Raw genomic sequence first — 70,645 nt, forward strand, 5'->3', positions numbered from 1 at the left:
CTAAAATATAGATAGATACAACCACAGACTAAGGTCAGGATTTCAAAAACCGTTCGGGCATTATGCTGTTCAGAATTGTAAGGTCTAATTCCAATTTACTTAGAGTCAGATACTTAATATATTTAAATACCTAATGATGCAGAACACATGACTGGTACTTAGACACCTCCCTTCTCATCACTTTAGGTATCCTGACTATTTTAATAATTCCAGTAGAATTGTCCTCTTAGCCATATCTGGTCTGATCAGGGGAGGCTGTAGCTCTTCTCATGCTCATTCGTGTCACAACATTCATATTTTACAACTCTACTATCAATGCAGTATAGGATACCATTCCAATAGGTGGTTAGAAACATATCTTCTAATGATTAATCTAGTGTTTGCATGACTGAAACTGAAGCACTTAGTGCTTTTAGGCATGTCATTACTGGTAAAAAAACAATGTTTCATTTCAAGCTCTGGCTTTGCTCTGAGTTTGCAGCAACTGCTTGTGCATCCCAATTCATTATGCTGAGACTGTCAATACATATCACTGGGAAATACAACAGGAGTGAAGGAGTGAAGGGGAATGTATAGTTTCTAGTTTCGCCTAGTTTCCACAAGTTTATTAATCTTGATAGAACAGCAGGAAATCACACTATAAACCACAGAGCATGTTTAAAATCATCCTCAGAAAACACAGTTTTTATATTTTAAAAGCAGGAGCACTTAGAGCCCACTAATTGATTCAGTAGCATCAGTAAACACTTTATGAAAATGAAGAATAAGCTTTGTGAAATGTAAACTTCAGGTAGTTGGACATCATCCTGATGTATGACATGTAAATGTCTTTATTTTCACTCCAGTACAGAGGTCTGAAGATGATAAAACATGCTCAGCTTCTGGGAGCCAACAAACATTTGAAATTCTTCACTTCATACTTTTTCCTGGTTATAGTGACAAAGAAAGCAAAGGTAGCTGTTCCTAAGGATCATTTATTTTGTGCTCTTTTATATTACTTTCCTAAGTCTCTTCAGGAGACTTAGGAAAAAATTGTCAGGGTGACTGGCTCGAATGGTCATGGTGTTTCATGTTTTTGTTTTATAGGGGAAACATTTCATACAAGGAGTCACACCATACTTCAAAAAGCAGATTGACAAATTGGCTTTTTGTTTCTTTGCTGGGTTGAGGGAACTTTTTTTTTGGATGGGAGCTCCTATTACTCTCACACAGCACGGTGACAGCACCAGAGGTGGATATTGCATACGAATGGGTCACCCTGGACGCTTTAACCACCACAGCTCCCCTTGCCCGAACCGTGGTGCCGGTGCCGTACGTTCTAGCTGCAGAAAATCAAAGGGCCAACACATTCCCTGCAGAGAAACGAGTCCTCCCGCTAAAAGGGAGAATTAGGGTATTTCCGTCAAGTACGAGCCGGGGAGGAGCGGGCGGGGGAGGGAGAAAAATCCGTGTGCACGCCAGGAATAAGTAACTAAATAAGCACACGCAGAACCGAACGAGCGCCCGGGCCGGACCGGGAGGCTGCGCAGCCCGTGTGCCCGGCAGCGAGCGGCGGCGGCGGGACCGTGAGGGCCGGGCGGGCTGCCCCGCCGCTCCGCTCTGCTCCGCGCCCGGCCGGGCGGTTCCCCCGGCGAGTGGAGCGGGGCCGCGGCACTGCCCGCCGCCGCCATGGCGTGAGGGGCCGGCGGGGCCGGGGGAGGAGGAGGAGGAAGAAGAAGAAGAGAAGGCGGAGGAGGACCGGGGAGAGGTAAAGAAGGAGGGCGGGGAGGCGGGAGGTGGAGCGGGAGGGGGGAGTCACTTTCTTCCTGAGTTGAAAAACGTCCCCCCCGCTCGCTCCCCCGGGGCCGCAGAGGAGAAACTTTCTGGCTGCCGAGCGGCGGGTCCGCGCCGAGCCGCGCCAGGCAGGGGCCGTCGGCGGTGAGTGCCCGTGCGGTGTGGGGCAGCGCTCCGCTCCGCTGCGTCCCCTCCATCCCGTCCCAACCCTCTGCTCCGCCGGGCGCCCGCCCCCACTCCTCCTGCCCGCGGCGGGCTCGGGGAGGCCGGCGGCAGAACGGGCCCTGGGAGCGCCCCTCCGCCCGCGCGGGGCCGGGGGCGCCGGTTACCGGTGGATTTGGGGAGGGGAGGTCGGACCCAGCGCTCCCCCCCCCCCCCCCGCCCAGCCACATGTGTCCCCATCCCCAAGGCGCTGGTGGCGGCCCGTCGCGTTAGCGGGCACCAGGTGTTGGCGGGCGCCCCGCGGCAGCGCCCGCCGGGGGCCAGGGAGCGGGGGCCGGGTCGAGCCGGTGCGGGAGCGGGCTGGGCGCGGGGTGGTGGCCGGGGGCGTCCCGCGGGGAGCAGCCTCCAGGCACGGGATTTTCCGGGCTGTCCCCGGCGGGGCGGACGGCGGGTTGGCGCGGCGTGGCGGTGCGGGCGTGCTGTCAGGGCACCGGCGGTTGGACACCCGCACCCTTCCGGAGGTGCTGGGCAGCTCGCAGGATGGGCCCCGCGTGTCCGGGGCGGGGGGCAGGCATAGCTCTTTCTGTTTAAAGCTCTACCTCTGGGCGCCGTGTGTAACAGCTTCCTGCTCTTCCGTAGCACCATTACCGCAAGAGCCTCCGAGCCTTTTGCTAACGAGTTAAGCCTCCCAAACATGCGTGTGTGAAAGGTAAGCGGCAGCATCCCTGTCTTGCACCTAGGGAAGCTGAGAGACAGGAAAAGAGAGATTTGCCCCATGCAACTTCCTGCCACTCTTCTTTTTTGTTGTTGTTGTTGGAAAAGTGACCTGGGACCAGAGTTACTAACTCACGAAGCTCAGTCTCCTTAGCCCCAGGATGGCAAGTTGCAATTCCTTTAGCTGGTGTTGCATGGAAGCGATGCATCGTCACTTGGTGCGTCTCATGCCACCTCTTCAAATTCAGTTTGGTATGAATGAAAGTAGCCAGTCTCTCTGCTTTCCTGTCATTCCGTCTTGAAACAATATAAAGCTGTGATATTTTTCTGCATTTTCAAGCTGGAGTAGCTTCTTTTTTTGGACATAAGCAATGGCAGTATAAGAAATAGATACAATTGTGAATGAAATACATGAAATATTGCTCAACTATTTGGAGATTTTTTGTTACCCTAAGAAGATCAATTGCAATTTAAATAACACTAAAGTTTTAATGTAGTCTAAACAAAGACAAAGGAAATCTCAGCTAAATATTGCCACATTATGTTTATCATGCCAACAATTATTATAACTCATTGCAGTATTTCAAAAAAAGGAACAATTCAGCTTCAGGGCAGCAGTGGGAATCAATAATTCAGATGCTGTTTATTACTCTGAAAGACTCTTGCTGGGTAGCCTCGGGCAAGTCACTCCACCTCTCTATGGCTCAGTTTCCTTCTTCATAAAACAGATAAATGTGCTTGTTTGCTTCACAGGGGTGTTGAGAAGTTTAATTAATTAATTTGTTTCATAACTACTTGGAGATCCTTGAGTGCATTTGTCTACACAAGCGCTAAGTATTATTTCAACTATGAGTTCTTTTACTGTGTGTCATTGCTTCTTCAGTGACCTATATTAGGTAAATTTTTAGTGGAAGTCAACAAAGTAGCAGTTCTAGATTAGATTGGCATTTTCTTGACTATCTGTAAACTTCACTAGGATGTGAAACCAAAATACACTAATCGCAGCATATTTTACTGGGACAGAACTACTGGTACTTTAAGGAAATGTCATTTTCTTATTAATCAAATGAAGAGTTTGCTTTTGTTGTTTTATCTGAAGCATTGTGACACTATGCATAATTTTGAATTGCCACTAAGAAAAGTGAGTGCTGTTATTTAATAGAAGAGCAAGAGATGAGAATAGTTTATAAACATATCTGTATCCTCTATGGTGGAAAGTGACCTCAGAAGACACTGGGTACTGGTTTTCCACTGCATATTCATATACAGTCTCTTCTAAAACCTGTTCTTCGATCATAGAGAATATGGGTTGCAAAGGAAGAAATCCATGAACTGAACAAATTGACTGCCTGTGGTAAAAGTTGGTAGATGTTGGTTGCCTAAGGGAGCTCAGTTTTTGTTACAGTGTGTATTAGTTAATCTAACTAGATATTTAGTAAATGTCCACACCACAATGGAGAGGAAAATATGTTTAATTACCTGGTTAAATGTTAGATGTGATTTTCATAGGTTTCATAAAATTCTAAGTAAAAAGGAGTAGCTGAAAGCTAGTTTTAGAGTGACATCTCGGTTTTGATACTTTCTAAAGGCTCATGCCTTTACAAACACTGTGCTCACAAGGTCTGTGTGTCCTCAAGTACATTGACAGCAAGCACATAAGCTTTTTCAAAACTGAGTTCAAATAAAGCCTAAATCAGTGGTGGTAGAAAGTCATTCCCATCACCAGGCAGCTGTTGGGTTGTGAATGAACGTAGTGAGTTTATATGCTGGTGGAGAAATGGTCGCATCCATCAGTACCCAGCAGTCTGAGCAGTGAGAGCTAGGGTTAAATGAGGCTGTAAATGAGTCTGTAAAACTGAAGTGTCCCTTCTCTCAGAAGTGATTGCATTTAGCTAAAACCAATTCACATTCTTAGGCTTGTGTGTGGAAACTTGCACATCTGGCACCCACAACATACTCTAGCAATGAGCAGAAAGAAATTTAGTTACTACTGCTATTGTTCCTGGACATTTTGCAAGAAATAAAGCCCATTTTCCCTGGTTTTTTTCTGAAGGCACTAAAAAAAATAAAGAAAATAACAACTTTCCATAGCCCTGGTTTAGACTCGGTAATCCAAGTGTCTGGTGAGTGAAAGAAAATAGGACTTTTGCTTAGCAAGTTTATTTAACTGGTAAATATGATACCTCAGCGGCAAGTTTGCCCTGGCTGTTTGCACCTTCTTTGTTGTCTCCATTCAGCTGAGGTAGATAAAAGAGCTTAGTTACACTAGCGTAGTCCCCTAAAGCTGCTAAACCATGGTGCCAGTTTGTGTTCAAGACTGTAGCCACATATTTATTATAAATAGACTCAATATTTTGTGGAAAGAGCTTCCTTTGAGCTACTTTTCTGTTTAGATGGGTAAGCTTTGTACCGATGTCTGTTAGCCCCGCTAAGCCCAGCTGGGATAAGGGGAAGTGTGACAGAACTGCATTAGCAAAAACCCCAAACCCTTGTGCACAGCACTTTGGCCAGGCTCGGTTATCTGCTCAGGACAGGAGCAAAGCAGAGGAGGGGATTAAAGCCTGCTAGGAGAAAGGAAATTTAGCTGATGTCACCTGGGACCTTTCTCATGAATGGTTTGTCAGTAGAAGTTTAGCAGAAGTGCAGTGTTGGTAACGGAGAGCTGACCAGAGGGGTCTGGTCATTTTGGGATTCACATGAAGGCCAGAGTGCTGGAAATAGTTTCTCACATCAGGTGATGACATCATGCTTTCATCTGCTCTTGGGATATGGTCAGGTGTGAAAGCCCAGGCACAATGCGGCCATTATGTACACAGTCTGAAATTACCTTTGTTTGGTCTGTCTTTCTGTTTTTCCCCTTGCTTAAACTCACAGAGTATACAGTAGAAATTGGCAATAGCATTTTTTTAGAGCAAGATTGTAGGGACCTCAGTCACTTGACTCAGGCAGGTATTGTACCTCTGTAGCAGACAATCAGAATTTTAACGTAAGAGTTCTTTCACCACAGTTGTCCTGGTATATGTTTTTGGTTTGGTTTTGTCAGTTTTTATCAGAAATAGTAAAAATGCTGAATGTTTGATATAAAGCCAGTATGCCCTCTTAAGTCTTCTAATCATATGGCTGCCTTGAGTTATTACAGTATTTTCAAAAGTTGTTTGAAAGCATTTCTGTGGATGTCATGTCATTTTAAAGCCTTTTAATCAGATCCTTGTAACCGTAATGCATCACATTTTTTGCCAAAACAACGTGTCAGGTTTCAGTTCTGCTGCGAGAGCCATGCCTGCACAACTCAAGGTCAGAAATGAGATTATACAATTCAAAATTTCATAATTAACCTGTAATTTAATGGTTGTGTTGACACCTATTCACACAAATTGGTCATGCCAATTGTGAGTAGCTAAATTTTGCAGGAATAATGTAGCCTTCTAACTCCATCTGCATTTGAGGCTTCTGTCTATGAAAATATAATTGTCACTTTTTATCAAGGGTATTCTGGGCAGCAGTGCAGACAGTAGTAATAACCCCCAAGGAACTGCAGGACAGTACATTTTATTGTTTCTCCAAGTTTGTACCTTTGAAAAAAATCAGCTGCATCTGGGTACAAATGTATTATATCCACAGATAGATGGATAAACTATATGTAACATACATATATATATATGTATATATAAACCCCACAGATAATTAGATAACACATGAAAGCAGCAGAGATAACAACAGAATTGTACCAATAATAACGAACAGCATATTGATCTGCGGTGAGATATGACTACTGGGTAGAGTGGTGCAATTTAGGTCTATAAGCACAGCATTTATCCTGTAGCAAATGAAAGAGTGGTTCTTCTATGTGAATGCACATTTGAGGTCTGCGTACACACATCTTAAGATGATATGCAGATAATATAGAAGCAAGTGTTGCTTTAAATTGCTTTTTAAGTTCAGAAATTGACTTTGCTGGTGCTCCTACATGCTATCACCATGCTTTAACATAAATAACAAATAAAATTTTAATATAGTTTTGTATGCAAGACTGAGTCATAAACAGGATATGGAAACACAGTTAAAATGAGTTTTGATCCCGTAGCAACTGAAGGATGTGACGCATTTTAGAATTCCCATCTATTAATACGAAGTTCTGTGGAAATGCTTTACACATAAATATATCGATTTCATATCTTCAGCTACTGAAGTCTGCAGATAAATATAGATATACAGAGGGTGAGAACTGGTTTTGTAAAACTCCACCTGGAATATTTCATTCATTTCTAACATCTTGGAGGTGATGGAATGAAGAACAATTAAAAACAACAAGCAAGAAAGACTAAAACTGTTAATTATACATAGCAGAGGTGAACGACAAGCCAGGGGACTGAAAGTATTTGGAAGAGTAAAGTTCAAGACTAACAAAGAATTATTAGTTGGAAAAGAGGATAGAAATTAAAGTAAAAAATGGAAACACTGATCTCGGTATAAGAAGTTTCTGATGCTCTAATCGGCCTCCTAAAAAGTGAGGGAAGCTCCATGGCATGCAGCAGTCCGAGTGGGCTGGATTAAGCACCAGGAGGAATTTTGCTTTGACAGCAGTAAATTGGCTTTCCCCTTTTGCATGTATGATTAATTTTTTCTGTCCTTTCTTTGCACCTCCTAATCACCCTCTGAAGGTTTTCCAGCTCTTCCTCTGCTCCATGGCTGTACCCCTCGATCCACGCAGAGACCGCGCTCTTGCTTACCTCGGATAATCTCTTCCTTTGCTCACTTCCTCTTGCAGTTGCGCTTTTGGGTTGGAGGCTGCTGTCAGAGCAAACCCTAAGCGTGGTTTCTGAGACCCTACACCCAGGGGTTCACGTCCTTACAGACCCCCTGACTGGCTCTATGTGCGTGGGCCGGGAAGATGCGTTACTTCTTAGCTGCCAAATGAGTACCTTCTCACCACCCAAATTGTTACAGGCACTTTTGTTCTGTCTTCTCTCCTAGTCCCCAGATGTGTCCTACATGCTGTAGCAATATCGTAGACGGATGAGCGGTTTGCAGGATTGACTTCTGGGACAGTAATGGAGCAGACAAACATAGTTAAATCGAGTTTGGCCTATATGAAAATTCTCAAACTGTCTTCCATTATTGTTAGCTTCTGTGAAAACATTTCTGCAAAAAATAACTATATTTTTAATTATCAAAATGGCCTTTTAAAAAGTACTTCGGCTCAAGTTAAAACAAAAAATGCTCGTGCTCTAAAGGAAATCTTTCTGTGGTAGTTTATAGTTTTATGCCTTTGATGGTAAAAGTGCCTGAGCTTTCATTCACTGAATGTGGATGCCTTAACAGGCTTGTCTGTACTGGTTGGGAATGATCACCTTCAGGGTTCTGGATATCAAAATCACTTTTTTACTCATTCTATACAGTGAAGTATGGAATAAAAGATCCCAATAAGGGTTAGGAATAGTCATTTTAGTGCAACCAAAAAATTATTGAGAAAGCATTTATGCACTGGGATAAATTATAAAATAGAAGAAAATTCCAAATTCCCAGATTGTGGTTTGGACATGCAGACAATTTAAATCTTGTTTTTGCTTGAGGCAGAGAAAAGGTTCTACGTTCAGTGTGCGCATGCGTATGCCCCTGTTAATTTATATATACAGTGGTAAAATAGACAAATAAGCTTTTAAATTAAAGGAATAAACAGATGAATCTTCCATCGCAGATACCTTACCCATCCTACTGTAAACTTATAAAAATACTTTGCAGTTGCTCTCCTATCTGTAGCATGGTGGAGAATGAGTGCGCCCTCCGTTCCCCCCAGAATGACGGTCTCAGACAACTGTGTACTGCTCTAAATAGATCCATTGAATTTTGTGCATAGATCAAAGGACAGACACGAGTTTAAATCCTGACTGCTGACATGATGTCATATACTGATAATTTCTATAGGAACTGTTTGTTTCTGATTGCCTTTACGATTTTCATAGCACAGCTGTTATTCAGACATGTAAATTGATTCAAAACTTCTTTTAAGGTATTTCAGTTCGCTTCAGAACAAGTGCAATACTGATGGCCAGGTACCTGAGCTATACTTTACTTTATTGTAGATTTAATTCTGAATTATATTTGGGATTTCAGTATTTAAGCTTTTAAATACCTTTGACATTATATAATTGCGATGTAGCGTATTTCTCATAGTGAAAAAAATCAGAGGAAGAAATGAAGTAATGTCCCCTGGTGGTTAACGTCGTAATAGGTATTTTTCAAGTTGTAAGCAGTGATTTTTACACCTTTCCAGCATTTTTATTGGAGAGACAGATGGTCAATGGTGTTCTATCTGACTCACCAAAAGGGTGGTGAAGGAAGGACTCCCGACTGCTCTTATCTTGGGACATGAGAATTTCCTGCACTGGTGTCCAGCCCCGCAGCTTTGAGAGGGACTCAGCAGTACCACTTGCTGATGTGGGAACTGTATGGCTTGGGACTTTGGTCAGTAGATTTATTGTGATTGTTACATTACAAAGATAAGTTTATACTTTTCTTGGTCCCACTCCATCTGCTGCTTAATTTCGCTGTATCAGATAATGTTTCTGTGAGTCAATAGGAACGGAATGGCAATATATATGGGAATTAGTCTCTATTGACCCTTTCACCTCTTTGTTTTTGTGGACTTACCCTGCATTATTTAATACTGAAATGTCATTGGATTGAGTTAAGGACTTAATTGCTCTCCCATTTTTAAATAGGTTTGCAAAATATTTGGATCAGTGGTAAAACTGACATTGTTGAACAAAATAGCTCTCCATCATGATTTTAAAACACTGCTATTTCCAAGTGATTAATACAGCTTTATAGCTTCTGCTCCTTTATCAGCAACAAAGTCATTAGCAATCTGTGTGAAAAAAATTGCTAATGATTTGAGGTATTTGGACAAAATGCTAAATAAGAGTTCCTACAGAAGTTTGCTTTTCTCCACTATGATCAAACCTCATGACAAACAAGTACATTTTGGCAGCTGTCAGCATCAGTACAAAAAGATGTATACCCATCTACATTTAGTGGAACAAGATACCATGCACATCTTACTGCAACATTACCTATGAGTTTGATGGCACGAGTATGGCAGCAGCTGTTGCTGGTGGTTGACCATTTCTTGTTAAAATAGCTATGACTCTCTTACCTGTTTTAGCATTGGGTGCTACAATTGCTTATTTTAATTTTAGTGCTAGTACTTTTGAATGGCTTAACAAGGTGATCTTACCATGTAATTTAAGTTGTGACAAAAGCGGAGTGGCACTGTTGTTCAGCATGAAATTTGGAACTGACTAAGCATTATAAACAAATGAGTAGAAAAAGCTTGCTTTCACTTTGAATAATTTATCAAGAAGCACTGCAAAAAAAGATCTGTGAAAGTCCTTGCTGATTCAGAGGTCATTGTCTAAGGTAAAAGTTTGCAGGCAGAACCTGAAGATTTGGTTTTTTGACAGGATGGTGGAACAGATTTTCCATTAAATATTTGAACACAATTCTTGCCCAAACACTTGTGGAGGTCATTCAGGTAGCAATAATGAGAACTGTAGCCTTTGTGGAAAATAGGAGCTGCCCAAAAGAAGACAAAAAATTGTAAAATCTGTGAAGATAAGTATTTAAATGGTAATTTTGAGTTTTAAACTAGTTAAAATATTTCCTTTTTTTCTTACAAGCATAGAGGTTTGATACTCGAGCAGAGTGTCAGCGCTCCTCTTACTTTCTCTGGAGACACCTAGGTACTTTGCAGGGGAGTTCAGATGAAAGCCAGCATATCTGCAGCAGAGGTGCCAGGAGTTTGCCTGCAGCATCTCCTGAGCAATCTGGAAAGAGAAGATAGCACGTGGGGAGTTGGGAAGCCCAGATCGCACCAAGAGTGTAACTCCATCCACCTCCTTCTGGCTGGAGACTCCTGTTCATGTTTGAGCATTAGCCTTCCCCAGGGCACACAGTGAGGTAGAAGAGGTCCCATGACTTCGGTGGGTCATGCGGTGAGGTGGAGGAGAGCCGGTGACCTCAGCAAGCATAGGCAAGAGCCATATGCTGTAACAGTCACTCCCGGTGTGACTGAGTGGGCAGGTTTGACTTCTTAGTGTCCCAGCCGTGGGCTGGGGGAAGCTCTTTCATTCAGAAACCTGAGTGAACTGTGGTCTTGTGATGCCTCCAGTTGGTGGAAGTTTTAGTCACCAGAAATCCCACCTTTTCTGTTCCTGGCTGCAAAGGTTGATGAGATACCCATGTCAGAGGTGAGTCATCGCCTAGTGTTGGAGATGCTAGCAGAGACACCTGCGATTTCTGCTTCTTAAGAAGTGATACAAGTGTCCCAGCAAAAAGCATCCACAAAAGCATAGTGGCTCTTCAGAACTGCAGTTGAACATCTACTCGTTGATGCAGATAGGGAGAACTGCAATAGTTAAGATTTACTCTGTTTTTTCTAGAGTAAATGATGTTCTTTACTGTTTGTTTCTGCTGGCAGTGGAGCGGAAATCGTGGCAAATGCTCTTCCAGTCTAGGACTAAGTGAGAGCCTTTTCAAAGCTCATGGTATGTAAGCATTTTCTTCCATGGGCAAGCATCCTTCACTCTTCTTAATTTTCAGTACTTTATCAGGTCATGGTTTCCAAACTGAATAATAACCCTCTCATTTTCAGAAAAGGTTGAGTTGCTTGGTAAGGTTTTTCTTGGAAGATGTGGCTGGTAATGATGTAGTGTAATATGAGAGTAAGAAATTCTTTTAATTTTAAAAAATGGTATGGTCAGTGTGATTTAAGCAATCAGAAAGCCCAAGCTCGCATTCTTTTGAGCCCTGTGTATCAAACAAACTTGTAGCAGGTTCACTCAAAACTGGTAAGTTGGAGTTTATGTCCAGTTATTAAGCTATGCAGATAACCAAGGCTCACATGTGCGTGTTTGAACAGTATTATGTTTTTCTTTAGCTTTCAGTATGCAAGTAAGTTAACTAAGGAAATGGCAAAGTATAGAGTTCAACACAGTTGAACATGCATTCTGCATCAGGGGTTTTGGCTTCCCCCCGCCCAGGTACGTTTATACCATTGTAATGAATTTTAAATAGTCCCTAAATGTTACTATCTTTGTTCACATCCTTCTGCTGAAGTTGGTTTTGTTCTTTTGCAAGTGGTTTGATATATGTCTTATTAATTAGTGTAGTTTCTAAACAGGTGCTGAACTGAGGAATGATGAGCATGCCCCTTAGTCCTACGGAGTTACCTGGACAAGTCAGTGAAGTGTGTGGTCAGGTCTGGTCCTAGTCAGCAAAGAGTTTGATAGTGTGTGCGGTTCAAGGCTGTTCTGCCGTTTGAAATCCCTGCAGGGGTCGTTTGTCATGGCTGCATCCAGAACCATGCAGTTTGTATTTCCTTGCTATATGGGTGATAGTTTTTATTGCAAATCCACCCTCTTTGGAGCTTTGCAATTTTTTTCATTATTACTTTTGCTGGTCCTGCTTTTAAGATCATCACAGATGAGCAAACGTGGAACATCAGTCTCTCCTCACTGCCTGTAGCATGGTTTGAGCCATAGTCGTGCCATCCTGGGGCCTCACCTGGGGATTTCTTTCCACGTGGCTGTGCCTGGTGCCTCCACAGAGGTTTGCATGGAAAGGAAGGTGGACTCCTATTCCTGCCTCCTCCCATCCACCAGCCACACCGGGCTGAGCCCTGCAAAGTTATGGGACAGGGCTCACTGGCCTTACCAAATCATGACTGTCGTGGGTTATTGTCTTCATATCATAGGAAGGGTGTCAGCGTGATTTAACCAAGAATAAATAAGAATGACTTTGTAGTCCTGCTCTTGTCACTGCCTACTGCCTTTCTTCCAGATCTTGACTCTGAATATGCTGCCTATATACTGTAGATTGGTTTTCCAGTTATGCTGTTGTTAGTCTAAACAGTGTGGTATGGTGATTGCTTCTCTGGTACAAGGTGAAAAAAGGGTTTACTTTCTCTATTAAATCCACACATGCATAAGGGGAGAAAATGAGGAGGGTCACCAAATTCTTAAAATATAGACTATGAATTTTAGACAACACTGGAGGTGTTCAATGATGGTGAAATGCCGGGAAATGTGTGTCCAGACTTACAAAGAGGGAGTTCTGGGCAACCTTAGTGTATATTCCCTCATCTCTGGTCAGAAAGACCCTAATTTAGGGAACTCTTAAAACCATCCCTAAATTTATCTGTGTGCTTAATTCTCACTGATCTGCACAAGTACTTTAAGAACTCAAGCCAAGGAAAAGAATGCATGAAGTCCTTACTTCTAGCTGTGATTTTTTCTGATTGTGTAAGTCAGGAAACTTCTTTCAATGTATCATGATCACAGAAAAAGTTACAGGTTTTTAGGTTCTTTCCTCTGCCCCAGGTGCTAAAGAATCATAAACACTTTAAAAAAACCTATGTGTTTGATTTGGGGGGGGTGGGGTAATTATGAAAAAGGAGTTGTTCTCAACAGTTAAAAAAATGACATCATGTTTCAAACATGATGCACATGTTTGAAACATGATGTACCAGATTGGCTGTTTTCTACCTCCTTTCTTTCAAAATATACTGTTGTAAGTTTTGCTTATTTATAGATGAGAATATGAGCAGACATGAGTATGTTTGGATAAACTATGGTGTATGTTTCTTTGTATGTGTGTATGTAGTGAGAGAATATGTAGATATAGTAAAAGTATTACCAAATAAACCACCCTGTGATCCTATAATGCTTGATTTGCATCCAAAAAAAGGGCAAAACTTACTTGCAAAATGCATTCAAATACAATGAAAATGTCATCTGCCATTACACTCTGTTAAAGCAATTATGCTTTAAATATGCTTTAATATAAATGTAGGCAGCTACAGGGTGCAATATTATTTTTACCTTAGGCAGGAATGCACAAGAAAAGATGTACTTCTTGGCCAAAGATGCTTGCTCCCAATTTTAGGAGCTGAACACAAGCAGCTAGAGTAGTCATGGAGGGACCCAATCTATCAAGGTTGTCTCATTGTCTATGCACATATTAATGACATTGTTGAATCAGGATGTGGGTCTCTAAATAAGGCTCTAGCAGCCTAAGTTTCTGTTCAAAAATTTTGACATCTATAGGTAGGGAGCTGCAGGGAGAAATAACAGGTTGCCTTGTACTTCAGCTTACGAGTTTTATGACTGAATCCTATGAAACAGGTTTTCCATGGAAAAAAAACATTTTGTATTTGGTTTTAGGTTTTCTTTCCTTCTGTCTATTTCTCCTTTTAATAATTGAAAACTACTGTTCATTATTTACATAAAACTGTCTCTCTTGGGTCTGCTTTCTGTAACCTTTCCCCTTGGAAGAATTCTAGGAATTTGCTGGCTTTCCTCAGGGGAATCCTGGCCATGTTTCATCTGAGGCTTCAGGCTAGATAGTTGGTAATTTTTACGAAGTAACTTACTATGTTTAAATACTTGCATGTAACCTCTGCATAGATTTGCCAGTTGAGCACATTTTGAGAAGTTATGTACATAGGAAAGAAAATACGTACTTGAATTCAACTCAGCCTTCTTGGTAGCTGTAAATCTCCATATGTAAAATGGAGAGCACCTTAGAAAAATAATAATAATGATGATGCAAAACCCCTAGATGCCCTAAAGACGAGGTATTTCAGCTGTTTTTCTAAGGCTCTGCCGCTTTCTCTTTCTCTTTTTTTCTTTCTGACTTGTTCTTTTTTTTTTTTTTTTTTTTGAAAACGCAGACGTGTCAGAACCAGAGGCCTTGAGCGCAGTCTAAAATGACCCCGGCGCAAACCTCCAGCATTCCTCATCCTTCCCTCTCCAGCTGCTAACATCAGCCAAGGCAGCACGCAGGCTTGGCTGCCGCCAGCACAAGCTCCCTGGCTCTCCCCCTTCCTCCTCCCCTCCCGCCTTTCTCTGCTTGCCAGTACAGTCAGCGCCGCTTCGTCTTAGGTACCGTTGCAATTATTTGAAATCTCGAGTACAAGAGCTGTCAGTGTGTTCCTTCGCCTCGTATCAGCTACTAGAGGGAAAGATGTGGGAGTGAGGGACAGGCTTTCTGCAAAGTGTACAGCTTTTTCTTTAGGATGAGTTGCTCAGTAGGTATTTAATATGAAGTATTCATATAGAAATGATTTGAAAGCCACATGGACAATACGTGGGGGTTTTTAAGTCCAGATGGAATCATATTTCCTAGAGGACATCCTGAGTTATAGCGTCTCACGGATTTATTTTCTAACTCTTTCTCTCCTGTCCATCTCCCGTAGGATATTTCAAAGATGGTTTGGCTGCCATTGAGACCTGGAGATCTGATGCCACAATGAGGACTCACACACGGGGAGCCCCAAGTGTGTTTTTCATACACGCGGTTTGCTTCGCCTTTGCCTACAGCGCCAGGGAGGACCCGGACGCGATGGTTCCTTTTGTCAACGCCAACTACGACAGCTACCCCATGCTCTACTTTTCCAAAGGGGACATGGAGGCTCTGCGACTCCAGGCCACCACCACGCACCAGCACATCGCGGCTCGCCTGATCGAGGCAGTGCAAACGATGCTGTCGAATCCCCTGGAGTACCTTCCTCCCTGGGACCCGAAGGAGTTCAGCGCTCGGTGGAATGAAATTTATGGCAACAACCTTGGGGCCCTAGCAATGTTCTGTGTGCTTTACCCTGAAAACATCGAGGCGATCAGCATGGCCACGGATTACATGGAGAGGATGGCAGCTCAGCCTAGTTGGTAGATTTTTGTCTTTTTTTTTTTTTTAAGTTGTTCTCACTGTATAAACTGCTTGCAGTTGGAGGAGTGAGTGGATGAGTGAATTGCTTAAATTATTTCGTTTGTTCTAACATACATTTTAACAGTGACTAACTTGCTGAATGCATTTACTCTCATCTGGACCAGCAGTGACACACAGCTTCTCACCTTCACTGGACTTAGCCTGTTGCAAATTAGTGCTGAAAGAAGGAGCATGATCCTTTATGTACCATCCTAATTGCTGTAAAGTAAAAAAAAAAAAATAATAATCCAAACCCACTCCCAATCAGAAGGCAGGGTTTCACATCTGATTTGTGGTGAGAAGTGCTAAAAGTGTTATTTTAATCTCTTTTTTTTCCAGACTCCTACATATCTTTTGGGTAATTCTTCCTTAGGAAGAATTGTCCCTTCAGGAAGGAGGGATCTATGAAAAAGGTATAATTAGGTCTAGGTAAAAATTACACTTTTGAGTTTCTGCAGTCTGCTCTAACATCTGTCTGAGCTTCTGTTCAGACTTGCAGCTCCATTTGGCTGTATGGTTCTTGGGCCACTCCTTAAAATATAGTAGGACATGATAAAGATAGTTGTCCATCTGATTACTTTACTGGAACTGCCTGAGTAACTGGCATTTTGATGACCATCTCCTGGGTTAACTTCACCTGGATGTGAGTTGTCATCCACAAGTCAGTCTGTTGTCACTGTCCCACACTCTTTCTATGGGGGCAGAAGTTAATATGCTCACTGTACGAGTGAGTCTAGCAATTGGGACCCCAAGGTCTCTCTCCTCATCCTCCTTTTTCATACCCACCAGCAATTTATCTCCCTTTTTTTCTCAGGTAGACACATTTCCCCTACCCCTCTGCAGCACGTGCCACTCAGTGCACCTTGCAGACTGTGGCGCAGGGTTGCTGCCACTGTGGGGAGCTCAGGAGGATGGAAACGTGGGCCTTGCCAGGACAGTGGCTTCTGCCCAGGGCAGCGAGCTGGAGCTGTGATGGGACACTGCTCCCCTCTGTGGCAGCTGCTGTCCTACAGCTCCGTGGTGACAGCAGCTCAGCAGAAGTCTGAATCAGGTTGCAGGTCAGCACAGGAAGAAGCATTAGCTGTTCAAGCAGTATTCATTGCTCAAACTACTATTCCTTACCTCCTTTGGGTTAAGACCAACCTATAAATGACATCTGTCCATGGACCGTCATTGGAATTATGCTGGATTTGAGCCAGCATAACTTGGGATCCATATCCTACTGATGGGCATGATTTAAAAGGCATCATAGTGTTGGGGTTCCCCTATACCAAGTATTAAAATGGTAAATTCCACAGAAATACAGGAACTAGAACAAAAGAGGTGGTGGGAGAGAGGGGACACACTGGGCTTAAGTTGCTTGCATGTCACAGAACAGAGGACACATGGGAGTTGGAAAGAAAAGTTTTGCCACAACGGGATGGTGGTAATTTCCAAAATCTTCCACTGAAGCATAGCAATACAAAGCTTCAATCTTACTTACCTCCAGAGGCAGTCTGTGTTTCTCCTGGCACGCTGGCAGAGGGATAGAGCTGTACAGAGGTGAATCCAAGGATGTGTAACCATCTCCAGCAGGACCTATGGACTGCTCCAAGGTCAACACCTTTCTCCCTAGTTTCATTGTTCACACTCTTTCTCAACTTGTTTGGGTAAACACGTGACCATCTGTTTTAATGGAATAAGAAAGGGGAGCAAGTAATATTTTGAGTATTGGAATTTATTTGTGTCTGTCTTTCTCAGTTTCCTACATCTCAGTCTCAATAACCTCATTTCAGTTCCTTGTGCCCTGTGATTCCTGCCCTGGATTAATTGTGGTTCCTCTGTCCCTTGCCATAATGCTCTCCTTTGTCCCAGCTGACCAGATGCCAATCAGAACTGAGCAGATATCCTATTTCCACTTGGCTTTGATGATATTTACCTCCCCCAAACTACTGTTTCTCTCAAGCAAGTATCTTGCATTACCTCAGTGAAAGACAAGCCGTGCTTTTCCCAACTTTCCCGTCTGATGTAGACATGTCGTTCAGCAAACAGTCAAGGTTTAATCAAGGTTCTCCGCTTTGCAGAAGAAGCGGGTGCAGTGCGCTTAGTAGGGGAAGTACAGGAGAAGGAAATCAGAAACATAGGCCATAGGGCTGAGGTAAGCTGCCCTTTGTATAACCTCCAACCGTCCAGCTTTTCAAATGCTGTGACAGAAACATGGATCTGGTTTCCTTTTTTTTTTCCCCCTGAGAACTTACGGCTGAATGCTGTCAACGTGGAGTTCACGCTATAGCTCCATCAGTGATGGCAGTAATACCGATCTCCCTCCCTTGTCCAACAGTGATTTTGCAGGAAACTGTAGGAATGTCACATCTCTGAGGCGTGTGCTGGTCTGTCTGGCTTTGCTCAAACAGGTCAGCAGCTTCAAAAGCTGAAGCAGTGGTCAGACAGATTACATAAATTTGTTTTTCCTAAGAAACTCAACTAAAACGTGTTACCGCACACACTTCTCCACTTAGCGTAAGACCAGGAGAGCAAACAAATAGGTAAGTAGGAGAGTTGTGGCCTGAGCACTACTATCAGGCATAAATCTAAATACTAAATACAATTTAAGCCTTACCAGAAAACAAAAGTGTATTTTGGTAGCGTGTGTGATAGCTGGATAAAATAAGTATAGTTTAAAATGTCACTGGTTATTTGTCCCAGAATGCTAGGAAATTAAGGAGACTGACATTTTAAATTTCATCTTTCTATTAGCGAGAATCCTCAATAGTCCAAATATAGTTCAATACCTCAGGATACAATTATGAGAAAGTCTACTCGTAATTGATCCACGCATGGAAGGGGCGTGTAATGAGGCACTTTTGTCTTTTCTCATCTGTTACAACAGTCATTTTATATCACATAATAAAGTACACCCTTAATTGAGTTCCCATTCATGTAGGCTAACAGAGCTTGAGCAGTTTGTCATAACAACCGATGTTGATAGGCATGCTGCTCATAACAGAGCATCCGTAATTGCTACATCCTGGAGTAGGTTTATATTTTAAAATAAACAAAGGGGCAATGGCTAATAGCTAACTATAACAATCACCCAAAATAATATGGGAACGAACAATGTTTTGGAGACTAGCAGGAACAGGGAAACAGTGCATTAATATTTCAATAAAAATAGATGAACTTTAATGGTTTTACCTGTGAAAATTAAAAGCTGGTGTGAAATAACTCACTTGATTTTCCTGGGATTTGATATCTAGATGGCTGTCTAAAATCTTAGGGAAAATTTGTCCTTCTATTTAAGCCATATTATCTTATTTCACAGAGAACAGAGGATATACATGCATTTTCTGGCATTTTATCTCTGACTGGCCCCTAAAGCATTCCCCACCAGAAGTGCGTTTTTGGCCGAGGGGATCTGTACTCATGATTCTTTCCATATGCCGCCTCGGCCCGTTCCCGCACTGAGCGGAGTGATGTAATCAGAGTCACACATCGTGCAGAAATAAAAGTCCAGAAGGATTCTCTGCTTTGGACAAAACAGTGAAAAACTCTTCTGTACTAAGCCCGCCTTATAAACAAATGCCTTAGAAATTCACAACTTCTGCACCCTTCTTACAGCTGGAGAGATGTCCCCATTTGCAATTGCCAGACAAGAGATTTCAGTACTTTTTTTTTTTTTTTTTACGTAGTTGGCGCATCTTTTTTAGGGCCAAGTATGTTACCAATGTGCAGTAAGGTGTGGGATTTGACAGTAAGCCTGGCTCTGCGGGTTTCAGAGGGGAGATAATCACTGTTGAGCACATGCAAACATTCCAAGGAAATAGCAGTGAGTAAGAAGAAGGTAACAGGAGGCTTCGGCATAACAAATCTGAGACCTTTCTGCTATTTCTTATTAACCAGCAATCCTATAGCCTTCTGTTAGTCCCTGTTTATTAAAAGTATTGAAGCGTGCTATAGGACCGTTGCTGTTAGTGTCCAGACAGTGCTCGGCATTGAACAATGTGGATTATAAAGTAAAAATACAGAAATGCAAATAATTGTGTAGATAAATGTATAACTAAAATAAATTCACTGAGTCGCTGAGTTGAAATAAAGCGAGTCTCTGTGCTGACACCACAAATTTAGAACATCTGTTTGACTCCCAATAATCAACCAGCAGTCACATTCAAAGTAAACTTCGGAGGGTTTTATAAGACTGCGGCATAGACGTTAGTATAAAAGAAGCTTGGGGGATGCTGAGATAGTCTCCTACAGGGAGGAAGAAAAAGAAGAGGAAGGGTAGGAGGATGAATTTGGTATCTGGAATATATATTATGTAAGTAAGTGTAATATCAAACCCTCATGCTGTTTTATCTTTTTCATATGTAGCATTTAAAAATAGAAATTGTGCATGACTCTGAAATTAAATGGCTAGCTGGATTTTGAAGAGTTTCTTTTATACCTTCTTTTTTAATTGATAGGATCTCTAGGAGATAAATTGGTGCCGAAGTTCTGTGGTAGCCACAGGGACCTCATGCCTGGTATAAAAATTTGCTACAACAAGAACTAGAGGTAATCTGTTGAAATAATAGCATAACTAAATTTCTATGTCTGCTTAATATGGTGCTGAGAACTACTAAAACAGGCTCAGTTCTTGTTTATTAATATGTCAGCACAGAAGGATCCTGATTAATATTAAGAGCGAGCCCAGTATGAAAAGGATTCTTCTGTGATCAGGGCCAAAAAAGAGAGAAGAAGATCTGAAAGAAGGTTTAGAAGTGGCAGAATGATAATTAGAGATGCATGGGGAAACAGAGAAAAAGAGGATAGAAAGTAGATGAAGGTTTCCAAAGAAGTAAAGTTTTAGTTGCCTCCTCAACACCTAAGCAGTGCAACCCTACTTTTATAGAAAGCTCTTAAAGCTTCTGGAAAACGTTGTCTATATGTTGCCCTTTTTTTTTCCATATTGATATGAATGTAGCCCTTTACCTTTAACCCTTCCTTTGCCTGTCTTCCTGTGAACTGAGCTGCGGTGAACATGAGTGTGTCAGAGTGGCTGCTGTTGAAACACGACCGGTCAAGAGATGGGGGCAAACTTGTCATGTTTTACCTTAGACACCAGAAATATAAATTGTCGATCTTTCAAGGATGTTTTTTATTCTTAACATTTTCGTCATTGCAAATGACCAAGCGCTTAAGTTGTGCAGATAATGGGGTTTTTGTTTTGGCAGCCAACCAGAAAAATATGGAAAGGGTGAAAGCTGAGAGGTTGTTTTGGATGAAACAGCTTTTTTCAAGGATTTTTCTTTTTTTCTTTCCAAAACAAAAATTAGAAGGTATCATTCCATTAGTGAAGAAAATACTCCATTTGAGCACAAGGAAATATTTTGTTTTGGAGGCTTTGTAAGAAAAATACTGAAAATTGAGTCTAGTTTATAAAATAAATGTTGGTGGTCTCATTCCCCTTGGTAGGTATACTCCCTCTTGGTATGTATACTCCCTCTGGCCACGGAAGATATTTCTCTCCTTTGCCTGACTGGAGGTTTAAAGCTGTATCTCCTTCCCCCAGAAGTGGGTCAGAACAGTAGCAAGGGTCTGTGGAGTGCCAGGCCATTGGCATTGGGAAGACTGTACAATTACACAGATGATTTCAGGGTCAGGAGGTCACCTGGCCCCATCACGTGCCACATTTGCATCCACGCTTGACATTTAATGTGCATTAAACTCAACCATGCTGTTAGCTAGCTAGATAGCATCGAAATGCACTAGAGGGCTGTCCGTGAACTAATTTTCACCTATAAGCCTTCAGAAAAGAGCCCTGACTCATTTCCTTTGCATCCACGTAGTGAGAGTGAGAGGTTCAGTACTGAGGAGGGAGTTACTGGCATGCTTCCTTCAATCATCAGCTCAATCTGCCCTCAACCTCCAAGAGTTATTTTTGCAGTAAGTAATTGGTCATGGGGAAATTTGGAGCATTAAACTACAGGATGTGGATTACTTGTGTAATATATGTGTCAGGATGTGCTTAATGCTTCATTTTGCATGCAGTGATGCCATATTACTTACTGACCTAGAGGCTAGAAATAAGGTCTCACACTGCCTGGAAGGGTGTGTGGGGTCTGTTTCTCAAGTTAGAGAGTGTTATTTTCCTATTTACTTCAATTTTATTTGTTTTTAAGAACTGGGTACAAAGTAAAGGAAAGGCGATTCTAAACATCCCACAGGCCATGATCAGGGAACTCACCTAAGCAGGAGAGTTTGATTTAAATCCTGCCTTGAACTGGGCAGACTGTTTTTCCCCTCTTGGCTTACATTTCTAAGAGAAATGCTTCTGGTAGTTATAATATATAATAATAATTAGTTATTAGTAGAGAGACATGAGGGGAAAATACAGAAAAATGTTTCTACTGAGACAAGACATATTAGTAGCATTAGGAATGTTGTCAAGAAAAGGAGAAGTTGTAATCTTACCACAAGTTTTCTTGTTATTTCTGTCATTGTTGTTGATACTCATTTTTACTTCCCATCCAAAATATTATACAATTGGTATACTTACTAAGAGCACAGAATCACATTTAGTGAAGGTGGGATGTATGCTCTCAGTCTTGGACAATGCAGCGCATGAGTGTTGGTTCTTGACATCCTAAATTGATGACTGAAGAACTGGGTCTTAACCCCCCCCTTCCGATTCATTATTCATTGTAGAAGGTGGCAAATCTACCACATCGCACTGTTGCTAAAATTCTCAACACGTATAGGAAAACCATACTACTTATCCATAATACCAACCTTATCCATGATGTCTTTATTTCTTCAGTTTCTTCATGGAGGATTTATATCAAACTCTGTTTAAAATAAAGTAACAAAAAATATTTTATATGACACAGATGAAGAGAAGTTAAAGAACAGCCCAGGCATGTATTTCTCCTGTGCCATTCACAGAATTTGTCCAGACAGCAGTTCTTTGTGCGGAATGATGCATATGGCTTTGGATGTTTATGGAGTTTGATCATTAGGCAGGAAACTCATTCAGCACTTCTTGCTCTTTTATAAACCACCTCTAATTTCCAGATAGGCACCTCTTCCAAATACAAGTATAGGTATATAAGTATAAAAAAAAAATTTTTTTTGGTACTGTCTCTAGGGATGCATTTATTGTTTAGCTGTTATTTTAAAATATGTTTCAGAATTTTTTGAACAGTTGCCTTTGCTAAAAGTGTTTATGTTTGCAACTAAGTAGTTGCTCTATCCTAAAGAATCAATTATAGGTATTTTTATTTACTTTGGATTCTTTTTTTCGGTAACATACGATACCTTTAAAAGACTGAGGAGGCTAATGGAGCATTGAGGTAAAGGTTACTTGGTGTCTTCAGACACAGTTAATTGCTAAGCTGAGGTTCATACTATCCAATGTTAAGTTTTACTCTTGAGAGGCTTAGAAAATAGCTGTTTTGCAGTGCAAAGCGTTGGCATTTACCTATCTTTATTTGTATAAATACACACAACTTTTCTTTAATATTTCAGAGGAGAGTAGTTAATAGATAGCCCTGAAAATTCTTTTTTCACATAGTATGTTCAGTGCAGGCCTACGGTGCCATGCTTTCCCACAGTTTATCAGCCAGGCTGTTTACCAAATCTGACACTGGAAATCCATTTGAAAAATGAGAGTGTAATTTAGATACAAAAAGCATTTAATGCTTGCTACTTGACCATTCTTCTTGTGAATCATGTTCTACATTGTTTGGTGTACATTGCTTGGTTCCATTGAAATTCAGTTAATGGAGGTGCACTAATTTATATCAGCTAAAGAGTTACTACTTCAAGAGAGCTTCGTTTTAAGAACAGATGTTGACTGTGGTTTTGTATGTTCAGAAATGAGGATCTTTAAATTTTCATCTTTAATTTTCTCCATTACTTGTGTGTATCATCTCCTCTGTTAAATTCTATACAAGACTTATTATACAGAATTGCAATTTTAGGGAAGTTATGACAAAATTACTTTGTCTACCCTGAGGTGCGTAACTATGCCAGTATGGAGGCTTAGGATGCCTCTCTAACATAAGGTTTTTAACACTGAAGGTTTGTTGTTGTTGTTTTGGTTTTTTTCCCTGAAGAAATCAACAACCTAAATGCAGTCATAACTGATCGATTTAGCACTTCCCGTGTAGAAGAGTGCTTTTTGTTTTATCAGAAATGGTGCCACAGAGACTAATATGCGCTCTTACACTATAAAATTTGATGCAGTATTGCATTTGAAACCAAACATAAAGTTAGCAGACATCTTAACAATGTAAGTTACAATAAATCAGTTCCACTCTCAAATCCCATTTAAGGTGAAGTTGAGTAAAGATCATTAAAAGCTTTGAGCACATTCTGATCAGCAATTTGTGTGTTGTTACAAGGATACTGAACTTTGAATTAAATATTTTAAATTAACTCAAATTTTTTCTTTGTTCTTTTCTTCCCCTCTAATGTATAGATTAGCCTCAATCACTTTGTAATTGTTCCAGGCAGAGGCCTTTAAAGTGATATTGCCCATACCCATTTGAACTCTGATTTCTTAATGTGCAAAGGTTTAGTGAAAAGCAAAACTAAAAATACTTTGGAAATTAGGATTCAAGATATGGCTGGTCAAAGGTATGTTCACGTGTCAAAGGATTTTTGACAGCAATCACGGTGCCAGGGTGTTGCATATAACAGGCGTAGAATGCAACTTTACTTTTACATATAGGAGTAACTACATTTTAAGAGCTTTTTCAGTGATAAGGAAAGATGAAAAAGCAGAAATAGAAATGCAGAGAATTAATTGACATCATTGACAAATAACCAGCTAACTCAGATTTTCAATTTGTGTGCCTCAGTGACACAGTATAAATAAATCTGGAGAGTTGGAAGAGTTGCTTGCCTAGTTCAGCTAAGTTTTCGTACAGTTTATCTGGAAAAACAGAAAGAATGAGTGTCTAGGAAAAGCATGTAAATGTTTTGGCTTACAGGTCTGTAATTTTTTGCACAACAATTAAGTGAAAACATAAGTAAGAACTTGTATTATACCTGGCTGGAAGTCTTCACTGATAAGTTTAGAGTTTGAACCATGGAAAAAACAACAGAGAAATGTTCCCAACGTTGACCACAGAGAATAGCATGTGGATATGGAGAAGATGAGTAGTAAATTTCTAGAACTTTTTTTCCTGATGCTTTGACAGTTATTTATTACCACCCTTATAGCTGTCTGTCTTAATATTGTTCACAGCCGCTATCTGTGAATGCCTGTCTGTTAACCGAGAAACAAAATTGTGCAAACAAAATAATCTAGTCTAATAAAAAGCCTGGCTCAAAAAAAAAAAAAGGTCAAATCCTGCTGCTCAATGCGGAATGCATTCATGTATTTAATTTAAAATCTGAGAGATAAAGATTTCATTTTTTAAAAAAAAGAAAAATGAATGTATAACTTCACTCAGCAGAAGATGGGATTGAAGATGAGAGGTGAACACTTAAAACTGTTGGAAATTCAGCTAATCAAAAAGCCTACAGAGGGTTACCTTACACACAGATATGAATGTGCCAAGTTCATTTGAGTTCTTCCAGTGATGTTAGATATACTGAAATAAAAATCAAAGGTCATTTTTCTCACTTGTACATGTGTTTTACCATAGTTGCAGTGCCCTAGGCTGATAGTCATCATTTCTATGTGGTTCATTCATGCATTTTCCATGCAAATTAATGCTCCTATGGCAGAATGAGGATTTTGGTCTTTTCATATTTTTTCTCATGTGTTTGTTCACACTATTGCTTACCCAAATTAAGATGAAATCATATTAACAGAGTCATAGAACAGTTGAAGCGGAAGGTGCACATCTTCAGGAGCACAACACAATTTCCACTGATTGCAGTAGGACGCTCCCTCATCTCAACAATTTAAAATTCATTTCTGCAATAAAAAATATATTGCAAAGAAAGTGAAAGAAGGGAACAACCATGAAAGCAACTAATGATTGTTCAGTTTATCAAAGATTTTTTTTTTGCTATGTATTGCTTCACATTTTCTTTTCTGTAGAACTGTGGCCTGAAAGTACTGTCAGTACTGCAAAACTAAAATCTTTGATACAAAATATATGCTTGATTTGAGAGAAATATTTGTTCTACACTACCTCCACCTCCATTATGAATTTTCTTGGTACAAATTTTCTATTTTGCTAAGTTCAGTGTAATCATTGGATACAAGCAGGTAGTTCCTAGAAAATAATTTGAGTAGTGGCATCATTTTACCTCTGTTTTATGTTCAACACTGCTTTTTAAATGCTATTAAGTATGTTAATTTGAACTGTAGTCATGAAAATAAATTCCATCATCTCTACTTCTTGAATGCATTTGGGAAATGAAAAAACAGCATACTGAGTTATTTTTTTATACTTGCTTTAAAGACAACGTCACACCCATAGCCACCATTCAGGAATTTATCAACATTTGACTCCTCTGGAAAAGAAAAAAGATTGTTACAGTGTTTTGGAGGAGTATAAACTTTATGCTATTACTTTCTCACAGAAATGATGTGAATCTTGCTTCAGATAAATAGATGCCATTTGTGTACAATCGATACTCTGCATATCTGTTTCTCCTAGCAAAACCCAGAATATTGCAAGCACTGTTTTAATATTTAACAACTTAATCTTTCTAATCAAATTAATGAGCTTTGAAGGTTAATGTTGTCCATACTTAGGAAAGAAAAACAAATGGTCTCAGAGACTTGGTAAGTAGCTTACTGCTGTGTTAAAAGTCAACATGAATTGCCTAACTTCAGAGGCATTAAGTCATAAGTAGCCGAAACTCAATTAATTGGTATCTTTCTTTATTGACAGGCTAGTGAAGGATGCCCCGTGGGATGAGGTCCCTCTCGCTCACTCCTTAGTTGGTTTTGCCACCGCATATGACTTCTTGTACAGCTATCTTAGCAAGACTCAACAGGAGAGATTTCTTGAGGTAATTGCCAACGCCTCGGGATATATGTACGAAACATCATACAGACGTGGATGGGGCTTCCAGTACCTCCACAACCACCAGCCTACCAACTGCGTGGCCCTGCTGGCTGGAAGCCTGGTTCTGATGAATCAAGGTATGTGCTAAAGCATAGGAACCTTTTTCTGACGTGTATCAGCTCAATCAGCCATTTATGCAGCAAAGTTCAGGAACTGATAGAAATGCTTCTGAGAGTACAGCAGTATCGGGTTTGCTCTTTTGCTGCTTAGAAGAATTAAATTTACTGAATAGAACAAAAGTCTGTGGACAGATGTACAAGGTATAACATAGATGCATACGTACCTCTGTATATAAATTCAGTGTTCTAAGTGATTCTGAAATTCTTACCTCGCTGTTCTTAGGAATTAAAAATCCCTTTGTGCATAGTCTGTCCAGTCCAGATTTACAGACAGTCTTTCAGGGTGCATTATCAGTAAAGAGCGATGCACTTGGTCTCCTTACACAATGCATTGAGAAGGTCAGCAGTCAAAAACAGCCCGCGCTCTGAGCTGGGAGCTAGACGAGAGGATAACCTGGAATGTCATCCAAGACTTCTGTCCTTTCTCCCTGAGAGACCTGCAAAGGTGTCACTTTATCCAGGCAAAGGCCACAGCTCAGGACCTTTCTTTCCACCATCCTTCTCTATGGAGATGAGCAGGGCTTTACCTTTTTCCCTCTGGACTACGCCCTTGAACCCCAAAACCTTCATCCAAGAGGTGTCTGTGCCAGGTGTCATCTCCTTCTTTGCTTCATGGACTTAAGCCTGTCCTTCCCAGTTCTCAGGTGAATAACTTCACCAGTTGCTTTTGGCTGCTCTGCCTGCGGGCTGTCCCTCTCCTGTCTTAAGTGAGGCACAGTGTGAAGGAGAATGCAAGTCAGAGGGAGAGAGCAGATAAGAAATCCTGACTTCAAACCCCAGTGGTACTTTGGCTGAGAGGTGGCAGGCATGGAGCCAGCTCCTGCTTTTCTAAGAATGTGTCAGTATTTTATCAAGTGATTATTTAATGTGTACTAGTAGCATTTTGAAAACATGATGCCCAATGGAACTACTTACTTGCTGCAAGTCAAGGCAAATCTGGTTTCTGCATCCTGATGGCATTGCCGAGCTGTGCAGCCCTACCAAGCAAAGGCACATCTGCACACCGTTGGAGCGTTCAGATGCCAAAGAAGTGTGACAAAAATCGTGGCACCTACTGTGTTTGAGGGAGGTCATCTTTTTGTTAAGTGTTTGTCAAAACAAGGGCATTCACTGATGTGCGCATGCTGAAAAGCAGCAAGAGTATGTGGGGAAGTTATTCCCTCTCCTCCTATCTTGCCTTCCACAAATTGAAGACTCAGATCATTTTTATTCAGTGGGTTTTGCTAAATTCCTCATAATTCCATCCTTCCCCGAACCTCAGTCGTTGCAGAAAGCTGACAGTTTGCAAGATGACTCTGCTTTTCATTAGAGTATAGACCATAAGTATGCTTTATGCCAAACAATGGTAACATCACAAATAAAGTTGGGCAATATTTCTTTCACCAAAGGTTGGTGAGGTTTGGGGGGTTTTTTTGGGGGAAAGGTAAATTCAGCAACACTTGAGCAATTTGAAAATTTGTGCTGATATTTCAAATGAAAATAGGTCAAAACATCCAGATTCTTTATTTCTAAATGAAAATTCTATTGTTTTCAATATAAAGCAACTTATATTTTTTAAAAAATGAAATTTAAATAAAGTTTTTCTGTTGGTCTAAAAGTTTTTTAAAAAAAACATTTTTAAAAAATTCTCATTCCAAGATGAAAGGCTTGTTCTGAAAGAGAAAAAAAAGGGAGGGAGAAAAGGAGTAAACATACTATTCTCCCTGTATCAGATGCATAGCAATTGCAAATGGTGTAATCCCAGTGTAGTAGAGCTTTCTCCCAAAAGGTTTAAATTTCAACTAATAATTTTAAACATTATTCAGGTATTGAAGCATGCAGATACTAAATAGCCAGGTTAAAAACAGGTCAACATTGTCATAGGACTGAAAAATGAAACTAATTGAAATGAATTCTAGGCACACACATATACTGAAGTCTTTGCAGTTAAAATAAACACTCATATTCAAACAAAAAACTTGAGTAAGGCCTAATTTGACATAGATACTGTTGATTTTAGGTGAGATTTGTTCTGTTGAGTGTTGAGTCTCTTACTTTTTTATTCTAACGTATTTTTCTTTTCTAATGTATTTTTCTTATACTACAAGTATAGGGTTATAGCATAGATATAAGCTAAGTAAACAGAACATATATGCATTATAATACATGTAAATACACTGCTGAACCATGGAAGATAGCATTTTTGCTAGTGCAGTAGTCAAAGCTAGCTATTTTGGCTGTTAATGTCACAAGGGAAAACAAGGATTGGAAGCATTTGGGATTTTATTCGGATAGACGGCTGTGCTGCCAACTCCATCAGAGTAGTGGTGTCAAGATAGCTGTGAGTAAAGCAGAAGCAGCACCTCCTGCCCCTGTTGCTCAGGCCTTCGCCATCATATTTATCTCTTCAGCCCACAGATAAAAATACCATGTTAGATTCAGGTTGTCTGTTTAACTTAGACATTGCAAATTTTTTTCTCTCTGTTAACTAAGCAGGATTTGGCAGCCTTGACTAGTAGGAAGTCTGAATTGCTCATCACTCTGCTGAGCATAAATACAGTAATTGTGGCAATGACATGAAACAGTCTTAGTAGCGGGTTTGAATGCAGCTCATACTCACTTAGCCTGACATGTGCGCTTCATTCATCAGGCACCGCTTCACCACATAACGGGCTGTATGTAATATGTGCCAGCTGAGCTCTGCTATATGGTGGAAATAAGTCTGGTTAAATCTGTGTCAGACGCTTCGAGTTGAGTAGACACCAAGTTGTCATATAGAAGCACAAGGCAGTTGGTCCCTGTTTAGTCCTACCTCTCTTGCCAGTGGATCCAAAAGAAAATAAGAGAAGGCACGTGGCCTTTCCTCTGCTGGGATCCACGTGCTGCCTTCTGCAAGACATAAATGCAGTGCTGAGGCTCTCCTGCTTGTGCTTGTTTCTTGGTGAAGGCAGACAAGCCTTGAGAAGGTCTTCTCGCAGCCTCTTCCCAACTCTTGATTTGTGTAGACCAGACCAAAGTAGTACGATCTCCAGAAGTCTTTTCTTTAGAAGAAATATAAGTGTTTAGGGCTTGTATATGTGGAGGCTGAAACTCAACCTAGTTGGAAGATTAATTTTATTCTGGAATTGAGGAATCTGCATTTGGAATTAACCATGCAAAACATTTCCAAAATAACTAATATTTTAGGTTGCATAATAAAATGAAAATGTAAGTAGAACAGAGCATGTCTTAAAATAGAGCATGTGTTAGTAGAATATCAGTTAACTGCAGCTCAAATGTGAACTTCTTTGTATTTTGAAACTCTGAGGATCTCCTTACAACTCTGTTGATCATGCCAGTGAAAAATGACGGATTAGAATATTTGCATTATTGGAGCCCTCTAGTGGGGACCATCAGTTTGTCTGCATACGGATTTAATTTGAAATCCAATAGTCTTGGTGTGGCTCTCCCCTTTTTGCATGTCCTGAATGTATTAAGGAAATTTTCCCGTTAAGATGGAAAGCATAATCACACATTATTAGCAGAGGGTGTTTCATAGATTTTCCCTGCTCATGTGACTTTGTTTTGCTGTGTTTAAACATAGCGTTTTACTTTTCACCCTAGAACTACAGGGACACTGCAGTGCTAGGCCGTATTTTAAAGCTCTGGATTGCACATTCCTTGCTGTAAAGGATCCCACTGTGGGAGTACAGATGACATAATCTATGATCTATGGTGTTGTAATTAGATTTGCCAACATCTTTTTCTTTCAGGCTACCTTCAGGAAGCTTACTTGTGGACCAAGCAAGTGCTGGCAATCATGGAGAAGTCAGTAGTCCTGCTGCAGGAGGTCACAGATGGCTCCCTCTACGAAGGGGTGGCTTACGGCAGCTACACCACCAGATCGCTGTTTCAGTACATGTTTCTTGTCCAAAGGCACTTTGATATTAATCACTTCAACCACCCCTGGCTCAAGCAGCACTTTGCATTTTTGTACAGGACTGTCCTGCCAGGTAGGTCGTTTGCGCGTGTGAAGGTGACTCTTCTAATTCTTGAAGCAGCAGTAAATTTCATACTTGAAGTAGACCATTTTTAAATAACATTTTGTACTTGGATTTTTTTTTTAAATAATGTTTTGCTTAGATTTTACCTTCATCATCCATCGAAACAGTGACATCCTAGTTTATCACTGCTTATTAAAGATCATTGTTCATTAAACTCTGGCTTTTAAAACCAGTCAAAAGATAGGAACATCCTTTGGGAGAAAAGGCTATGGTTCAGAATTTGATTTCTGGTTTTCAGAGTTTGAAACAGACCTGTTTCTGGGGTTTTCCATTTGAAAAATAATATTCTTTGAGATTCTTACTGATTTTTTTCTTTGCCAAAAGTCATCACACTAAAATACTAGGTAAAAGGAGTAGAAAGTGGTGAAGCCAGGGTAAAAGTATCAACAAAGTATAAGAAAGTTTTATATGATCACCAGTTTTCCACAAAACATTGAAATAGATTTTTATACCATTTATATGAAAATATTTTTCTCCTGGAAAATGTAATTGACTCTAATCATAGGTTTCTCTATGCAGGGGTACACAAAACATTTTCTTTTTTCGATGTGAGAATTAAACAAATATCTGATGTCACTAATGGTCAATTTTGCAGACTTTTTAATATTTCTGTTCTTTTGCTGGATCTCTCCAGTCTCTCACAGTATGTTGTAGCATCTCTGATTTGAATTCCTAGTTGACTGAAAGATGGAGATGTGCAAATACGAAACCAGTTATAAGTTAATAAATATTGCTGACCCCTTCTAGCTTTCAGAAGAGATTTAGTTTCAGGTAGCCTTGCAAGTTTTCAGTGATGGTTTTCTGTTGCTTATTTGCAGGATAATCCATTAGAAACTTATATTCCTGGTTGAAAAGACAGTGATAACGTTATTGGCTGTAAGACCCCAGATCTAGCTGTGTACGTAAGGGGGGCGCTGAGAGTGGCTTTGGCATACCAGCATAAGCATGTAAGGAATTGTGCTGACTTCATGTGAGACCTTGGACATCTAATGGGGAGAGGTTCCTAAGAGCAAAGTGAACTTTGCTAGCTGTTTCATGGTGAAGCTGATTTTTTTTTTTTTTCCTTGGGCAAACCTCTGTTTTCTTACAGAATCATAGAATGGTTTGGGTTGGAAGCGACCTTAAAGGTCATCTAGTTCCAAACCCCCTGCTGTGGGCAGGGACACCCTCCACTAGACCACGTTGCCCAAAGCCTCATCCAACCTGGCCTTGAACACTTCCAGGGATGGAGCCTCCACAACCTCTCTGGGCAACCTGTTCCAGTACCCTACCACTCTAACAGGGAAGAATTTCTTTCTAACATCTAATCTAAATTGACCCTCCTTCAGCTTAAACCCATTACTCCTTGTCCTGTCACTACAGGCCCTGATAAACAGTCCCTCCCCAGCTTTCCTGTAGGCCCTTTCAGGTACTGGTGAGCTGCAATTAGATCTCCCCAGAGCCTTCTCTTCTCCAGGCTGAACAACCCCAACTCTCTCAGCCTGTCCTCATAGGAGAGGTGCTCCAGCCCTCTTATCAGCTTCGTGGCCCTCCTCTGGACTCGCTCCAACAGCTCCACGTCTCTCCTGTACTGGGGCCCCCAGAGCTGGATGCAGTACTCCAGGTGGGGTCTCACAAGAGCGGAGTAGAGGGGCAGGATCACCTCCCTCGACCTGCTGGTCACACTTCTTTTGATGCAGCCCAGGACATGGTTGGCTTTCTGGGCTACAAGTGCACACTGCCGGCTCAGGTTGAGCTGCTTGCTTTAGAAAGTTTGGATTGACATAGGAAAAGTGAAAGCTGTAAAGAGAAAGTTACCTTGCCAGATACAGGTGAGGAGAGGAAGCGGATGGGACATTGCTGCTTACATTCTTTGTAGGACTTTGACTGTCTGTAGCCCGTAGCCAAAGAAGAAAGGTGAGTATTCAAGTTAGCCACAGCGGAAGGAAACAGCTCCTGTGTAACCTGTTTATGGCTCATTTACAAGTAGGTCTATAAACATCTGAAAAGGCTGTTTCTGTTTGTGTCTGTTTGTACTGCTTGGTTTCACCGTCACGCTCTACAAATGCATCTTTGTATGTTTATTTGTTCGTTCTTACATTCCTTTTCACTTTTTCCCAAGGGTTTCAGAGAACTGTGGCCATCGCGGATTCCAACTATAACTGGTTCTATGGGCCGGAGAGCCAGCTGGTGTTTCTCGACAAATTTGTCATGCGCAACGGCAGCGGGAACTGGTTGGCAGAGCAGATCAGAAGGAACCGAGTGGTGGAGGGCCCGGGTACACCATCCAAAGGGCAGAGGTGGTGCACTCTCCACACTGAATTTCTCTGGTATGAAAGGGCATGAGTGGGCTCAAAAGGAACCTGACAGCTGTTTGCTATTAGTGATAATTCATTATCTTTAGGTTTGTACTGTAGAAGCAGATATCAGGCTGCCCGTGTGCGACCCAGAGAGTCATTAGGCTCAGAAGAACTTCACTTGGCATAGATGCACAGTATGTGTTGCTACAGGGAACACCTTGGTCTTGTCCTACACCTGCTTTTTTGTTTTCTTTCTGTTGTCTATTGCTTTTATAGAATGCAGGCAGTTCCAAAAGGACTGAAAATTTGCCTGCATGTTATTTTCAGTTTATTTGGTCTATTCTAATCATTTTTAATACTGTTGGTTTTTTTAATAATTAATACTGAATATTGAAAGCATAGTTTTCTTTTAAAAGCTAAAAGTAATAACATAAGCTTTCTTTTAAAAGCTAAAATAAAGTAAGCAATAAGGCTACTATTAGTTGGTTTTGCACACTAATTTGCAAGTTATGCTTAGAAAAAAATATCATGATAGATGACTAGATCCATATTTTCCATGTAATTTTCAGCTCTGCTAACTTGTATGTCAATCTTCTAAAGATAAGAAATGAAAAGACCCAAGAGGCTCTAGCTATACATATTAATTCCCTCAGTCTGTGGAGAGAACAAGTATATTTTTGGGGAGTCTGTGTAGCTCTATTTCTCTTACAAGAAAAATATTATTGAATATATATTGGTTTGCATTTACAATATGCACATTAGAATGCACATTTATTAGGCTCCAAGCACCCTTCATCTTGTTATTTACAAAATACACTCTCTTCTACAACTGCACTCCATCATTCTTTTCTCCTGCATCTCCATGGAAATATTGGGAATTTATACTTAGAAAATTCTTTTTGATGTCAAAGGGAAGCAATTTTTTAAGAACACCTGAGTAAAAAAAAAAAAAAGACAAAAGTATCTGAATATTCCAACAATTGCCTTTTCCCTGTGCTGCAGTGTTGCTGTTGTGATGAGCATGTCCACTTGCATTAGAGTCTCAGGAAAGAGGTCTACTTTTAGGGCAGTCTCCATCAAGGACCACTAGATACAGAGCAGGCTCCTGGTGCTGGTTGGAATTACCTGAAGCCATATGCAGGACATGAGCTGTGATTGTCTTGGGTCTGAGTCTCCTGGTTAGCTGTAGAGAATAAATCTGATGAGGAACCATCTAACGGAAATATAACGGGGCTTAATGATGGTTCTGTTTATTTCGTTTGCTTAAAAACAATGCTAGAAGGGTTTGCTTTCCGTGGTTGGTTTGTTTTGGTTTAACTCCTGTAGATCAAATAAAACAAAAATTATAAGCATTGTAACCTTTTCTGGAATTAAGACCTCTTTTTAAACCGTATGTCTTATATCTTACAATTTATAGAAGAAACCCATGCAAATTTTTCTTCAACCTAGTTGGAGAAGGAGCTAACATAGACTAAGTGATGTAAATCATAAAAAATTATCCTTTAAAATGCCTTTTCTTTAATTTTTAGTTTATTGCTAATGCTGTTTGGAGACTACAGACTTCTATAATCAACAGTTTGGGGAAACACACTCTGCTGCTCTGGGTTAAGTAGTCAGTAAATAGGTGCAAATATTGACTTCTAGTGCAAAATAGACAGTGTCTACAGCCTGAACCTAGTGCATCTTTTTAAAAGATTTGTATTGCATTAAGTAGCTTTATGATATAAGACAAAACATGGCTAGCTTGAAATTAGTGGCACTCTTATTTTCAGATTGCAGAAGGATTTCTTGCTTTAAATATGGAACAGATGCTTTCAGCTATTTTGTAAAAAGCACACAACAAATTTGTATAGGGATTAGTATGATAAATATTACAACTGTATGATTAGTTCACTGAGGAAGCATACATGTGGGCTTTATATTGTTAGTTTGCTCCTTGATGTAAATATTGAATCTGTTTTTAAGTATTGTAGAAGCGCTGATAATGGAATCAGTCAAGTGATTTTTTAAACCTATTTTCCTCATCTTTTTGGCAGGTATGATGCAAGTTTGCGTTCCGTACCTCCACCAGACTACGGGGTTCCTAAGCTGCATTATTTTGAGGACTGGGGAGTGGTAACCTATGGAAGTGCGTTGCCAGCTGAAATCAACAGGCCTTTCCTTTCCTTCAAGTCAGGAAAGCTGGGAGGACGTGCAATATATGATATTGTTCATAGGAACAAGTACAAAGAGTGGATCAAGGGGTGGAGGAACTTTAATGCTGGCCACGAACACCCGGACCAGAACTCCTTTACTTTTGCTCCCAATGGTGTACCTTTCATAACAGAAGCTCTGTATGGGCCAAAATACACTTTTTTAAATAATGTGTTGATGTTTTCCCCTGCCGTGTCCAAGAGCTGCTTCTCCCCATGGGAAGGGCAGATTACAGAAGACTGTTCCTCAAAGTGGCTTAAATATAAGCATGACTTGGCTGGTGACTGTCAGGGACGAGTGGTTGCCGCCATGGAGAGAAGTGGGGTGGTTTTTATCAGGGGAGAAGGAGTGGGTGCATACAATCCTAAACTGAAGCTGAGAAAATTGCAAAGAAACCTCATACTTCTCCATCCCCAGCTTCTCTTGCTAGTGGACCAAATCCATCTAGAAGATGACAGCCCCCTGGAGGCAGTGACCAGTTTCTTCCACAATGTGGACGTGCCTTTTGAAGAAACAGTTGTTGATGATGTCCATGGGGCCTTTATTAGGCACCGCGATGGGATATATAAGATGTACTGGATGGATGACACTGGCCACAGTGAGAAAGCTACCATCACCTCAAGGATGTATCCACGGGGCTACCCATACAATGGAACAAACTACGTGAATGTGACGACCTTCTTGCGGCACCCCGTCACGAGGGCCATTTACATTTTCATTGGGCCCTCTGTCGACGTGCAGAGCTTCACCGTCCGTGGAGATTCTCCGCAGCTGGATGTTTTCGTTACCACCAGTGAGCATGCCTACGCGGTGTACTTGTGGCCTGTTGAGGATGGGTCCCGCTCTGCCTTTGCACAGGTTATTGCAGACCGCCAGAAAATTGTCTTTGACCGAGCCTCTGCCATTAGGAGCTCCACAGTGCCAGAAGTGAAGGACTACGTAGGGATCGTGGAGAGGAACCTGCAGCATTTTAAGCCTGTTTTCCAGCAACTTGAGAAGCAGATCTTGTCTCGTGTACGCAACACAGCTAGCTTTAGGAAGACTGCTGAGCGCCTGCTAAGGTTTTCAGATAAGAGGCAGACAGAGGAGGCCATTGACAGGATATTTGCAATCTCACAGAGGCAGCAGCAGCAGCACGGCAGAGCAAAGAAAAACAGAAAGGTAGCCAAAGGCTACAAATTTGTTGATGCCGTTCCTGACATTTTTGCACAAATTGAGGTAAATGAAAGAAAAGTGCGACAAAAGGCACAGACTCAAGCACAAAAAGAGTTGCCTGTAGATGAAGATGAGGAAATGAAAGATCTTCTGGATTTTGCAGATACCACTTATGTGAAGCACAAAACTGGGGTGTCAATTAAAGGCCGATCAGGGCTGGCACAGATGGTGACAACTGCTCGAAGTAGTGCCCCATCCATATCAGCTTCTTATACCCGCCTCTTTCTAATTCTCAACATTGCTATTTTTTTTGTCATGTTAGCAATGCAGCTCACATATTTTCAGAAGGCCAAGAGACTGCATGGCCAAAGATGTCTGTATGCAATACTTTTAGTAGACAGCTGTATATTATTGTGGCTGTATTCTTCCTGTTCTCAGTCACAATGTTAGCAGAAGACCTCTACTAGTCGACCAGTTTATGGTCATATATGTCTATGCAAAAGCATTAACCCTAATAGGGCCAAAGTTTATCTTCTTTTTTCTGAAACATTCCAAAAACAGCTGAGGAAAGATTGGTTTCAGACCAGAAGGGATGGAAGAATAGGGCAAGCAATGAATATCTCAGAAAACTAAGTACTTAATAAGTACTCCTCCTTTGTGTTTTGAGTTGGGCCTCACATCTGAGGGAATGTTATGCTTTGTTCATCAGAGTTCAGTAATGTAAAGTTGTAATTAATTTTTTTTGTGAGAAGAGCCCTCTTAATAGATTTGTTTCTAAGGGCTTTCTTTTTTATACAGAATTGGATTTGCATTTACTGAGTTTTCATTTCAGGCTGCTATGGATGTCTCTGGACATTCTGTTAAGAAAAGGACATTCAAACACAAGTATGCAAGGTAGATCTTAGGACTTCATTTCTCTCTGCCAAACCAAAGAATGCTTCAATATGGGACACTCCTGTATAATTACTGCAGACCCTTACATCATGTCATCTCTTCCATGCTTTACAGTCTGGCACAGTGGGAAATGGTAATCAATCATGTCAGTACTTGCCACATGAGAGACACAACACCTAGTAGGCAGTAGAAGGCAAATACAGGGCTAACTCAAAGTATAAAGGAACACAATTCTCAGGAAAAAAACCAATTTTATCTTTCAGTCAAGTGTTGACTGCAGAAGGATGAATGCTGTAGGGTCTGTTCTCGTTTTTACAAGCCAGGGTTTCACAAAAGTTTTCTATAGTTTGAAGCATGTCTTAGTAGGGAAATAATGTCCTAGATCACTGCCCTTCCATATGCAATTGTAAAAATACAAACAAAAAACCAAAGCAATCCTGTGGTAACCTCAGCAATTGCCAGTATGGAAAAAGAGGTATTAAGGAAGTATTTAATGTCTTTTTTCTGTTCACATGGCTAGAAACAGAAGACAGTTAAAACTGTGTGAACAGCCTGTTCTCTATAAAGCACCAGCAAGGGTTCTGCAAGCTCTTGGTGGCCCCGGGTCAATTATTTGGGGATTAGTGGTAAATGGAATCATGTGGTTTATGACAAAAATAAGTTTGACGTCTCCACATATATCCCCTTCTGTTCATTAAACTGATTTCAAACAATCATAGCTATTTGAGAGAATGGAAGCTCTATGGAATTAGGGCATATCTGTATGTCTTTACAGAAAAACAATTCTTCCAGTACATTTGCTAAATAAAAACGTTTAATTGTCTCTGTGGAACAGTTGTTTTTCTTTGATTAAAATATTTTTCCCGATAATTACAGTAATGATGTTCATCAGCACTTTGTTCAAATCACAAACTTTGTTTCTTCTTCCTTACACCTGTTTAGGTATTTGTTACCTACATCACTGCTGTTAAGCCTTCTGCGAGTTTCTGTGTTGAAATGTGATGAGCTTTCCTTGTCTAAACATCTTCAGTGAACAGATCTGAGTATTTTCACTAGGTTCAAGCTACTGAGCCAGTTCTGAGCACTGTTTTCACGTACATAACCCCTACAATCTCCAAGGTCTGGATTTATCCAATGAAATTTGGTACATTTAGTCTGAGCAAAGATTTAGGACTTCACTTGATTTCTGATCCATGCATAGTCAGTGGAGAAAGATAGCTACTTGGTCCACCTAAGACCTTGAAATACCTTCAAGACATACCTTTCCCTTTCCCTAATTGCAAAAGGCATGTAGGGTGCTTAATCACCTATTTCAAATCACCCACTTAATTGCTTAAGGTGAAGGGAGCTGAGCCTGGAAAGTGTTGCCCAGTATAGCTCTATGTTTCTAGTCGTGCCTGCCAAAAGTATGACTAGATTGTGACAGTCTGTGTGTCGCTGGAAATCTCCTTATTTCTGCCTTTGCACTGTGATGACATGAAGACATGCAGAAATAGCTGTTTGGTTATGTTCAGTTTCAAAGACACTGTTGGTTAGTTTTTCAATATTAGATGATACTATTATTGGCCATGAAACACCAAAAAATCAAGATGCAGGTACTGTTGCAGTTTAGCTGTAAAGCGTGGCACATCCCTCCACTGGGAGCTGGTGCCATAAAATTGCCCCAGGGTAATTCAGGGGGTCATTATGCGTTATAAGCAAATAACCTGTGCCTGTATCTCCATGTCCTCTGTGGACATATGAACCTTCAGGAAAATAAAGACCTGTGGTAGCTTTTAGCCTTTATCAGGCTAATGTCAACAGTGGAGTTTGTACAAATATTTCACTTTATTTCATGTCTATGCACATTTACCCTGGGTCAGTCTGGTACTGCTTTGAACAATCGGCTATAGAAAGCTAACCTATAGTCCAAAAGGCTTTTGAGAAATGCATGCATTTCTTGGTCTGCTTTGTAGTGTGGCATCTGAATTCTAGCATGGGATTTATGTAGCTGTCAGATGAAACTGCAGAATAACAAAGATTAGAGAGTCAGGTATGCTCTTCCACATTAGCTCTCATTTGCACCTCACCTCTGTGCCGTTCTAGCAATGCAAAGGGAAAGAGGTGGTTGCAAGAGCTGCCCATGCTCGCAGCCAGGTCTTAAAGGAGCTTTTAAAGCAGACCAGCATTCAAATGAATGGTGTACAGGCAATGATGGAGTGAAGGGAAATAAACTGTACCAGTCTGTCCTGAATAGGAGATGCTTGGTTTGCATCTGATAACCTTTCTGTTAAAGATTTACAAGTTACCTGCATATGACAGTCATTACTGGCCACTCTGAACTCCACTTACACAGATGTAACTTTGATTCAGATAGGGCAACTGAAGTTTCCTTTAACTAGTGATGAAGCTGTAATTGTGCTGAGTATGTTTCGGATACAAAAAGAATCTTGTGTACTTTCTACTTATTCTCTTCCAGGCCACAGCCTTTAAAAAGTCCCTCTCCAATGGTCATGTAAGTTTTGTTTCCATTCTTTTCTTCCATTCTTCTTTTCCCTCTCATTCTTTGTTAGAGATAATTTGTAATGGAATTTGAAGCAAATGGAAGAACAGATGGTTCCACGACATCAGCAACCAGCAGCTTGGGCTGTTGGGTAGGAGTGTCTGTGTCACAATGAAGAAACAGTTCAAGCCCTCGGATGGCAGAATACACAAAAATCTGAGCTGCCCTTGTTTTGCTAGGAAGTGTGGTGAGGAAGAGCAAGTAAACAGGATCAGCCCAGGTAGACCTACTGGCTGGTGGGAGGGCTGGAGAAGGTTAGTGTTCCTTCTGACACGAGAGGATGCTGTCCTCGCCTTTATGTCCTTTGAAATGCAAGGGAGAAGCAATCTCAGTGAGCTCTGCGTCCGTGGAGTAGCACTTAGCACTAGTTTCACTTAGCACTAGTTTCATCTGGATTGGTTATACAGAACCGCTTTTGAAATGTCACTGTACGGTACCCAGTAGCGAAGTTATCTTTCACCCCTATTTTAAATGGAGCCACAAGACTGAAGAGTTTCTAGCACATGCCTCTGCTCCCATTCCTATTCTGCTTCTTTTTAGTTTCTAAAAATGTTAATCTGCCACATCTCTGGATGCAGGAAAAGATAGCTATCCTACAACTGGGTGTATGTGGATGGGTTCCTCTATTCATCTGAGACCCCGCTGACTTCACTCAGCTTCTCAATAGCTGATGTTCAGTCATGCATGCTTCATTTCAAGGCTGCAGTCTAAATTAGTCTAAAGTTAGTTCAGTGTATTCTGAACAAAGTTAAAGGGAATTCAGCCCACAGGTAGCGGTGTGTATGTTTGAGAGCAGAATCTGGTTCTTAGATTTTTTTAATGTTTTTTTTAGTGCAGCTAAAAATTGGCTAGCTATCTTACATACATCATTGTGACTAAAGGAAGCAAAGGGAATGGAGCACATTACCTCATTTCTTAAAACTTGTAAGATCAAAGCTTATTCTGAAGGATTATATGTCTGAAATACATCAAATTATTCTGTTGGCCTACGCATTTTCCACTGATGAAAAGTTTTTTCTTAGAGTTTGAAAGCACATAGTGTTTGGAAAATAGCTGTATTTCTGCACCGGGACATTACATTCACATTTATTTGGTCTGCAAAAGTCTTAGTTGGGATCAAACATACTTTTGTCTAACTTTAATCCCTTTGCTCTGGCTACTCTGTTAAAATTCAGTAGGGTAACTTCAAGCTGGTAAGTCAGATTCAGCTAACGAAGCCAAAATGTTATTTTCTTACCTTGGCAGTTGACTCCAGGAGCACTCTGCAGCAGGAGGCCTATGCGATCCAGTGCTAGATATGTCCATACTGTCATCAGTACACAGTTTTCTAAACGAGTTCAGCCTTGAAACTAATGATGTGAAAGCACTTCAAAGAGCGAGCCCAGGACCCTTTCAAGGAAGGAACATAGCTGTTGTTTGCTTGAGGCAGGCGGGAGAACTGGACCCAACTACACAATATATAAGTGCATTCTAAAAAATATTCTGAAAAACAGGATTATCATTGGGTCTTCCTCAAAGCTGGCATCAGTTTTTCTCCTGGTAATAACTAATACAGACAGGTGACTAATTTAAATTTGTCCTTGCCTTGATTGCTACTCTGCACTGCATAGTGGCTGCAGCCATTTAAGTCAACAGGAAAACTAATAATTTCATGATAATTTAGATTTCATCTTCAGTTTTCAGTGAAACTGGGTATGACTGCAGTGGCCATGAGATACTAAGGAGCACAAGAATCCATATATACAAGGCCATATCCTCTCTGCTTTAATTCGTATTAATAAAAATAGCAAGTTAACAATATCAATCAATCATGCATGTTCTTGTGGTAATGGAATTACGCAGTTAAATCCCACAGATTTGTTCTCAGTCAAATTCCAAAAGGCAGAAGAAAGCAGGAGAAGAGCTGCTGTTGGCATGCCTTTATATGTCCATGCTCTCCACAAGAATGCCTGCAACACTGACAGAGTTACTGTGGGAATCCTCGTTACACTGAAAGACAAACGGTGGTATCCTAATAGTCCCCCTGGGCCTCAGTGATGCTGTGAAAAGTGTGTTCTTATCTGTTCTCAGGTAAGCTTTAACTTGTAGGTGTAAGGTGAGCTGGGACTTCAGAGCTCTTCAGCTCAGCATCTAACTTGGGGCTGCCCAAGATACAGCCCCCTCCGTCCGGGCTGCAGATATTCACCAGTCACAGAAAGGAAAAGCACTGTGGAGTCCCCTAGGAAAGGTAGCCACGAGGAATGGGCTGTGACCACCATTTGCCTGGCTGGTAGCCTGCTCTGGGTATGAGAGACCCTTGGGGAAGACATCAGTCCGGCAGGGTCTCTGTGACTTGTCACGAGGGTGACAGCCCACTCCCAGCTTCCCCCTTTTCTCGGAACCCCTGACACGTGGGCAGGCAGCAGCGTACTGGTGTTCATGCGCACAGCATACACACAGAAAGGTTGGCATGTTTCAAGCCTACTACGTGTGAGTTGTAGCACATTCTGTCATCTGACAGGACAGGGTCCAGTACCTATGACCTCCATGACTTACATAGTGTAGCCCACTGCGACAGTAAAGTTAGGCATTGCCACCTAAGCAAGTGCCACTTGCTTCTTCCTCATACATAAGCCTGCTGTAGGCAATGAGCATATGCCTCTATGAGGAAAGAAGTTCCAATCTTGTTACCCTGTTTGTCATTTTATTCCAGGGTATCATCTAGCCCTTCCTTCAGCTAAATGCACGTGTACCAGTTCCCTCCGATGCTACCTTTCCTGCCAGGTTCCTCAGGCTGATAAAATAAAACAGCATTCATAGCATTTATGATGAGTTTCCAGAAGTTTAGGGACTCAGAGAAGAACTGCTTAGCATTTGAAACGCATTGTTGTGTAAGATATTTAGCATGATATTGTGGCCTTTTTCCCCTTTGACTTGTGACCAAAACCACCAGTGATTTTACTGGTTTCAGTCTGAACTGACCCACGGACAATGAAGAGGAAAACTGTCGCACTCCAAACCCCAGGGCCGTGCTACCATGAACAATAAGCCATAGGAAAAGGATATATAAATTTATAACTTTCCCCAAAACATTAACATACATTTTTTCACCAGTAAGCACTTTCACTCCAAACATTACGCACTCAGTCTAGCTATGTACCTACCACCAGCTGGAAGGCAATCTTCAAGGAGGTGGAATGATTCTAAAATCATAAGTATAAAATCCCTGGTTTTCCACTTTGTCTTCATAAAGGTTGTAAATGGAAGTTAGGAATGCCAGGAAAGATGGGCCTGTTGGATCTACCTGCAGCAAATGCCAGTGAAGAAAACGTGAGGAGGATGGGGCATAGAAACTTCCCTAGACTGCCACATTGCTGTGACAATAAGCTAGATGAAGTCAGCCTGTGGCAAAAGACAGTACGTGATCAGCATATGCATTTCTTTTTTGCCCTAAAGAACAGAACTATCCTTAGGATGAGGAGCTGCACTCTTCAGGACATGCTAAGGAAGGCCAAGTTGCTTCATGACCTAGTAAAGATGCTAAAGCAGTTATACTAGATCTTAACTGATAATTATAGTCTAGAACTATATTCGCTTCTCTCATGCTTGTCTTTTTATATGGTATAACCCTTATTTTGATCAAGTAAAGCAATTGTATTCTTTCATTATTAAATTTGTTGGGTAATGAAGGTGACTGTGGTTGATCCATTGGTAATGATGAGATTGCATTTCCCCAATGACCGGTGAACAGTATGCAATAGATTAGCCTTAAAATGTCATATATCCTACACTGCCTCAGAGGGCCCAAGGCTCCGTAGGACATTCCTCCAATAAGCTGTGTGGAGGACCTGGCTCCAGAGTGGTAAACTCTGGTAAAACACAATCTTGTACACCTCATGAAGTTTCCTCTGGTGCACCCAACTGCAGACTGCTAGCAATGGGAAAATGGGCAGAGGACCAGAGTCCCTGGGAAGGCACTTAAATAACTCTGCCTTTATATAAAGTAGAGGAATATAGAAGATGTTCAATAATGCTATGAAATACTTACAGCTGCAAATGCCTTGCAAATAAAATTACAATGATGATGGAGTATTTGAGCATTGCAGAATAAATGAGGGCAGACCCAGAGACTTGGAAAGTTACTGCTAACATAAAATACAGGCAACTGGGAATGCTTTCTCCTTATGTCCCATCTATCATTCTTTCCTTCTGAATCATATCTTCCTATAAATAAAAAAGAAAAAATGAAAAAATATTTTCTCTGCCAGTTACAATGTCGTACATTCTCCCAAGTGGCAGGACGGGCTGACGGCAGGACGGGCTGACAGCAGGACTAGCTGCGTATAAAAGGCAAGTACTGAAAGTGCACACACAGGTGCCGTTGAGTGTAATAGAGTTCTACCTTTAATACAAGCCAGACATAGCTACCACAGAGTCTGACACAGCTCATACATTTGTGGTAAGCTGAAACAGCTTGGGTATTCTACAGGTAAGAAATGAGATTGATGATTAGAAAAACTGTATGAGCAGGCGAGGTTGAGGACCAGAGGCCAGAAACTTCTCAATTCTGTAAGAACAAAACTCCGTTACAGGAGACTGAGGCCATTTCTAGACCTCCCTCATGGTCATCATTGCTGAATGAAGAGGGGGATGAACGCGCATTCTGCAGAGAAATGTATGTGATTAGTTTGCCTGTCTTCTAAACTTACTAAGAAAAAATGACTGGCATCCCTTCACAGGAAGATTCATGAGGTTTCTTTTTTTCATTCTTAACTTGCTCACCTGATTTTGCCCAGAGAAGGCTGTGAACTTATTGGTGTAGCTAAGGTAACTGCCAGTGGACAGCTTTGAAAGGCTCTTGCACTGCCTCACTGTTAGAAAAAAAAAAAATCTTTAAGTAACAAGAAATATTTTGGGTTCAATATGCTTAAAATTGCAAAATAATTTTATGGCATTTCATTTTCCATAGTAAATGAAAAAGACTGAGCTTTTTCTTAGAACTGACTAGTTGACTACCCAGGGTGATTTACCTGATTACAAATGAGTTAACTCGATAATCAGCCTCACTAAGGGTCCTTAATTTCATCATAAAACCTGACGTCTACCTTTCTAATCCCACGAAAATATCATATATTTTCTTATAAACTCAGCAAGTATTTTTCACTTAATCCACAGCCAACACTTGAAGAATCACACAGACTTATTTATGCCACGTATGGATTGTAGATTAGTGTAGATTGAACAGTAAAGCCCTCACGCTGCTGGTTGCTGTAGGACACTAGGACTGGGTAACAGGACCCTCCCCATCCAGAAATAAGACCTGTGGTGGACCTGTAGTGTTAAAAGAGCAGCAGTAAATAACAGCAAGAGAAAATTAGTGCAATGGCTTGTGTGACTCTGTAGCACAGCTCACCCGTCAGAGCCTCCTTCAGAGCTACACTTGGCTTTGCAGACCTGGTTCCTTCCTACCCACTAAAATTCATTTTCAGCCAAAACCTGCTAATAAATGTAATGCCTTAAAATAGCAGTGTAATGTACACAAATGCTTGTAAGCTGTACATGCCCAGTCACAGTGCTACTTCTCAGGCTGTTCTCTGCTAAGTATTAGTACTAGTAATGATTTATGTGGTGCCACTGAGCTGTGTGACACTTCGCAAACATGTAAGAAGACTGGTTCAACCGTAAAGTCAGAATTTCTAACTTCCTCGGTTTCACAAACCAAGGTAATGGGCCTCCAGGGGAGATCAGTCCACCTGGAGGGTAGGTGCAGATCTGCTTGCAGACAAGGCCCCCACTAGTTAAGCATTCATTTCACCTGGAACGAGACAAAAGGCACTACAAGCATTTCCCTAGAGTCAAAAGCCTTTTCCATATGTCCTTCTGAACTGGGCACTGAGAAATGCAGCTTATAGCTCTTTCACTTGAAGAAGCAAGTCCAGTTGTTATAAAAAGAAAACCAGTGCTAAGATGCTCTTTTCCATTGCATCTGTGGGTGTACAAGATCTTAGATTAATAATGAGAAGAAGAAGTGGAGTGTGATAAGGTTACTGACAGGAATTTGGGACAGGACGTGCCTTGGTCTGAGCAGCCCGAAAGAGAATGATTTGGAGAAAAACAAACCCGGATTTTTCCTATTCCGAACAAAGAGCAGATGTCTCAGCAAAAATATAAATAATCTATTGTAAGGACTTACTAACTTGACTAAAACAAGATCTACTCAATATGTACTGGCAAAGCCCCCTCAGCATGCGCACGCACATGCTGCATTTAAGGCCAGTATTATGCATTTGATACAACCACAGGACTAGTTAGACTACAGCTTTTCCCACCTAGAAAACGTTTGAGATTCATTCAGCTGGAAATGAAAAGATAGAGATTAAAACGTCAAGGAGAAACTTGATAAAATATTAAAGAAGTCAATTTGTTTTCAGCTGACCTTTATTTTAATAAAGTGTATTTCAAAATGAAAAGATGTTTCAAATAACAAAAAATAATCATTTTGTTCTAAAAACGTCCGTCTTTTTCTTTCTGGCATTGTTTTCATCCCCCTTGGAAGGCGTGAAATTTAATGCAAATCAATGCAAAAACAACCATTAAATTGGCATTCTGGGTTCTTTTAACAGAAAGCTCTTTTTTGCGAACACTTCCCAGTTAATGCTTTACAGCTGTTGCGGCGAGACAAGTGTTAATTTTGAGGGTAAGAAAGAGCTGCCCTGGGAGAACAATGCTCCGAGGTGAGAAGCTGCCGGGCCGCAGGGCTCCGCGCTCCCCGGCCCCGCCGGGTGCCGAGGCTGCCCGCAGGCGGGGGTGCCCCCTTCCCTCCCCCCCGCCCCGGGTGCCCCCTTCCCTCCCCCCCGCCCCGGGTGCCCCCTTCCCTCCCCCCCGCCCCGGCCACCGCTGCGCCCCGCTTGATTCCTAACGCAGCTACTCGCCCGCTTTCCGACCAGGGTGGTCTCTCCTCCCCCTCCCGCCTCTTTCTGCGAGTGTTTACTGGAAACATGTTTGCTTGGAGGTGAGGGTTAATCCCTTTTCTGCACAGAGCTCCCCTCCCTTTCCCCAGGAAGCTTGCTCCTGAAGTCGTGTTTTATTACAGATAAATAAAACTGCTAAAATTAGGCTCAGAAAGTGAAGTAGCGGGGTTTCTTGGCTGTGCTCTTTCCGCTGTGTGGTCCTTATCTGCTGCAGAGAGCTGCCGCTGGTCGTTAGGTTCCCCTGTGCTCAGAGGCAGCCCGTGTCCCTGTCTCCGTAATGAGGTGCCTGTGCAGTGATTGCACCTTGCTCCCGTTATTTCTGCCATCCCGACATCTGCTAAGACTTTTTCAGATGTGGTGAATTCCAGTTTCAAGGTACGCTAACCATTGCCTCTAGCTAGTGCTAGGTAAAAATCAAGGCAATGATATTTGCCAATACTACAAAGTTATTCTGGATAGTTAAAAATAAACCTCTGCTTTAAAGAACTGCAGATATACTTTCTTACACCACCTGACCAGAAAGCAAAATGGCAGGTCAAATTTAGTGTAGAGGAAGTGATGTTCAAAATTAAACCAAATCCTACCTTCGTATATACACTGGTAGACTCTGAGCTGACTGAGATTATCCCTCAGGACTGATTTTTTTTAATTATTATAATACATAGTTCGCTAAAATATCAACTCAGTGCTTCACGGATGATCAAAAGTAGTTAAATTCTATAAATTATTACAAGGAAATAGAAAACAAAGTCATGTCAATATGCCATTGTAGCAAACTATGATTCAGCTGCAGCTTCATCACTGCAAAATCTGGTATATCCAGTCCATCTGGTATACCCCGTACCTACCCCACTGCAAATCTGGTATACCCCCCATTTCCCCTCATGTAAAAAATGATACCTGAATCTTAGAGAATGGTTCAGGTGGCAACATGGATTAAAAATATATATGTATATATATATACACACACAAGGGTATACGTCAGACAAGGAATGATTAAATACATTAGGGGCTTTTCAGCCTGGAAAAGAGGGGACTATGATGAAGGGTGTACAAGATCATGAGCTGATGGAAACACCAGGTAGGGATCCACTGTTTTATCTCTTCCCCTTCGAGAACTTGGGGGCATCAAATGGGGCGGTGTCAGGTTTGAATGAAGGTTAAGCACACTTGCTATACAATGGTTTGGATATTAAAAAGTCTGCATGGGTTAAAACGGAAACCAGACAAATTTACGTAAGAAATACCACAACAGGTGTTAGATGCAAAGGAAATCCCTGAAATACAGATTCACGGGATGTTGGCACATTCCTGAGCTTGCTTCCCTGTCCCTGTGTATCTGCTGTAACCAAGAGGTGACCAGACTAACCTAACCTTCAGTCTGCTTCACTCTGATTTTGTGTCTTTTGGGGGTTTATGTCTTTATACCATACTGCCACATAATAACAAAGCAAAGTCTCCTGCAGACGAAGGCAAGCATTTCAGTTAGTGGCATGTTTTCCTCTGCAGCAGCAGCTCGGTGTGAGCGCAGCACATCTGGTGCAAGCTCGGCGGCCACCCGCACCAGCGCTGCCTGCTCTGATGCCTCCGTGCCATCTACCCAGCTGCCCAAAGAGCTGCAAGCGCCCTTTGAAGCTTTGAATGACCCCCAAAGATCATTAAAAGTAATTTAGGTTCTCTCAGAGTTTTGACAAGCCATTGTGTTTCCACCGTGCTTGTTTCCTGCAGCCGCGGGTCCAGCGTGGAGTGATACAGGCAGCATCACACCTTGCTGTCTTGCCTGAAGTAACCAGTGCCAAAATCAGGCTGGCCCAGCTGGAGGCAGGGTTTGCCTGAGCCTGGGGTGAGGCTCTGGCTTTGTGGTTAACCTCTGTGCCGTGATAATGCCCAGGATGAATCAGTGCAGTATAAATTACAGCATTCGAAATCTGTTCAAGATTAATTCATACTGGCTAGTGAGGCCAGAGAGCTCCAGGTTCGTGCAAGAGGCAGGTGATTTTGAGTCTAAAATCCCAAATAAGTGGTTGTGGCAGGGAAGATGACAGTGACCACCTGCTCCCCAGCTGGCTGCACATCTGGGTTTCACCAAGCATGTGATGACAACAAACTACCACACTGCCTACATTGCCTTCAGCTACATGGCTACGAGCAAGCAACAAAGCCTCAACTTCCTTAATTCTGAGTGCCAGTTCACCTCATCTAGACTTAGAGGAGACAACCCTGAGTTAGGAGCCTGGTTAAGCTCCCTCAGGGTGTGAATGAAACCTACGGACTTGGAGCAAATGTTTCCATAGGCAGCTCAGTCTTCAAAGCCCAGGAATTCCTTCCAGATATTTTTCTTCAAGCCTTTTCCATCATTTTTCCACTTCATGACATCTGCTTAGTTTCTGTTTGGTTTAGGGGTGGAGTTTTTTTCTGGGAGAAAAAACTACCTGCTATGGAGAAAGGAGTCCAAAGTCTGGTTCCTGGCAAATGGTAGTCTGGTAGCTGGAGCTTCAATGGAAACCACTTGCTGGATCATTGCTACATGTGCGCTGGCTAATTTGCTCTAACTACTTTAAAAAGATTAATTGATTAGCTTGAAAAATTAACATGATTATAGTTGAATTTTCTTCCATAAGAGAACAAGCCATATTGTATTGCTACTAATATGGCAGGATAAAAAAACTGTACACAGTTCTGGGTGGTTTTCTCACATTTTATTCACACTTTGAATCTGTTACCTCACTGAAAAGCTTCATTGAAAAGATGAGGTTTAAGCCATTGCTAGTTACACTGCATGTGTGGACAAATACAAATTATTTTTATAGAAACAAAGATAGATCTTTGTTGTTTTGATGGGCTGGGTTTCCACTGTGATCTCCCCTTGACCTTGATACTGTACAGTGAGCCCACGCTCTTCCTTTTCCTCTGAAGAGAGCCGCTTCTATGCCTCACTGCATCACCAACAACGGAAAGTGAAAGTTCTGCAAACTTCTCTAAGCCAAGGGAGCTGCAGGACACTTGTCTTTCTCTTTTCCTTTCCTGAGGAAAGGATTTACTGAGATTTCACTCTCCTCAAAGTAAGGGGAGGCAGAAAATGGATAAGTTACGCGGGGTGCTGGATTTCTGCATCCGCCACCAGACTGTTCTGGGTTACAGCATTGTGTCCCTGATGACGGCTGCCAGCGAGCACATCTTCTCCTCTGTGGTGTTCCAATGTCCCTGCAGTTCTGGGAACATGCTGTATGGCTCCATCTTCCTCTCAGTGCCTGCCCTGATCCTCTTTCTGCTTGGCTACATGGTGAACGCCAGGACGTGGCGCCTGCTGACAAACAGCTGCCCTGCGGAGAAGTGCTGCAGCAGCAGCAGCCCCTGGGGAACCTGCTTCTACTACTGCTTTGTGCTGGTGCCGGTGACGGCCAGAGCCTTGGTGGCCCCTCTCACCTGGATCGCGGTGGCCCTGCTCGGAGCCAGCTTCTACGAGTGCGCGGCCAGCGGGAACAGCCTGATACAGAACTACTTCTGTAAAGATCAAGGACAAGAGTGCCGCAAGCTGATGGTCAAAATACCCTGCAATGAGAAGTTATGGAAGAACATATCGAGTGAATTCTTCAGCCTTCAGGCACAGTCCCAGGTAAAGCCTCACCACTCTTCACCCTATGGCCTTCAACCCTGGCTGCTCAATGTATGGTGCTGCCTTCTCTCTCACTCTATACAATTACCAAAAGTACACAATTAGCAAAAATTCATTAGCAAAAAAACACTAACAGAAAGGTAATAAGTGTACATTTGTGCTATTTTCTGGTTTTGCATGTTTGCATGGCAATTGTTTGGCACTGCTATCTATAAAACCTCTTTCAAAGCTGGGCAGGGAACCAGCCTAGAGACCAGGACTTTCCACAGCAAGTTTTCTTCTTGCTTAACTTAGGCATGGTGCAAGTTCTTCTCTTTTTCCACTTTTACCCCTCCAAATATCTCAAACTTTTGTAAGTATGCATTAGCTGAGGGGAAGCTGAGGTCATGAATAGAGAGAAAGCCGACGATGTCTCCTCGCAACAGAGAACTGGCAGATGAAGCAAATAAGGACAGCTTGTTTGACTATGAATCTCGAGACCTGAAGCTGTTAATAATTTCACACATGTATTCTAGAAGAATAGTTAAAATACGTATCTGTCTTGTTAAATTGTTCTTGTGCTGAAGGCAAACTGCATGATCCAAAAAAAAATAGCCCTTGTGGGTGGATTTTTTTGTTTGGAGTGAAAATGAAACCCCCAAATTTTGGCAGCACTCCAGTTCTGTTTCTAGGTTACTTTGGTCATCGTCTTAACTCCAATAGAAAAATCAGGTTTTACCACTTTTTCTCAGGAAAATATTAAGGCTGGTTAATGGACTTAAGTTTATAAGAGATAATAATTACTTGGATTTTTACAAGTTCATGCTTAATACAAATGCTTATTAAAACAAAAATGTTAAATATTTAGCATGCTGCTCCTCCAAGAAAAAGGCTGAAAAGTGGCAAACCCTATACCATTGAATCCAGATCGGGTAAGAAAGGAGCAAAATCAAGGAAATCTGACTGTTACGGATATTGCAATGAAATCAGAAACAAACCAGTCAAAACCAGAAAAAACATGAGAGCATTTTTATTACTGACCATTATTTTTAATATCTGATCTACTTCCAACAAAATTAAGAACCAAAAAGAACACAAACTAATTTTTCTTTAGCACTCACTGTTGTTCACTTGAAAAAAAAAAAAAAATCAGCCTGATGTGAAAGGGGACACTGTGAGAGCTCTGCCTGCAGCTTCCAGCTAAGTACCGCTGGTACTGGAGGGACCAGCAGCTTCTAGGACACTCACTTTAGGTGGGACCCCTGTGACTTATCTAGGGGTGTTACAATCATATATAAACCAAGAATGAATTCCCATATTCGATAGTCAAATCCATGTCCTGCCTACAAAACATACAGGACGCAACTTTTCCTGTGTGCTGTGGCAACTGGCTATTTTTTGGAGACTCAGACATCAGGGAAAGGAAGTACTTCCCAAGAGTGGCTAAATCACAGTCCGCAGGAAGTCTAACCCACAGCGCCTGAGGCAGACAGGAAGATTCTGTGCCTTCTGTACCACAAATCTGACCACAACTGCAGAAACTGCTGGTCACTAATCTTGCCTTTAGAGTTAAGCAAGCTGAGGGAAGAACTTCACCTCTTTTTTTTTGGTATTCATCCTCAATCCAATTAGATCAGCTCAGGGGTGCAGAAACTGTGTAAGGCTGGCTAAATTGTGTGCATGGGATCCCCTCTTTCCGCAGCGAGCAGAGTGTTACAGGCACTCCAGGGTGTCTTTGCTTTCAGTGTTCATGTCTGTTTCAATGGTAAGTTCTATATTCCTACGTATGACCATGCAAAACCACCGTTAACCTATGTCTCTCTTTCCCAAGCTGATAGGATGGCTCCTGATAGCCTGCATCATTACTGTGGCACTGATTTCAAAATGTGTCAGCCGCTGTCGCTCCCCGGTTAGCTACCTTCAGCTCAAGTTCTGGAAAATTTACTTAAAAAAGGAACAGGAGCTCTTTGAGATCAAGGCTAAAGAGCATGCAGCCAGGCTGGCAGAAATAAATACGAAATCCTTTTTTGAAGCCGTTGACCCAACACCGTTTCAGACTCCCAGCAATGAAGACTGGCAGAAGATTTCATTCTTGTATAGCTTCAGTTCCAAAGAGCAGTATTACAGCATGATACACAAGTTTGTTAACACAAACAGAGGCAACAGCAACAGCTTCAGGGAAGGAGCTCAGAATCCCCCTGTTTTAGGATTTGTGGATGAAGCGAGCGCAAACGAATCCGGATTTTAATGAAACAAATCCTTTGCAACACCGGCAATCTTTTAACCCTACTGCTATAAGAAGAATCTTATTCTGTGCTCTTACTGAAATCTATGCAAATGGTATGTAAAAGCTGATAGTTGTAACCTTCAGCAGATTTGCTTTTAAATACATTTTATTACTTTTGCTTAAGTACATTTAAATAAATATATCGGTCACGATGGGTGTTTTCATATGTTGTTGTTCATTAAGAGACACGTGTAAAATAAGCGTCTGCAAAGATGTCAGCATGTACTACATCAAATTACTACCAAACACCTTAATTTGGCAGCTGGAGTGACAACACCAAACCTTCATACCTGGCAGTATCAAAGTGACAAAAGGGAATGGAAGTCTGGATCAGAAATTCAGCTTAGTTTATTAGCTCTCACTTAGCAATATATCTTTCAGTGGAGCTTAGAGCAAGCTCTAGACTAAAATATTTAGTTTCAGTCAATTAGTTTCTCAAGGCAAGGACTGTATCTTTTAAAATCTGGAAAGCAATTAGGATTTTGGAGCTACCTGTGCATAACAAAGGTCTCCATTTGAATGACTTCAGCTGCTTACCAGTTTGAACAGATGAGCAAAAAGATTTCAGCCATTTTACCCCTACGTGCTAAGCAGCTTTAGGTAATAACAGTGAAACTAAAACCTTCCGTGGTGGTGAATTTTCTTTACCACTGCCTGATCCTGATCGCCTTTTGCAGTAGGGCTTCTTAATTAGCCCTTCTGCCCATTTACTGTAACTCTAAAGCTCTTTAATGGAAAAAAAAAAAGCAGGGAAAACACACCAACATTAAACTTCCTGTTTCTATTCCATTCATATTGTTTTCTATTTTGTCCTGAGAAATACATAATTATTACAGAGGGGTTTTTTTAATATTGGCAGAGTTACTGAATGCCGCCTTTGCTTCAGTCTTTACTGCTAAGGCTGGCCCTCAGGAATCCCAGACCCGGGAGACAGGAGAGAAAGTCTGGAGAAAGGAAGACCTTCCCTTGGTTGAGGAGGATCAGGTTAGAGAACATTTAGGCAAACTCGACATCCATAAATCCATGGGCCCTGATGGGATGCACCCATGAGTGCTCAGGGAGCTGGCAGATATTATTACCACTGTATATCATCTTTGGAAGGTCTTGGAGAGCAGGAGAGGTGCCTGGGGACTGGAGGAAAGCCAATGTCACTCCGGTCTTCAAAAAGGGCAAGAAGGAGGACCCAGGGAACTACAGGCTAGTCAGCCTCATCTCCATCCCTGGAAAGGTGATGGAACAGCTCATTCTGGGGGTTATCAATAAGCATGTGGAGGAAAAGAAGGTTATCGGGAGTGGTCAACATGGATTCACCAAGGGGAAATCATGCCTGACCAATCTCATAGTCTTCTATGATGGCATGACCAGCTGGGTGGACGAAGGGAGAGCAGTGGATGTTGTATACCTTGACTTCAGCAAGGCTTTTGACACCATCTCTCATAACATCCTCATAAGCAAGCTTAGGAAGTGTGGGTTAGATGAGTGGACAGTGAGGTGGTTTGAGAACTGGCTGAATGGCAGGGCTCAGAGGGTTGTGATAAGCAGCACAGAGTCTAGTTGGAGGCCTGTTGCTAGCGGTGTGCCCAGAGGTTAGTGGGTCCAATCTTGTTCAACGTATTCATCAATGACCTGGACCAGGGGACAGAGTGTAACCCAGCAAGTTTGCTGATGATACTAAACAGGGAGGAGTGGTTGACACACCGGAAGGCTGCGTTGCCATTCAGTGAGACCTGGACAAGCTGGAGAGTTGGGCAGAGAGAAACCAAATGAAATTCAACAAGGGCAAGTTTAGCGTCCTGCATCTAGGGAGGAATAACCCCAAGCACCAGCACAGGTTGCTGCTGGGAAGTAGCACTGCAGAGAAGGACCTGGGAGTCCTGGTGGACAACAAGCTCTCCATGAGCCAGCAATGTGCCCTCATGGCCAAGAAGGCCAATGGTATCCTGGGGTGCATTAAGAAGAGTGTGGCCAGCAGGTCGAGGGAGGTTATCCTCCCCCTCTACTCTGCCCTGGTGAGGCCACATCTGGAGTCTTGTGTCCAGTTCTGGGCTCCCCTGTTCAAGAAAGACAGGGAGCTACTGGAGAGAGTCCAGTGGAGAGCTACAAAGATGATTAAGGGACTGGAGCATCTCTTGTATGAGGAAGGGCTGAGAGAGCTGGGGCTGTTTAGCCTGGAGAAGAGAAGACTGAGAGGGGATCTGATCAATGCTTGTAAATATCTAAAGGGTGGGTGTCAAGAGGATGGGAACAGACTCTTCTCTGTGGTGCCCAGTGACAGGACAAGGGGCAATGGGCACAAAATTGAACACAGGAAGTTCCATCTCAATATAAGGAAAAACTTCTTTATTGTGAGGGTGACCGAGCACTGGAACAGGCTGCCCAGAGAGGTTGTGGAGTCTCCTTCTCTGGAGATATTCAAAACCTGCCTGGATGCCATCCTGTGCAACCTGCTCTAGGTGATCCTGCTGTAGCAGGGGGGTTGGACTAGATGATCTCCAGAGGTCCCTTCCAACCCCTGTCATTCTGGGATTTTGTGATAATGTCACATATAGGGTTTTGGCCCTAGCATCAGTACCTAAGCTACACCTGGATGTCCTTGCCAAATACACTATTTAACTTGATCCCGAAGTGCAAATTAGCATGTCTTGAGGGATTAGGCTTATGCATAACATGGCAGTATAGGTGAAGTTTATATTAACCAACATTTATAGCACAGCAACATACTTAAGACCATTATAAATCCGCAATCCATAACAGCAAATAATAACATTCTTATCAAAGAACATCTTTGTTCTTTGTTGAACATAAAGTTCAATTTTTCTCTGAAAAGCTTTTTTAGAGAGCATTTTAGAGAGATGAGTCAGATTGTTTAGTCCAGCTGTCCTTTCACTCCTCCCAGAAATCTTCTCTTTCTAGACAGTAAACTCTAACTTGGAAATGATTCAGACAGACAAGTTGTTCATTGCAATCATTTTCCAAGGAGGAAGGAAAAGAAGAGCCTATTTTAACTAGCTGAATATAACTAGCTTGGAAGCTTCATTCTTATTATAAACTGGAAATATAACACGTAAAGGGAAACCAAGATTTAGTTCTGTATGTAGAAATGAATTTTTCAAAGTATTCTGTTTGTCACAGAGTCACTGACTTGCTCGGTGTTCTTTTCCTTCTAAGAAACTCAATGATAATAGAGTAACAAGTGCCCAATTTGTTACTTGTGCCTCCAGGAAGCAGGGTTCAGTTAAAAATGTTCCATTTTATCTCTCATATTGAAGAGTTAATTTGTTCATTGACGTCTAGAGAAAGATAAATCTACTCTGAAATGTTAAAAATGGGAAGGAAACAATGTCCTGGCGCCATTACGATCGGTGCCAAAATGTTCCTTGATGCAGTGGGGCCAGGCTTTACCTTACAGATACAATAAAATAATCCAGGATAGACTGAAAGCTTCCAGGAACAAGCCATGCCTTACTTCATTCCATGATTAGAAGCTGCAGTGAAAACACCCTCAGAATTTGTGTTAATCTCCTCAGCTGGATCTGGGTGGACTTTTGCCACTTTCCACTCATGGTCGCAACTGCCAGGGTCTCATTACCAAAGCTTCTTCAGGGAAGACACAGAGCTGGCATGTCTAATTAAAATGAATGAGCAAAGGCTTCAAGCTTGTTGGCAATGGTGGCAGTCTGTTTTTCATGGATGAAGTGACTTTGGGGGAAGGAAAGAAATTATATCTATGTATAAGGATAGAAGCAGATATTTATTTATTGTTTTTGTATGCAGTCATGTTTGAGTTTTGATTTTCCTCACCTTTATGTAACACTCATATCTTCTGTATGTAATTACATTTATAGCAAAAGAAATTTCACAGAGAAGTTTCAGCACACCTGTGACTGCTCTATTAACCACCTTCAAAAGAAGGGTGTACACTAAAACAAAGCACTGAGAAACACTTCCATGACCAGCAGGTCGAGGGAGGTGATTCTGCCCCTCTACTCCGCTCTTGTGAGACCCCACCTGGAGTACTGCGTCCAGCTCTGGGGGCCCCAGTACAGGAGAGGCATGGAGCTGTTGGAGCGAGTCCAGAGGAGGGCCACGAAGCTGATCAGAGGGCTGGAGCACCTCTCCTATGAGGACAGGCTGAGAGAGTTGGGGTTGTTCAGCCTGGAGAAGAGAAGGCTCCGTGGAGATCTAATTGCAGCCTCCCAGTACCTGAAGGGGCCTACAGGAAAGCTGGGGAGGGACTGTTTATCAGGGAGTGTAGTGACAGGACAAGGGGTAATGAGTTTAAGCTGAAGAAGGGTCGATTTAGATTAGATGTTAGGAAGAAATTCTTTCCTGTGAGGGTGGTGAGGCACTGGAACAGGTTGGCCAGAGAGGTTGTGGATGCCCCATCCCTGGAAGTGTTCAAGGCCAGGTTGGATGAGGCTTTGGGCAACCTGGTCTAGTGGAGGGTGTCCCTGCCCATGGCAGGGGGGTTGGAACTAGATGATCTTTAAGGTCCCTTCCAACCCAAACCATTCTGTGATTCTATGATTCTATGAATATGCTACCAAGCGAGACAAGCTAAAATTGTATGTGCATAGGGTAGCTAATATCAGCAACTCATGGTCAGTAGTGTGGGTCACTATTTTTTCTATTGTTTATTACCTTTTTTCTACCTAACATTCATTTACTTCATCTTTAGAATACAATGGATGAGGTGATCCAGTATAGGAAGAAAATACAAAAACCACTAACAGCAAAATGCGTGTGCATCGAGCACATCTGCCCAGCACAGAGCCAAGCTGAGAGGAGTGATTGCTGCAGGACCAGATGCACAAGCGGGATACAACATGAGTATGAACCCAGCCTAGTCTGCACTCTCACATCGCCTCTTGGCTTGATCTTTTATCTGTGCTGCCCTGACTGGCTCAGACATTTCTGCTATATGTTCATTTGCACGGTAGAAACTTACCCTTCAAAACTTACCATGTTCAAGTAGAAGTAAACATTTCCTCAAGCTGTTTATTCTGAAATACTGAAACCTGAAGAAATGGCTTTAATGTCCTACACGGAGCATCACGGCAAGTATTTGGCATTGAAGGAAGGGGAGGAAGCCTTGGCCACACCAAAGCCAGTGTGGCAAAACTGCAAAGGCCCCAGGATGACGATAATGGTACTTGCTTTAAAAATGTTGTAATATCCAGCTCTGACTTTGCTAGCTAATGCGTGCAGGCAGAAACTCTTTAATAGGCCCTAAATACACAGGAGTCAGCCGCCATGTCGCTGCAGTGTGGTGACTCTGACACTTTTTAGCTTGTGCAGACCTTGACAGAAAATGTTACCATAGGCATGTGCGTGCATACACACTTGTGTGTAAGTCTAATGCAACAGAGGTTTAAGTAAGAGAATTGTATCTTACAAAATAAGGACAGTATAGGTTATTCACTATCAAGATAATAATAAAGAGAAGAGAATATTTGTTTGGTAGGTTGTTGCTGGAAAAAGGAAAAATGGTCATTGCCTTGTAAAAAGCCTTTTGGCAGTCAGCCAGAGTTGCCACATGTCCATCTCAGCCAGATAGGCATAACCAGCAAAAACCCCACCGAGGGCTCACAATCAGGCAAACTCCACACAACTTTTCAGCCCTGTTTAAAAAAAAAAAAAAAAAAAAAAAAAAAAAAAAAAAAAAAAAAAAAGAAGCAGGGAAACTTGTTACTGGTTGTAAGGCGTTGTTCCATGTTGTAACTCTTTATTGTAGCAGGTAGCAACACCATGTTGGGCTGAACCCAAGGTAATGAATAGCTCAGTTTTTGTTCCGTACGAGTTGTTCTCTTAAAGCTCCATTACACTACACCACCATTGTACCTCACAATTAAGACAAGCCAAGAGAGAAAGATTATTGTGTGGATTGTACAGCTTTGGTGGGAGTGAACCCCAAGGTGAGAGGTGCCCCTCACTCAGCAGAATTAAGAGGTAAACAGACTGAAGGAAAAATAGCAGATAAGGGTACAAATCACAGTGATAAAATCAGAGTTCATTCTGGGCTTCACTGGATTGAACTGAGGGTTTTTATTTCAGATTAAAAGGAGTGCTTTGGTGAGAAGAAGGTGAGCTGGCTTTGTGGGTAGAGTACTGCACTAGGATTTGAGACCTGGGATTTGGGATTTTGTCCCACTCTTACCCAGGTATCTTCTGTTATGCCGGACAACATTAAACCTTTCCTATAACTCAGGTCTCTGTGAGGCTGCTATTTCTGTACTTCTCAGTCATGTTGTGTAACAGAAGTCCACTGCCATGTGGAAGATGTTCAACGCCTGGTGATGAAGGTCAGGTAAGAAGAGACACAAGGACCAGCAAACCGGTTGTGTGGCAATCTCTGAATTTTTATTCAAGTTTCCTTAGGTGAAGTACAGATCCACAGTGACTACACATTAAATATGCCATGCTTTGTTCAGCGTGGTCATAAGATCAGTGCTCTTGAAGAGAAGACAGACATGAAAAGACCCATAGCTTGAAGCAACACAAGCATTGCTGGGGTCATCAGATGCAAGGGGCTGAACAGGCATGCCAGCAAAACTGCATTTGGGGCCTGAAAGAGCCGTAACAAACCTGCTCCTGCCATCAGTGAAGCTGCATCCCTCTTTAGTTTCAAAGGATGTCCAGTGTGCAAATTGTTACACACCAAACCCAGCAGCTGACAGCAAGATGCCGCATACAGCAGGCACAGCGAATGAATTCATTATTCCTAACCACCAACAGCCAGCGAAATAAAGCATCTCTTAGCAGCCATGCTTTCAAACATTACCAACAAACAAAATGGGAAAAGGTGGTCACGTTTAGCTGAAAACAGTTGGTGTCCAAATGAGTATTTTGCATCCAGCATGCACTAAATACTGAGATAAAACTTTCATTGAGCTCAAGAGCATGGTTATGTGAGAAGAAAGGGCAGGCTATTTTCATCTTTGATAGCAATATCTGCGTCATGACGATTAACATTGCTCTCCCCGTGCTCTGCCCCTCCTGTTTGCTGCTCAGCTCTCTTCACCTGTTAAATGTATGACTGGTGCAGCTGGCTGAGGGAAGCCATTTTCGCCCTGCATGTCTCCTTCAGAAACAAAAGGTGCAAAATATCCCTCAGCAATGGTTTCTCCCAGTATTTCTTTCATTTATTTCTTTTGTGCTTTCTGTCTTCAGCCTTCCTTAAAAACGTAATTCCTATTTCTGTCACAGCATCGCCCTTCAGCCTGTCCTGGAGGAAGGTAACTTCTGCTGCTAAGTGAACCTAGAAAGAATCAGGTCTGATCAGTGAAGCAAAGAAATGCCCAGTTTTTCCTCTTCCTCCAGTATAACGAGCTTTTTCTCTCTCTCTTACCACAAGGGGACCCCCTTTCTCAGGTTTCATAAGAAACAGATTGCTAGATTGTTTTAAAATATCTTTCCCAACTAAGTAAATGAAAAGGAAGTTTATATACACTGGAATTTATAGCATACATTACTGTTCATTCCAGTGCTTTGCTTTCTTCCAAGAACCTAAATTGTGTACTTCTGTGATCACAAAATTTCCTCGTCACATACTAGTGATATAATACTTTTGTTAATTAGTCTTATATCAGATACTATAATTCTGAGCCTGACGTGCATACATAATACTTGTACAGATTTTGTTTTCTTGAAATGCATGACAAATTAGATATTGACAGAAACATAAAGCAGCCCAAAAGTTTTCTTCCAGAAAACAGCACAGAGGCTCTACAACTCAGAGACTTTCAAATGATGCTCTTTGTGTATGGTTTTGTAAAGGTCTTAAATTTAAGAACAAAATTGCTATCCTATACACTTCTGATGCTTTGGGTTTAAATTATAATCATCCACACTTTGTTCTCCCTTTCAGCAGGCGCTGCGGTGACCTGAGAATATTATTTATCATCATGTATTTGGAAAGAATCAGGGATGGCTATTACTGGTTATACCTATGCAGGCAAACGAGATCGGCTGAAGGAGCAGCAGAGGAGTCCAGCGCGCCCGCCGGCTCTGCACGTTACGTGTTAGCTGGCTCCCCGGTCCCACCTGGCTTTTGCACCTGAGTCCGCCACGGAAGAGCCAGGGAGGGAGGTGAGCCAACCCCTGTGCTGCTCTGCCTCAGGATCCAGGATCAGTCTGGCCCTCTTTTATTGAGATACAGACATTTAATCTGAGAGAGAGATTAAACACTACTAAATTTCCTTCATTTATCTGAGCAAGTGGTTTTGCTTTCCTGTGCCTCTGCATATTGACAAAGAATGGAGAAAACAGACATGCACTTCCTTACCATTTCCAAGGCACCTCGAATCACCCCACAGAGGAGGTTACAGTAGCAAAGCGATGCTCGTTCTGCTGGCAGCTCCTCCACAAAGTCCACTAGTGGGTTTTTGTCCAGGATTAAGGAGAATTCATTTCCTGCGGCACTGCTGCAGCTCACACTAGGGGTGACCCCAAGGTACATCTTGAAAGCAACCTGCAAAAGGATGAAACTCTGCCGCGTCAAGTTGTTGTGTGCGAATCAGAGGGCAAACTTTAGGATGCAGCATCCTGCAGACAGCTTTACGCCAGGAAAATAGGGGGAAGGGTGAGACAGGCTGGAAAACAAATTAGATTTGTCTCTTTTGTGATCAGCTTGAGCCAGAGACGCAAATCTGGAGCAATGTGATACTCCAGGGAGGTACAGCAGAAAGCTGCTTATTCTGTCTTTGATGTTCCTGCATTTACAACCCCATACAAAGTGGTTTTACTGTTACCACTCGTCTGCTTTCAGTCATGTCACACTCCCTTGGGACCATTAGTGTTTGTATTAGTTCCTTCACTATGCTGCCGGCAACTTTGCTAATCACAACTCAGGAACTCCTGCAATTGGCGAGTGTGTGTTTTTACTCTGATCTCCATCTGCAGTCACAAAAACCCAGCAACCCACCAAGAATAAGACTGCCAGGACTGCAAACTTATTTGATTATACAGAGCATCGCTTGAATTCCTTCTGCTACCCATGAATGTTACTGTAAATGTGCAATATCTGCTCTGCTAGTGGAGGGGTGCCTTGTGAGCACGTTTCTCCGGACAGTGACATCACGGCGTTATCTAGACAGCGCTCACGCAGGCAGGCTAGCAGCAGGCTGTCCCTCCTCTGGAAAGCTCTCCCCTCCTACACCACTACAGACTGCTACGACTGAAGATAAAAGTATCTTGATTTTTTACCTCTGTAGTGAGTATCAAACATGGATGGTTTCCAAACAATCCTGAAATTCTTTATGAACCAGAAAACTGCTATAGGTTACAGTTTCATGGCACTGCTGACAATGGGAGGTGAACGTGTGTTTTCTCTTGTTGCTTTCAGATGCCCCTGCAGCAATGAAAACTTCAGGTATGGTTTGGTGTTTCTCTTCTCCCCAGCTTTTGTTTTGCTAGTTATTGGATATTTCTTGAACAGCAAGACCTGGAAACTCTTTACAGGCTGCTGGGTGAATCCCAGAAAAATATTCCCCAGAGGGAATATCTGCCATTTCTTTTACGTCTTTGGACAAATCACTTTAAATGCTCTGGTAGCCCCAGTGATGTGGCTTTCTGTGGCTTTGCTCAACGGGACTTTTTATGAATGTGCCATGAGTGGCTTGAAAAATCCTGCCTACTTACAGGCAGTTTGCCGCAACAAATCTGCAAAGTGCTTTGAAGAGCTACACAAGGTAGCCTGTGACAAAAGCTCCTTGCCCTTTTCGGAGAGTGACGAACTGAAACGAACTCTTCAAGCACAGTCCCAGGTAAGAAAAATAAATAAAGAGCATTATACAGTTTGCACGGCTGCTGTGATTTACCTGTGGCAAATGCTAAGATGATAAAACCACTGGTTTCACATAAAGTTTTGGCATGATGCTGCCTTATAAAATACAAACAAGCCATCTTTTAGTTCAGTTTGAGCTTCCTGGGGGGTCCCACTAATGGCAGGATCAATAAGACGGGATAACTTAAAGCTTTCTTCCTGGATGAAGATTGCTCTAAAGAGTAAAAAACTACCGGATTGTTTAGGATGCTGAATTAACAAGTGTCATCCCATTAAAGAGGTCTGTCTTACTAAAAAAATCCATATGACACTCTCCTAGTTTATACCATCATCATACTGTAATGAAATCTTAGGTCACTAACGGTAGAGAAATAGTGGAAAACAAGCTTTGTGACAGATTTGTGACTGCTTACATAATATGTTTCTGTTTGCGTTCCTCATGTTCATGATGTCAGATGAGAGCATGTTTTTGTCCTGCTTGGAAGGAAGAAACACTAAAATAAAACAAGCAGAACATGCAAAGCTGAGATTGTATTAGATTTTACAATATTTGTGTCATACAGTTCTGCTTACTGCCTTGTAACATAAATAAATTCAGAGACAAAAAATCAAAACAAAGGGGGGGGGGAGTTAAGAAAAAAAGGAAAGATGGAAAGATAACTGTCAGCAGGAAGGAGAAACGCTCTGTGGAGCCAGCAAGTTTTTGTCAGACAATTGTATCCATATGGAACCATTTCCGCCTCAAGAGCCGGGCTTACTTTCAAGTCCTCATGCAAATAGGAGTGGAATGCAGACAAATCCTGCACTACAGACAAAGCAATTTATTTGAGAATTTTAGAAGGAAATAACAAATAGTGCTTAAGACTCTAAGTTGTATGTATAGGGAATGGTGAAAGACCAGTGACTCAGCTTATAGCATGAGAATACAGGGGTTCATTCTCCAAGCTGCGAGAAAGTGAAAAGCTGCTAAAAAGAGCAGTTTCTCAAATACCCATAGAAATCATCAGTCAGTACAAAGTGACTAGAAAAATAAAAGAAAGTGAAGCTATTCTTCCATACCAGTCCCTACGAGTAATTGTTTGTCAAGCTTCTCTGTTTCGCTTATTTCCCCGAGGAAACTTGTTATATTCCCTCAGCTAAATATAGATTTTTATTGGCGGTGATTTTTTTACCATCAGTGCAAGAGTTCACATGAGAAAGGTCGCAGCTCTCCATATCATCATTGTTAAAGCATGGGAAATCAGCTCCAGTTCATATGGGTCTCTGAAACCTAGATTTGTTCCACACTGGAATTTGTGTTTCACTGTTTGAAAACAATTTTTTAATTTTTTTTTTTTTGCAAATGTTACACATTGCAGTAGAGTAGGTGGGTAAAACTGTTGGCTAGGCCAGTGGCACTGGGCCTGAAAAAATTGTATTCACACCTCTGCTCTCCTTAAAGCAGAACATCCCACGATAACAAATTTCAAGCACATTTTTCCACCCTCTGCCCTGGAAGCAGCTCTTTCCTTTAATATGTTCCTAACAGAATTTTGTCAAACTCTGACGTTGCTACAAAAAAAAGTTGAATGATGCTGGAAAAGCATATTTCAGCAAAAACAAAGTTCTCTGAAAATACAGCAACTATTTCTAATCAGTGTGTAGATGAATTGGGCTCTATTCCAGTGCCAACACCGACCTGCCAATGCACACGCCATTTCTCCTTTCTCATGCCCTCTCCTCCCAGCATTCTTGCAGGATTGGGCAAGAAGATAATTTTAAACCAGTTTTGGCATAAAAATGATTTTCCACTACAAAGGGCTGATTCATCAAAGTCAAAAACAGTTCACAAGAATAGCTTAGATTTCAGTGAACCACCTGGTACAACAATTTGGGAGAAGCTTTTTAAATTTAAGACTACCTTTTATATTCTTGTTAGCTAATTAATGCTATGACAATTCTAGTTGTTTGTTTTTTTTAAAATTGAAGTCTGAAAAAATGACATCTAAAAATGGTCACAGTTTAAAAGGTTGATCTAGGACAACAGTTACTTACTCTTTTTGCTTTTGCAGTTTGTCACAATTCAGAATTCTGTCTTAATCCTAATTTTTGCTGGGTAATTTTATTTAATGCTTTCAGGAGATGGACAACCATTTACTATCTAGTGATTGCGATATTTTATTCTCCCTGTACACTTTTCCCTTTGCGTGACAGAATTCAGTGAGCAATTCTAATACACTACGTGCCAGATAGTTACAGTTTTGCAATAAACGCTCATCAATATCCTCTCTAAATTACCCAGACACTACTCCTGCTCTCAGGTCTGCTCGGTTTTCTGTATAGCACTATTCAGCCATGACATGATTTGATTGATCATTTAGACCTCTCTTAGATTTTTCTTCATACGTGGTCTTGTAGTTGAGTCTGATTCGAGATCGTCTGTCCCTGCACCTGAATTGCGGTTGTGCCGGACATGTCTCTTCAGCTGTTGTTACCCCAGTTCCTTTTGTTATAAAACAGAAGGGGGAGGCAGCCAGACTCTAGTACAAGACAACTTTTCTTGAGGATTTTACCTTCCACTGTAAAAATCAACCAACTTTTGCATTCCTGAGAAAGAGACATCAAAATGAGCACTACTGAGAAGCCTCAGTCCTGAGGTCTTCTGCTTCCCCTTGGTCCCCGTATGGACGCCCCATTAACACTAATGCCAGGCACTGAATGCAAACTGGGATGAGACGCCCGCAGTAGGGTCCCAAGAGGAGTGGCAGGCCCTCTGTACAAACAGTGGTTGCTCTGTCGGACGCTCTTGATTTAAGTAGCATTTTCACTTGGCCCTTCCTAACCTGAAACTAATTTCTTTTGTTTTCCCAGATTTTAGGCTGGTGCGTGATAGTTACCACGGCTCTTCTCTCCCTGCTAACCACTTGCTGTGCCAGCTGCCAGTCAAAAGTCAGCCACCTTCAGCTGATGTTCTGGAGGGTGTACACGGAGAAGGAGAAGGAGCAACTGGAGCAGATTTTCCAGCTGTACGCCAGCAAGCTGAGCGAGCGAAATCTGAAGTGTTTTTTTGAGAACAAGGAACCAGAAGCAATTCCCCTGCCAGCTTTTCAGGCATGGGAAGATGCTTCCCAGCTCTACTCTTTCAGCAGTAGCAAACAGCATTATAGCACAATTCACAAACTAGTTGAAGAAGGCCAGAAAGAAATCAGTGAGGAAAGAGAGACAATGCTGGACTTTGTAGACAGAAGGGAAATACCCTAGATCAAATATATTTTCAGCTTTTTTATATCTTGCTAATATAGCATACTTCTAGCTGGTTCCATCTCTATATTTTTTTCACAATGGCCTCTTTCTTCTTCATGTTCCCTCCTAGTTACAAATTTGCTCCAGAAGGATGGAATGAAATTATTTTCCTAAGTCAGTGAAAAGCCTGCAGTCCTCCATGGCACTTGAGGGTTCATGCTCGCTGGCTCTGGATCAAGAGCTGACAGCAAAAAGTGATGAATAAAACCCTCTACAAGAGGGTTTTAACAATATCTTATATAAAAGGCACTACAGTATGATCATCCTATGTATATCAAGAGACGATCATAAAGTAACACCATCTAAAAGATGGGAATATAATAACAGAAGATGTGTGTGGCTTTCTGACAGCCCACAGAAAGGAAAGGTTTTGCTTCCAGCTCATTTCCAGGCCGTTTGCAGGTACAGCATTGTTGTGAGGCACCAGTGGTCACTCAAGGCATCTCAGTGTCTTTGGACTCCTGTTGCACCTAGAATGCCACAGGTGGTCACAGTGATCAGCCCTGGTCTTCTAGTCCCTGAGATATCTGCCTGGGACATGGGGCACAGTGAGGTGCCAGGTAATTTTTCACACAAATCTTTCAGCCAAAGTGTAGGGTACCAAGAACTTGAAATTACCAAATGGTTCAGCAGTTTTGTGTTTTTGTTAAAAAATAGCATGCTATTTTGAAACATAATATGTTGTTAGTGCTTTGTTACAATAATGAAATGCATCACTGATATTTAGTATTATCTTCTCCCACTGAGAATTTCCCTTTGTATGGGTATAAAGCTCCCGTTTTAAGTGCGTTCTGGGCACTGGGTGAAGCCTGTAGAGCTGTGTAATATTGTTTGTACTCGGCCTGCAGCCAGTGTATGACAGAGGGCCTGGAAGGAAATTCCACATTTTAAGACAAGGAATTCATTTTTCTGAATATCTTAGGAAACAGTGTCTGGAGCAAGAGGAACCAGCAGGCAACACAGGTGAGGCAACTGCACAATCAGTGCTTCTGACAAATGCGTTTCACCCCAGAGCCCTATGCTTTACCTCACCCACTTGGAATTCAGCACGTGGCTCTTACACAGGGTGTCCAGAGCCTTTGCAAACACTGTACAAAAGGAGAACAAAGTTTCTGCCAAGTTTCTTTTCCTGGGGTGACTGGGCAGGCTTTTTGCAGCATTTTACTGCCAGTCTCCCTGAGTCTGCAAAGCGTCATATTTTTGCTCTGCTTGAATCAGGCTCTTATCAACAAAACAGGGTGCTCTGCCCAGCTGTTCTCATACTGCATTTCTTCAGCAGAAAAAAACACCTATCTGCATTTACTCTTTTTTTTTTAAATAAAATCCAAGAGCTAATCCCACTGCTTAGAATTTTCTGTGTGTTTTTGAAGAACTTGTGGTCTTTAAGCAAATGTTTTAAAACTTTTATCCTAGCTGACCCACTTTGCAGCAGATTTAGGACACATTATATGCCTAAATGTACCTGCTGCAGCTGAAAGCACAGAGGCAACGCTGCCAAAATGAAAGTCCTAACAGCAGGCATGTCTGACACCATGCCTGGTGCATATGCATTTTTCTCCCCGGGCTTCTCTCCTGGTATAGCCACTATCTAATTTCAGGGTCCATGTCCCTTCCCATTTGTCTGCTTTTCTCTTTCTTTATGAGAGATGCCCCAACATCTACTGCCCAGCCCCATCTCACCCCCTCCCTACATGCAAGGGGAGAGGAGACATCAGCTAACAGGATGTCCCCACTGCCTGGGCCAAACTTCCCAAAAACAGCTTTCCATCTCCTTCCTCACTGGTATCACAGAACACCAAAGCAAGTAGGGATGCAAAGGGGAGGGCACTAAGTAGGGTAAAGAGCTAAACAAGGAATATGGGAAACAAGTGGGTTGATGTAAGGATGAGGTCTTGACTGTGATGTAAGAGCTGGGACACAGAGGCAAAAGCATAGTTGGTAGAGGGAAGGGTGGGAGGGATCCTGCTTTGGGCTTTTGGTACCCTTTTTTCCTCAAGAGAAAGCTCAAAGCTTTGCACCCGAGTAGCCAGGACCATCTGAAAGAGGAATGCATCCCAGCCTGGCCTTCTCCTTTATTGTGGAGGGGCAAAACCAAGGTGGATTCTCCTCTCCTTACCCTACGTTGTGTTCACAGGTAACTCATGTCGAGAGTGTCTCCACCTCCAAGAGCAGGTGCTGAACATGTAAGCCTGGTTGGAGCCTGAGTCTCTCACTGACCCTCGCTCCCAGGGCTGTGTTACTCTAATGGTGCTGTCTTACCAAAATGCCTGCGATTGAATGCAATTGCCATGTGGATGCTGGAATAGTTCTATAAAAATAGACAAAAATAAAACCCAGCTTGACCCTCTGTTTTTAACTGGAATCTGGTTTTGGCCAGTTTAACAAGCAGCTATCATAAAAACTGTTTTGTATCAATGTTGTCCCTGAATTAAAGTTCAGCAGCTGCCATGGCAGCTCAGAAAGAGGCAAAGACTATTGTCTACACTATCCAAAACAAACTGGAAAAAAAACCCCAAACAGCAGAATCAACATTTTCTCTTGGAAAATTTAGATTTTTGCGTTAACTCTGATGTCCAACAAAGTATGAGTGCACAAATAAACAGGAAACTTCTGCCCAATTCTCTGTGCTTTGTTGCTCAGTTTATTATTTCTTCTCCTCTTAAGAACTCAATTTTCTCATTTAAATTCTCTTAACTCTTATTCCACTACACGTCTGCTACTCTGTCAAACTTCAAGTCTTTGTTACAAAAACTAATTAACTGTGCTAGGCCCTCATATGCTTTCAATTTAGTTTCCGCTGTACTTTGCATTACGGTATGATGAATCTGTCCAAATTCTATTGTTAAAATTTCCTGTGTAAAAGAGAACTTGCATGGAAACTATGCAAAACCAGTAGCTGGTTTGCAATGGAGCACCAAATTAAGGCAAAATTGCAAAGCTATAAAGTGAAAATTGTAAAAAAGTCTCAGCAGAAAAAAATAAGTAGCTAGATAAGTAATTCAGTGAATAGATATGAACATATTTTAAAAAAACAGGCTATGACTGGACAGAAATTCCTTTAAAACTACCATACACAACTTCTCAGAGGGTAAAATAAAGGTCTTTTCAATCTTTCTTTGTGACTCCAAAAGACAGGGAAGTAGTATGAATGAGCAGGTTTGAAAGTTGGATCCATAAATCTGTCTCATTTCTATCAATATGAAATGGAAGAAAAAAGAATATCTATTTAGACATGTACATAGGCTCACCATCAATATGACACCCATATAAAGCAAAATCTTTTCTTTTGAAAATGTTACTTATAATTCAATGGGATTATATATTGGTTAATGTCAAACAAGAAATCTGTGCAGTCAAAATTAAAAATGAACCACTGCCGTTTTTCAACGTCTCAACCAGCAACCCACCTCTCTCAAGCAACAACAATAAAATTCATTAACATTTTGCTGGTGCTCAAATACAGTCTAGAATTACTGAAATATTTAGGAGGCCATTATCTTATCAGTCCCTTTGTATACTACTGGGGACTTTTCACTACAAAACATTGTATGCATAAGTAATGTTGCAAAGGAAGTGATAGTACAGACTTAAAAAAATTGAAACCATAATTTCAGATGACATAATAACAAGATTAATGAAGGACCAGATTTAATCTGCTTAGAAGGGGAAAGGCAGCCAAAATAACATTTTTGCTAGCATAGTCTTCATTCTTAGTACTTTTCCACAGTCAGTGTTTGGGAAGAGCAAGATGCTTTAAAGGTCTTGCCATCTGTTACTGATTCCATGCACTCACAAACTTTACTCTTTACAGCGCAGCATTTCATTTTTCATTTTACTGTCTACCACTTAGCACAGCAACCTGCTGTATTCATTTCCTTCTCACTGCTGAGATCTGAAAAACAACATTTACCACCTTCCGAAATTCTGCCAGCTTCTGTCAGACTTTCAGACTGGCCATATATCAATATATAGGCACCTTGTGTGGAAGGAGCTGCCATGGGAAGAGACATCACATTTCTTGTCCTACAGCTCTGGGCTTGGGGGTGACGTGGTTGGGCTTCTCTACAAGCAGCTGCAGAGACGTACGTTTGCTGCATTCCCAGGGTACTGAGCTTCTACAATAAAGCCCATGTCTCCAGCCACTGCTTTCCAGCAAGGGATACATCCTCAGGCACAGCACTGTACGAAGACAGCTATGGAGCCTGTGAGCCAGCAGTAGCTCACTGAGGACCAGAGGGTATGGCCCAGCCGCTCCCACCTGCAGCACACAGACGCCTCCTGGGGCATGGTGACATTGTGCTATAGAAGGTAACATCGTTCTAGGATTAGATCTAAAACCAGAAGCTCTTTATTTTTTGCATCTCTTTTGATCAGCTCAATGATGTCAGGGTCTTGTGAAGAGGAATTTTGTAGGATTATAGAGCAAAATTATCACCCTCATTTCAAAAATAATCCTCAGTTATATTCAGTTGCAAATTCTGAATCCAGTCTTGGACATTACTTCTTCAACTGAGCTTTGTTCTTAATACTGACCTCAACTGGTTTCCATTTTCTTATCCCAATTTGCCAGTGAGCAGAAAGCCTACTTTTACATGACCTATTTTATCTTTTTTTTATTCAATCCTGACTGTAAGCATGCAAAGTCACAGCACCAACATGAGAAGTCAGTGAGCAACATGGGAACTCAGTGTAGAAGAACTCACTTTGGCTCATCATAACTTGGCCCTTCTCCAGTCCAGTATAAACTAGCAGTAAATCTCAGGCTTTGCAGTCTGAACCAGTGGTGGAAGTTTTAAGCCCTCAGTCACTGCCTTAGGGGCACCTTTCCTCCGGTATTTATTTCTTAATATGGCAAGCTGGCTTTGTACTCCTCATTTTATGTTTTTTCCTTCACTTCATCTCTTTCCATTTCCGTGGGGAACACCCACAGCCTGATCTTGTAGACTTCTCCTCTGCTTTCCAAAGGACTGCAGGTAACAGCTATGTTTACCTGAACTGCTTAACTGCCTTAATTACTTTAACTTTTAACTGGTTTTACTCTACACAGTCATCCTGAAACAGATTTCTACCTCAGAAGAGTTAGTGCAGTTAAGTATTTAAGCACTTTCTCTTGGCTGAGAACACTTCTGCTGAAGATT

The 70,645-nt window shown here is 41.7% G+C and overlaps 4 protein-coding genes across 11 annotated transcripts in view; 3 read left to right on the forward strand and 1 right to left on the reverse strand.

Annotated features, from left to right (window-relative positions):
• Positions 1-1,494: 1,494 nt before the first annotated feature.
• DSE (dermatan sulfate epimerase) lies at positions 1,495-37,890 on the forward strand. Of its 7 annotated transcripts, none has more exons than XM_075747936.1 (7): positions 1,495-1,747; positions 2,575-2,644; positions 14,906-15,374; positions 26,229-26,482; positions 30,256-30,495; positions 32,648-32,855; positions 34,862-37,890. In XM_075747936.1, exons 3-7 carry the CDS (start codon positions 14,959-14,961, stop codon positions 36,621-36,623), a joined length of 2,880 nt encoding a protein of 959 aa, XP_075604051.1. In that variant the 5' UTR covers positions 1,495-1,747; positions 2,575-2,644; positions 14,906-14,958; the 3' UTR covers positions 36,624-37,890. The 7 variants fall into 7 exon arrangements, with proteins under 7 accessions (XP_075604051.1, XP_075604049.1, XP_075604053.1 ...); XM_075747934.1 differs by lacking the exon at positions 1,495-1,747 and adding an exon at positions 1,805-1,917; XM_075747937.1 differs by lacking the exon at positions 1,495-1,747 and adding an exon at positions 2,045-2,218.
• A 1,288-nt stretch (positions 37,891-39,178) lies between these two features.
• CALHM6 (calcium homeostasis modulator family member 6) lies at positions 39,179-52,591 on the forward strand. The gene is made up of 4 exons (XM_075747945.1): positions 39,179-39,561; positions 41,465-41,679; positions 49,476-50,175; positions 51,986-52,591. The coding sequence occupies exons 3-4, from the start codon at positions 49,639-49,641 to the stop codon at positions 52,400-52,402; spliced, it is 954 nt and encodes a 317-aa protein (XP_075604060.1). The 5' UTR covers positions 39,179-39,561; positions 41,465-41,679; positions 49,476-49,638; the 3' UTR covers positions 52,403-52,591.
• Positions 52,592-58,790: 6,199 nt separating this feature from the next.
• Positions 58,791-70,645, reverse strand: part of TRAPPC3L (trafficking protein particle complex subunit 3L) — a 20,238-nt gene continuing 8,383 nt past the window's right edge. Inside the window, exons 4-5 of the mRNA XM_010309090.2 lie at positions 60,726-60,911; positions 58,791-59,699 (exon numbers count right to left, since the gene is read on the reverse strand). Coding sequence (XP_010307392.1) covers positions 59,580-59,699; positions 60,726-60,911 — 306 coding nt within the window. The 3' untranslated portion in view covers positions 58,791-59,579. The remainder of the gene's footprint in view (positions 59,700-60,725; positions 60,912-70,645) is intronic.
• Positions 60,698-66,819, forward strand: CALHM5 (calcium homeostasis modulator family member 5). Of its 2 annotated transcripts, XR_012834516.1 has the most exons (3): positions 60,698-62,205; positions 65,076-66,067; positions 66,430-66,819. XR_012834516.1 is itself a non-coding variant. In XM_010309089.2 (2 exons), the coding sequence occupies exons 1-2, from the start codon at positions 61,666-61,668 to the stop codon at positions 65,463-65,465; spliced, it is 930 nt and encodes a 309-aa protein (XP_010307391.1). In that variant the 5' UTR covers positions 60,698-61,665; the 3' UTR covers positions 65,466-66,819. The 2 variants fall into 2 exon arrangements, 1 of the variants encoding a protein (XP_010307391.1); XM_010309089.2 differs by having other exon boundaries at positions 65,076-66,819.

The sequence above is a fragment of the Balearica regulorum genome, chromosome 3 (genome assembly GCF_011004875.1).
Source record: "Balearica regulorum gibbericeps isolate bBalReg1 chromosome 3, bBalReg1.pri, whole genome shotgun sequence".
NCBI classification, from domain to species: Eukaryota; Metazoa; Chordata; class Aves; order Gruiformes; family Gruidae; genus Balearica; species Balearica regulorum.

Excerpts from the sequence above, each read along its gene's own strand:
- DSE (XM_075747936.1), top strand. The coding sequence starts at position 14,959 with ATGAGGACTCACACACGGGGAGCCCCAAGTGTGTTTTTCATACACGCG. Across the intron at positions 26,483-30,255 it reads CCTGGTTCTGATGAATCAAG|GCTACCTTCAGGAAGCTTAC; the intron begins GTATGTGCTAAA and ends TTTTTCTTTCAG. Across the intron at positions 32,856-34,861 it reads CTCCACACTGAATTTCTCTG|GTATGATGCAAGTTTGCGTT; the intron begins GTATGAAAGGGC and ends TCTTTTTGGCAG.
- CALHM6 (XM_075747945.1), top strand. The coding sequence starts at position 49,639 with ATGGATAAGTTACGCGGGGTGCTGGATTTCTGCATCCGCCACCAGACT. Across the intron at positions 50,176-51,985 it reads GCCTTCAGGCACAGTCCCAG|CTGATAGGATGGCTCCTGAT; the intron begins GTAAAGCCTCAC and ends CTCTTTCCCAAG.
- CALHM5 (XM_010309089.2), top strand. The coding sequence starts at position 61,666 with ATGGATGGTTTCCAAACAATCCTGAAATTCTTTATGAACCAGAAAACT. Across the intron at positions 62,206-65,075 it reads CTCTTCAAGCACAGTCCCAG|ATTTTAGGCTGGTGCGTGAT; the intron begins GTAAGAAAAATA and ends TTGTTTTCCCAG.